Source organism: Coregonus lavaretus, assembly GCF_964263955.1.
Source record: "Coregonus lavaretus genome assembly, chromosome: 25".
Classification (NCBI taxonomy): Eukaryota; Metazoa; Chordata; class Actinopteri; order Salmoniformes; family Salmonidae; genus Coregonus; species Coregonus lavaretus.
In genome coordinates this window covers 6,796,445-6,868,533 of record NC_140012.1, presented here as the reverse complement: position 1 = coordinate 6,868,533, position 72,089 = coordinate 6,796,445, and the positions used below count along the sequence as shown (strand labels likewise).

At 44.5% G+C, this 72,089-nt stretch overlaps 1 protein-coding gene across 1 annotated transcript; it reads left to right on the top strand.

Moving 5' to 3' along the window:
* Positions 1 to 29,479: 29,479 nt before the first annotated feature.
* On the top strand, positions 29,480 to 70,289 carry LOC311100945 (SH3 and multiple ankyrin repeat domains protein 1-like; the record flags this gene model as incomplete). The annotated part of the gene is made up of 26 exons (XM_084141921.1): positions 29,480 to 29,980; positions 36,444 to 36,647; positions 37,214 to 37,285; positions 48,213 to 48,321; positions 48,497 to 48,648; positions 48,735 to 48,902; positions 49,250 to 49,291; positions 49,983 to 50,099; positions 50,235 to 50,312; positions 50,735 to 50,801; positions 55,799 to 55,977; positions 56,156 to 56,292; positions 56,555 to 56,706; positions 56,968 to 57,081; positions 57,490 to 57,568; positions 62,807 to 62,889; positions 63,091 to 63,215; positions 63,497 to 63,635; positions 63,793 to 63,873; positions 64,418 to 64,444; positions 64,542 to 64,598; positions 64,844 to 64,956; positions 65,440 to 65,548; positions 65,664 to 68,886; positions 68,981 to 69,886; positions 70,184 to 70,289. 26 exons carry the CDS (start codon positions 29,480 to 29,482, stop codon positions 70,287 to 70,289), a joined length of 7,140 nt encoding a protein of 2,379 aa, XP_083998047.1.
* Positions 70,290 to 72,089: the final 1,800 nt, after the last annotated feature.

Genomic DNA, 72,089 nt, shown 5'->3' with positions numbered 1-72,089 from the left:
TTATTTTCTATTAACTCTGCAACTCTTCCAACTATTTACTTTTTTCACAACTACCACCAGTCTGACGCCAAAACATTGAAAACAAATACATATTGACATAGTAAAATAAATAAAAGTTAGTAAAAAAAATATATATAAAGGATATTTCATGCTGAAACTCTCATATTAAACACTGGTATTCACTAAATTGATGGTTTATATTTAGTATGTTTTACACCTTTGTCATTCATTTGTTGTTTTAAATCATCTTATTTAATTATTTAATATATTTTACATATGAAAGGGTATATATCTTATCTGATGACCTGATCATTGATGGAAGTGATAGAAGCTGATAACAGATAGATAACAGGAATTGAGTGACTTAAGTGCCTGTAAGCAAGTTTGTATGCTTCTCTGTTATTCAGTCTTGATAGATTATTACCCCAGTCTATTTGAACACAGGCAGTTTATCTTCTTTAAATTACTCATAACTGTCACTAGAGTTCACTACTGTGTTATTTTTCACTAAATATGTTGTATAGTTTCTTCCATAAACCAGATGGCACTGTGATTTGAGGTTTAAAGTTGAGTATAGAAATGATCAAACTGGATATCCTTTTTGCTCTCCTTTGTCACTGAAGAAATGCCATGAAACCATATGGTGCCAATTGCTTCCATGACATTTGTTTTTGTAATGAATTGATAGATAGTCAAAAGCATTTTTATATTATAACTTACTATGTATTCTCCCCATATAATGAATGCTATTCTTGCCATTTCGTTCCATGAGATATATATACAACAGTATATAAGCTCACCCTTCCTTTCATCCCAATCATGAAATCATTTTCTCCTCTCCGTTCACACACACACACACACACACACAATCCCTACTCTCTCCTCCATCTGCCCATGACCCACTTTTTCTCCTTCCCATTGGCATGCGAATGGTTAACTCAGAATGCAAGAGGAAAGCTTGTCTCTCAGAATCAGGACATAGGACAGCAAAACCAGAGAGCGCACCAATCTAGGACTGGAGTGTTGTGTATTAAAGAGAACAAGTGTGCCATCGCGGTAGGGTAAAAGTTAGGCTAGCTTGCAACGTTTGCTAGTTAACATTAGCCTTCTACATCTAGCTACATATTTAACTTCCATCCTCTCAGGACACGGGCACAACAATGTATGAATTAATGGTTGGATCAGAATCGCAGTTATAATCATTGACCAGTACAGAGAATTAAGTAAAACCACAAGTCCAAATCCCTATCTCCATCCATGGCTAATTTAGGAAAGGGCCAATTTTAGCTAGCTGGCTAGCTAGCCAACGGAGGACAACAACACAACGAGATGCAACAATTCAAGTTTTCTTGTCAGTGACGTTTGCTCTCAATGGAATTTGATAGGAGTGACGCCAAATCCAAGCTGGCTTCCCTTGACACTTTTTTTTTTTGTGCGCCAGGCAGGACCCTTCACTGTTGACCTCGCTCAATTTAGCTCAACGCTGATTGGCACATTTTTTATACTTTTTTGTCAAGGAAGGCCAGATGCCCGCTGGCTTCCCTTGCCTTCAACGCTACCGGCGGCAACAATGTCATACTCGTTTGGACCAGACAGCATCAGATAGATGGCCTACACATACAGAGACAGAGGGGCGCTGTTTCGCTCCTTTGGATGCTTTCTCCTGTGAGATACATTCAGCCTCTTGCAAATTGAAGGACAATTATGAAACACAGAGATGAAAGATAATAAATATTTTTAAAAATCTTGGAATTGTTTTTGGGGAAGCATGGCTCAATAATATGCCATTTAGCAGACACTTTTATCCAAAGCGACTTACAGTCATGCGTGCATACATTTTTGTGTATGGGTGGTCCCGGGGATCGAACCCACTACCCTGGTGTTACAAGCGCTGTGCTCTACCAGCTGAGCTACAGATGACCACTGATGGCTTCCCTTGCCATCAATGAATACACGCCACTGCCCATGAATAGGCTACCAGTGTGGTCCCTAGGTTGCTGGTTTTCGTGGGAGGGGGTCCCTGGGCAAGAAAAGATTGAAGACCCCTCTTATATTGTATTTGTGCATCTTTGAGTGATGTTCTGTCGATTCTCCAGGGTCATTTCATGTTTTCATGTGTATCTGAGCTATTCGCCGTTCAAGCAGGCAGAAATACAGCCGGTATGACGCGTATGTATTGTATTTCTGCCTGCTTGATAGCTCAGATAAACAGGAAATGACCTTGGGAATTGACATCGCACAGTGATGCAAAATATGATATAACATTCAAAATGGGTAAATCTTTCCTTTAATGTTAATGGAAACATATCCAACGCAGATCCAGCCTACTGATTAGTGTGCTGTTCATGGTCTGTCGTCCAGCTTCCTATGGACAGGCCCTATTTCTCAAGATCAAAGAAAATAATTAAGTAAATAAGTCCTGCAGTTCCGTTTAAACAGAAAAAACATTGACCTCTTTTTAAGACTCAAAACATGGCATTAGTGCTTCTCACAGACACAACCCGGCTTCCAAAGTAATTAAATATTCACTACTAACACAATCAATCATATTGAGGGTAATCAATTATATATTGTTTATCTGGTGTCACTTATGGTTTGAAGGCCAATCATGCAGATGATTTACATGTAATGTTGCTAGCAGGACACATCAGTAAATTGGTGCCTGCTTTTTTCAGCTACCTTTCTGCCAGCTGCCAGCACTCTGTGTCAACACAAACAGGAAGTGGGATCAGCAGTATGTAACACATCCTTACATATCTCCATAAACCCTGTCCCATTGGGACATGCATGTTAATTACGACAGTGTACCTCTCCCAACACCTTGCACTGCAGCGATCACATGAAGCTTCCGATTCCCCACCAATGTGACAGGAGAGGGTGAGAGAGAATGACTTTTGAATTTCATCAATGGAGAGAGTCTTGGAGGCTGTGATTTTGATCTCCACTGAACATCAAAGAGACCAGGAGTGAGATGGCCTGAATCTGGCTGCTGTCAGTGTTAGACAGTGTCAGTGGTAGATAGACACAGGAGGGGAGACGGGGGCATAATATCATGGGAGAAGAGAGAATGTGTGTGAGAGAGGGGTGGAGGCAGGGAGGGAGAATAGCTAGTGACAAGGAGAAGGAGAGCTTGTAAGAGGGAGGTAGAATATTGAGGGACAAGAGGGAATATGAGAGAGGGAGTGGGATAGAAAGGTGGAATAGCGAGTAACAAGAGCAGCTAGAGGAAGTAAGTGGAACATGGAGGTAAAGGGAGGAGAGTGATGGAGTGATATCAACCTACTAGCTGTAGAGAGAGCGAGCAGGGAGGGCTGTTTTGAATGAGCCACAGTGGTGAGGGAGAATGTGTGTGTGTGTGTGTGTGTGTGCGAGGGAGAGATAGACCGAGCTATAGAGGGGGTAGGGTAGGTGAAAGGGTGTGTGTCTGAGAGAGAGAGAGGAGAGAGGTTGTTACACCCCCCTCGAAGTAGAGGCTGCTGCTCAGTGCATTTGCTCTGGGTCCCATTGATACTCATTTATAGTGGGAAGAGCTGAAAATGTAATTTTGAAAGGAGAAAAAAACATGTTTTCTTTTTTTTCTCTTGACTTATTTTTCCTTCTGGATCTTTACTCATCCCCACTCTGGTCCTCCTTGCTCTCTTTGTGGTTGTATGAAGGAGGTCACTGCGGAGACAAAGTAACGGAGCGCAGTCCAAACAATACTGTAAAAGGTATTTATGCTTTAGTTTTTGGTTTGTTATATACTGATGTATTTTCTTAAAGAATGATTAATAGAGTAACGTTAGTAGTGGTCCTCTGTAGCTCAATTGGTAGAGCATGGCGCTAGTAACGCCAGGGTAGTGGGTTCGATCCCCGGGGCCACCCATATGTAAAAATGTATGCACACATGACTGTAAGTCGCTTTGGATAAAAGCGTCTGCTAAATGGCATATTATTATTATCATATTATTATAGTTAACTCATAAGAGTAACAGCATGGAGAGCAGGCGCTGGTGATTGGGGACCGACCAAGATAAGTGACAGAAAAGGTGTCTGAAAGTCAAAGGCACAGTAATCAATAGGAAAGGGGCAATAGTTTGGTGACAGAGACCCACCGTGCAAAAAGAGAAAGCTAAGATAACATTTAGAAGCAAGCTTGGATATACACGAGAGGTGAGTCTCAGTGATGCATGTTTTAAACAGAGAGGGGTGTGAGCTGGAAAGTCGCAGTGTTCTTCAGAGAGGAAAGTGAGTGAGCGCAGCGCTGGAATCTGTGTTGTAGAGAGCAGAGGGGTGTGTATTACAGAGTGATGGTGAAGTGGTCTAATTCACATGTTTTATGCAGATAGGGAGTGGGAGAGGTGCATTACATGATAACAGGGGCTTCTTCAAAGCCAACACTCGTGTAATTGGGCATATCACTTAAGAGTAGATTAATATCACTCAAGAAATAGATAATAGAACAGATTTGTCATGGATAAATTGTGCTTTCTATATCTTGTTTCCATGTGATTTCCATGAAATTATTGTACAGTATGTAGCCAAACGCTTGTACAGTTGTTAGGTAATCTAGTTCAACCACTGAAATATTCAATAGAAGAAGCTTACAGTGTCTACAACTTGAATTGATTTGTGTTTGTGTGAATAATAGCTTGATACGTATGAATATCGAGCGTGAACAAACTAGAGTGGAGAACGAGTCACCACGAGGTAGAGTCAGACGAATGGGCAATGATTGTCAGAAGTTTATTCTGAAAGGGCTTTTATGACCTAACATGACACATTGAAGCGTGATTACAACAATATTAGGCCTGTATATTTTTTTGCGCATGCAATACCATAGTCAGACCATATTGCACGCGCTACCTACTTCCTATAGAGCGATAGAGAAAGGGTGGGGGGAGAGTGAGTGCATACACATTTTGGGAAGGCAATCTGCAAAGCTGCCCCTGTTGATTCCATGGGTGTATGAACTATTATATAACAGAGTTATAAAATGTGTTGCATCTTGCTGGGCGAGTTCAGTAACCTGACTAACCATCCACATCGCTCCGGCCAAATGCCAGCCAACTAGCGTTTATTCTCACAATGAGTCTGGATTTGCTTTCCTTCTAGAACGTGAACATATTCTTACCGTTCTGATTGGTCCCAGATACCGACATGTTGGGCCAGGGCCGGGGCCAGAGACATCATTGGCTTTGCTAATTTGATTGGTTAGAGACAATCCCACCGCTGTTGAATTTGTTTTGTACAACGCCCCCCTGATTTTGACGTCAGCACAAACGACTTCTAGGACGTCAGTTTCCAACTGAATGTATGGAGCGATCGATAGAGCAGCGGAATTAAATGAATGTGAGTCGCCAGGCAAGGAGTTCAGCGTGAGGAAATAGAAATGTGAGGAGAATCATCGCAGAGCTCAACACCCAATTTCACACACTTCCTGTTCTGATGCTTGTCAACACAATTGTGTTTTACTTGATTTCAAACTAGTACTTACTATGCTATCCATACAGCCGTACTGAATGTGTGTGTGGCAAAGGTTGTTATATGATAGGAGATGTGCTATGCATCAATGGTGTAAGACATGCTCATGAGCTGAGCAGAAGACTTTGATCTTATAGATACAGAAAGTAATTGGCTATGCCTGCCTCCCTCTAGACTTACAGTGAACATTATACCAGTACATGGTATATTGCACAACTAGCAGTCTTGCTATCGATGCTAATAGCATATTCTTCTATGGAAAAACTGGACCTCAGGGAATTAATTTACAGAGAAAAAAAAAATGCTGTTTGGAGGAGAATGGTTACACCAAGATGAAATACTTCCTTACAAACACAGAACAGTTTATCAACATGATTATTTATGCAACAAAGACGGTGACATGACGTTATCAAACCCGTAATGAGATAAAATGAACATAAATAATGTGTGAGTGTTCAAAGAAAATGGGATTAATGGAAAGCATGACAATGAAAGAAAGCATTCATGTAGGCCACAATGCTTGGAGTCTCATTGGGCGCTTTTCTACTCGACAGAACTGGGACATTTCCCTTTGTACCCCTACTATCATCTCTGAATAAAGGAGAGGTCACTGTGTCGCAGATTTAACTCTGGTGTTTGCTGCAGTATATCTCCAGGGTTTAGTATGGAGAGTGTGGAAGACAAGAGGGAGACATGTTGAGAATGGTTTTGTGGCAGCCAGGCTCCTACAAGAAATAAAGAGGGCGAATTGCAAGCTACTGCACAGTAAGATGCAGAATTTACAATACAATATAGCTTAATTTGCTCCCATGAGGAAATCATAACTGGGCTGCAGCAGATGGGACACACACAGTAGTTGTGTACATAACTAGAGAAACACATTATTACAGTGAAACACTTATGATGACTCAAGTTAAACGTCCTATATGCTCTGTTGGTTAAGTGCCATCAATTAAAGGCCTTGAGAAATACTTTTTCTATTTAAAAAAATGAGCTTTCGATTGTTGTTTACTGTAACGGGCATAACAGCCTCCCAGAGCGACACTCATTAAGAAGGTGGAACACAACAAAATAGTTGTTCCACCTGACTCAGCAATGCTTTTATATTACATAGGACAGCCCCTAGAGTAAAGATGTGGACTAGAGAACAAGCCAGCAAAGCTAGAGCTGGTAATCTGCTACATAACCATCATAATAGAGCACTCTGAAAAATGTATTTTGTTCAAAAACCGACTCGTACAATATCAGTTGAAAATGCTGTTATATTCCAATAACAAAGCCATAATGTAGGTTTCATGACCGTATTATACTCCACAATTCCTAGCTAATGATTCCACTGTAATAACAGCCTTTAAAAACTAGTCCAACATAGAGCCAGATGAAAAGCAATCATCGGTGGCCTATACTCCATCCATCGAACAAGTGCCTCATAGTCAATAAGTACGGAAGTGTCCGTCTCCAAAACTAATCCAGTGTTTCCCCTAGTATTTTTTTCAACATTGGTGGCAAAGTTAGCGTGGGGGGTGATGGGCATGGTAGTGGGCGTGGCCAATGGCGCAGTCTCCAACCAACATTTTTAAAGGCCCTCCTCTTGGCCGCAGATGTTTTTTTTAAATATATTTTTTAAAGCTAATTTCCTGCAATTCTACTCAATTCTACACAATTCTACACATATTTGCAGTTTTAAAGCTAATTTCCTACACATTTTGCCATGACTTATGCCGTGTTTTTCTGCTATCTGAGCAGGGCCGTAACCAGGGTTTGAGTCTTAGTGAGTTCCGGAAGGAGCTTTGAGAGTTGAAGCACATTTACATTTCTATACAATTAACAAACTTTAAAATGCTATTTGGAGAACAGCAAAATTAAGCAAAGATGAACCCAGCCATTATCACCTTGGCTGCTGTAGTTTAATTCACCTCAGTTGATCTACAAACACATAGCCTATTAGCTATACAATTGTAATATTATACCCCTGAAAGGGGGGAAATATGAGAAATGATTCACACTGACATGTAGCATCAGTGACAAAACAAAAACGTATGACATTTTTAGAACTGTATTGTTTGCTTTTAGATTTGTTTAAGTTCCTAACTTGTTTGATAAGATTAGTACAGATTTTCTAAGTGGACCCCACATGGGGCCCCAACCCCAAGTTTGGGAACCGCTGTACTAACCTCTCGCTCTGCTTGCTTTCTCTCTCTCTCTCTCTCTCTCTCTCTGCTCTGCTTCCTCCTGCATGCATTGCAACCTGCCTCAGCCTCACTGTAGCTCTCTTCACGACAACAGACACAGGTTGGTTCCTTGAAACTGGCGTTTATTGCCTTGCACGTCTTTTTCTCCGATGCATCCACGTCACGCCGTGAGAACTATATATTTGAATGAGCACAGTAACGTTGATAAATTATACAGTACTGAAACAAAAGATTACAAATGGTGCTCGGCGCGACAATACAAATGGCACTTGGCGCGAATATAAACAAAGTTCTACAGGTTGAACAAAATACCTCGTTGGCTGCTTGTCCTGAAAAGAGGTTCTTGAATCCTTAAAGTCCCTTGAAAGTCCCTTTGCTGTCTTTCTTGGCCTCTGCCATCAACAATTATAACTCAGACTAAGATCTGCTTAGGTTAGATTGCACACAGTCAATTAACAAATTCCGTAGCAGTAACACAACAGAGAACGTTAGTTCCGGGATGGAACATAAAAACACAAACAATGGCCTAACGTTAATTTTACCTGTTACATCACATTTAAATTCTTACCTATACATCAATAAATCATTTATTTATTTACTACATCAAATAAACCATGAATTATGTATTAATTATGGATCGTGAACACAGCATCTATGTAACACCACTTACACTCCCACCAAATCACTCATTAACTTGGAATGTGGGATTTTCTTTTAAACAAAAATTATGAAAATAATTAATAAAATGTTTTAAGTCTGAATGAACGTGATGAACGTATGTGATTTAGTTAGCCTCTAGTAAGGTAACTACCGTGTGAATAGGCCTTTCAAGGTGGACTGATCTAGTGTGTGGTTTTCCTTTACCAAGTGTAGTGTCACTGACTAGTAGCTTCAGCTTTCGCACCATGCCGTCTGCACTAGGATGAGCTTCTACAACCCTGACAAGCTTCCACTCGTTTCTTGGTGAGCTGTCCTTTGAATTCCCTGACACATTTCTGGAGCCTGGCAATGGCTCTCACTACTCTGGACCAGTCAGAAAACTTAATGAAGCGATTCGCTATTGAATTCACTTCTTTCGTCTTGACTGCGTGGACATGGGCCTTGCGAAGCTCAGGGTCGGTTGTTTCTACTTCTCCCACCATTTCCTCTTCACGTGGAAGACTCCGCTGCCAAAGAAAGTCGGGTCCTTTCAGCCAGTTAGACTCTTTCAGCTGAACTGCACTCAGCCCTCTTGAGGCGTAGTCGGCTGGGTTATTTTCAGAGCTTACATATCGCCATTGTTCAGGGTTTGTGCTTGATCTTATGCGTTGGATCTGGTTTGCTACAAACGTGTGAAACCTCTTGGCGTCGTTGTTCACGTAGCCAAGGACTACCTTTGAGTCCGTCCAGTAACACTCTTGCAGGTTTTCAATCTCGAGCTCTCTTTTGACGACATCACCATTACGGACTGAAGTCACAGCCGACGACAATTCAAGTCTTGGGATAGTCGTTAGTTTGGTAGGGGCTACTCTTGCCTTCCCCATGACAAGAAAGCAACTGATGTGTCCTGTTTCACTTATAGCTCGGAGATACGAACATGCACCATACACATTGAGACTTGCATCTGAAAAGTTGTGAAGCTCGTATCGCTTGACCTCACCAAAGCTTGATGAAAGGTACCTTCTTGGAATCTTCAGGGCTGCAAGGTGAGGCAAATCCTTAAGCCATGACTCCCATTGTGGCAGAATGTGCTCGGGGAGACCTTCATCCCAGCTTACTTTGTCTCTGCATAGCGTCTGAAGGATCTGTTTGCCAACTAGTATGAAGGGAGCCACAAATCCCAGCGGATCATAGACGGAAGCGACGGTTGAGAGAACACCTCTCCTTGTCAGTGGATTTTCCTTAACTACGACCCTGAATTGGAATTCATCTGTTTCGACGCACCACTGAACTCCAAGTGCTCGCTCGATGTGAAGTTCTCCTAGGGCCATGTCTAGATCCTTGGTTTGGGCATGTTCTGCAAGTGGTATAGCGGCAATCACTTCTTTGTCGTTGGACACGAACTTGTGCAGCCGAAGGTTTCCTGTTTTACACAAGGCTCTTGACTCTTCCACCAAATGTATGGCTTCAGCAGGTGACTTTACGGTTATTAAGCCATCGTCGACGTAAAAGGTTCTCTGGATGAACTTGATGGACTCTTCACTGAACCTTCCATGACCCTGCGATGTCAGATGCTTGAGTCCAAAGTTGGAGCAGCCAGGGGATGAAGCTGCCCCAAACAAGGGCACCTTCATTCTGTACACCGAGGGTTTGGAGTCTAGATCGCCTTTGTCCCACCAGAGGAACCTTAGGTAGTCTTGGTGTTCCTTTGCAACGTGGAACTGATTAAACATATTTTCAACATCACACATTATGGCGACTGGACCTTTTCTAACTCGACATAGCACTCCAACTAATGTGTTAGTCAGGTCTGGCCCAGTCAAGAGATTATCATTTAGGGAGGTTTCTTGACAGCGTCCCGAACAGTCGAAAACCACACAGATCTTCCCAGGTTTGTGGGGGTGGTAGACTCCGTGCTGCGGAATGTACCATGCTGGTTGGTTATCGAGTTCAGGCTGTGGAACCTTCTCAGCATCTCCTCGGGTTATTATGTCATTCATGAAATGGATATAATCCTCATAATACTGCTTATTTCTCCTCAGTCGTCGCTCTGAGGTGAGCCTATGAACTGCACATCGTTTATTGTCTGGGAAATTAGGTTTGTCCGTCTTGAAAGGAAGTGGGAGTTCATAGTGGCCGTCTTCCTTCTGCCTTATACTTTCTTTCACTTTAAACAAGAAGAGAAGGTCTTCCTGAGAAACTGGGTTGTCATCTGCAGTGTGATCTGTGAAATCAGATTCGAGGACCTTGATTATGTCTGTTGGATTGATCTCTTTGACTTGAGTTTTGCACACAAAGTGTACTTCTCTCTTCAGCTCAACTGATGGCTGCACGGCAGGTGTCACTTGTCGCACTATGATTCTGTGACTGGTTCCTATTGCATCACCGTAGTCACTTGCTTGAGTCGAGCAGCCAACAATGCTCCAGCCGAGATCAGTTCGCTGTGCATATGGATGATTTTCTTCACCGGACAGGATCTCCCTTGGAAGAAGGGCTTGTTGACAGTTATAGCCGATCAGAAGGCCTACTTCGCAATCCAGTGGTGGTGGAATCTTGTCTGCCAATTGTTCCAGATGAGGCCATTTTAGAGCTGTTTCAGCAGTTGGAATGAATTCTCGTGTGAAAAGTGGTGACAATGGGATCCTTTTCTCTAAATTGTACCCTCTCACTTGTAGACTTGTCAGTTTCTGGCAGGGTATGACTGTTGACCTTGTAGACATTGCGGACAGCCGCAAACTGACATTCTCTTTGTTTGTGTTGAGGTCTTAGGCCACTTCATCTAGGATGAAAGTCATATTGCTTTGCGTGTCTAAGAGCGCGTAGATGAGAACTTCTTGATCTGGCTGTTTTGTGGACGAGACCCAGACTGGTATGATTGAGGACGTTTGTGTGCTTAGGCCTTCTTGTATGACTCTGTTGGTAATTTCTGCTGCAGCTATTTCTTTGGTGTCTGCTCTGTGCTTTGAGTAGTCATCTACCTTTGGAGGTGTTGACCTTTGATGTTCCTTGAACTTGTCATCATGCAAACATGTCGGGTGTCTCTTCTGACATCTTTCACATGTACTCTTGTTATCACACATTATTGAGTGATGACCAGTCTTCAAACATCCAAAGCAAAGCTTTTCTGCTTGCACAAACTTGACACAATCTTGAACCGTCTGTTCACTGAACTTTCTGCACTTGACGAGGACATGTCCTGTTCTTTTGCAAAAAATGCATGTTGGGATGTTGCTCTGTGTTGTGTTTGTGGACAGTGTCTTTGCTTGAATGGTTTGACTTCGTGGATGCTTTGGTTTCTCGCTTTCCACACTCTTGAGCGCTTGTATTGAGGATATAGGGTTGCAAGCGAGATCTGCTTCCTTCGATAGAAAGTCTACAAACCCTTTGAATGGTGGGTACCCAGCGTTTGCTTGTCTGACTTCCATCGTTTTGCGGTTCCAACTGGATACCAGCCAATCTGGAAACTTCAGCAGAATCTTTTGACTCTCATTGCAGTCATTGAGAACTTCCAATGTCTTAATGTGGGGCATTGCAGCCTCGCAGCTCTTGAGGAAGTCTGCAAAGTCTCTTAGTTCACAACGATCCTTAGAGCTTATCTTTGGCCATCCATGCAGCTTGTCTCTGAAGGACTTCCCAATTATGAATGGGTCTCCGAAACGTTTTTGCAACAGCTGCCAGACTGAGTCGTATGCTGCTTCAGTGCCTAGTAGGAAAAATCCTTCAACAGCTTTCTTTGCGGCACCACCTAAGTACTTTCTTAGGTAAAACAGTTTTTCATTCTTTGGAATGTTTTTCCTGTCTATTAATGTTTCGAAAGATAGCTGCCAGTCTTTGAATTTCAAAGGATCTCCAGTGAATAATGCAGGCTCTGGTGTTGGGAGACGATTGGCACTTATAGCTTCTGCTAGCATGTTGACCAGATCAGAGCTGTTCTGCACTTGATGCATGGACACTGAAGTTGGTGGAGCTTGAGGTACCAATTGTGGACTTTGGGGACTAGGAGCTTGACTTGTAACTGGTAGAGGTTGAGGAATGAATGAGGGACATGAGGCATAGAGGGCTTGCGTTGTGACTGGTAGAGATTGAGGAATGAATGAGGGACTTGAGGCATAGAGGGCTTGCGTTGTGAATGGTGGAGATTGAGGGCGGTATGGAGGAACTGTGAGGTTAAGAACTTGAAGTTCTCCTGCTGGTTCAACATCATGCAGAAAGTCTGTTGTCTCAAAATTGTCTTCGACTTGATCGTAGACCTTTACTCGAGCTCTTGCAGCGTTCAACTTCTTCACTTCCTCTAGACGTTCAAGCTTTCTACGCTTGTCTTTCATTGCCTGTTGTCTGGCTAGGTTTTCAGATTCAAATTGTGTCAGCCGCTGTTTTCCTTCAGCCTCTAGCCTTTGAAGTTCTATCGCTTCCCTTTCTTGTTCATCCAACACTGCCAAAATCTCCTTGGATGCGGCAGCTTCAGCTGCCGCCTCATTTCTTTTGACTGAGTGGATGCTAGAGTGGATAGAACCACATTTTGATCGACGAGACGGTGGCCTTGATAGAGAACCTGTTGAGTCTAGGATCGAGCCAACATCAGGCCAAGATTCTTCCTCCTGATCTGCTGTATGCCCTTTAAGTTGCCTTTCTGACTTTTGAATGATAAATCCTGAAAGCGAAATGCACATGTCAACTCTGCGTCGCAGGTTTGGTTTAGGAGTTTACATTCTACGTAACTCTTCATAAATGACCTGTACATCAGAACAGGTGCTTTTCATGTTCTCAGTCAGCTCATTTAATTCGTCCTCGGAGGCCGAATCATTTAATATTTCCTTGCCTATTCTTGCATGATACTTCCACTTCTCATGGATGATCCTGTACCGACGTTGTACACTCTTCAGCCTTTCTTCTTGAAGTTATTTTCCTTTCTCTGTTAGGGATCGGGATCTTTCACTTCTTCGTAGCCTTTCCACTTCTTCTGCAGACTCTGTGTCTGTCGCGTCGGGTTGAGCAGGTGATTTGGTCATTTCACGGCATGTCTCAGTGCTTGTGTCTGACATTTTGAGATGGATGTGGTATATGTGTCTCAACTATTGAGCTTGAATTGGATTTATATTAGGCTATGGGTGAATGTAAGCTACAGTAGGCCTAAATGTGATTAGCCAGGAAGGTTAATAACTGTATGAATTCCTTAACTGTGTGAAGACTAGGTGGGTAGCCTTACTTCTAAATATAAACTTCAATATTGCATCAAGATAGATCAGCATTTAAACTTAGCTAGACTTCAAGTTGACTTCAATTTCAAAATAAGATTGAAAATTACTTTGGTACAAATAAACTTAGTATAAACCTTATTCACTGAATGAATATGCGTATAATGCATTAAATCACGAATCACTTCACATAATAAAATAATTTCACATCAGTGGAGGTACCCTTTAAACTTTGCTTAAATTGCCCTTTAAGCTTGGCTAACAACACTTTTCATAAAACACTAATCTTAATTTCAATTTATGATTATCTTTTTATCTTTACTCAAAACGTGTTCACTTGCTTATGGAGTTAAGTTTCCCTTTAAATCTCATAACACGTAACAACCACAAACACCAGCACATTCGATTTATCCCCAAAACATGTAGGCTAAGCACAGTATGTAAGATTCATAGAGCTGAGTCCTTAGTTGCAATTTCCAAGTTGAACCACTTCTCATCCCACCTTAACTTGAATGTTGTGGTAGAGTGCTTTTGGCCTGAAAAGTTGCGCTTTCAACACAGTCCAATCAACGTTGCTTGCAGTCGCTATGCCGACAATGTCATGGGCTTTGCTTATCTGATCTGCTGGATCTTCGTTGCGTCGTTACCCGCGGCGGTCTTGTTGTCTCTCCTACCCGTGTTGAGCAGGCGAGTTCTCACTGTAGCTCTCTTCACGACAACAGACACAGGTTGGTTCCTTGAAACTGGCGTTTATTGCCTTGCACTTATTTTTCTCTGCATCCACGTCACGCCGTGAGAACTCGTTGGCTGCTTGTCCTGAAAAGAGGTTATTGAATCCTTAAAGTCCCTTTACTGTCTTACTTGGCCTCTGCCATCAACAATTATAACTCAGACTAAGATCTGCTTAGGTTAGATTGCACACAGCCAATTAACAAATTCCGTAGCAGTAACACAACAGAGAACTTTAGTTCCGGGATGGAACATAAAAACACAAACAATGGCCTAACGTTAATTTGACCTGTTACATCACATTTACATTCTTACCTATACATCAATAAATCATTTATTTATTTACTACATCAAATAAACCATGAATTATGTATTAATCATGCATCGTGAACACAGCATCTATGTAACACCACTTACACCGTTGAGCGCCACGTCACTGTCTGTCTCAGGCTCTCAGTAGCCTACTCTCTGTAAAGCAGAACCTAGTAGCATATTTTTTGCTCCTGCTGAGGTAGGCTCCGTTTAACATTAGCTTCTTACTTCATCCTTCTAGCTGGCTAAGTAATACTAGCCAGAGCCCTTCAACGTTACTGCAATAGAAGTCTCTGCTGGCAACACGGCAGGAGTCGTGGGAAGGTTTTAAAATTGCCTTTTGTCCAGCATCTCGCAAGCACACTGTCAGCAGCGTCTCTAGTTGCCTACTTGAGCCGACTGCGAGCTGGGGTAGTTCGTTTCACGTCACAGGCCCTCGGCCTGTCCCGCAAGAGGGCGGAATTATCCGTTTCGGAGAGTGGTGAATGTGCTGCTAAAAAGGCAAATCCGGGGGGCAAATTTGGGGGACACAGGCCACTGTTCATGATTCCACTCATTCGCAAAGAGGTAGGCGCGATAATAATTCAGTCAGATCAAGAATATAAGCATTCTGACCTTTGATTAACATTGGGAGCAATATTTAGATGTTGACCCGTAATTTATTTTCTTTATTGTGTACAAAATATACACTGAGTGTACAAAACATTAGGAACACCTTCCTAATATTGAGTTGCACCCCTTTTGCCCTCAGAACAGCCACAATTTGTTGGGGCATGGACTCTACAAGGTGTCGAAAGCGTTCCACAGGGATGCTGGCCCATGTTGATTCCAATGCTTCCCACAGTTGTGTCAAGTTGGCTGGATGTCCTTTGGGTGGTGGAACATTCTTGATACAAACTGGAAACTGTGGAGCATGGGAAAAACCCAGCAGTATTGCAGTTCTTGACACACTCGAACCTGGCACCTACTACCATACCCCGTTCCAAGGCACTTAAATATTTTGTCTTGCCCATTCACCCTCTGAATGGCACACATACAGTGGCTTGCGAAAGTATTCACCCCCCTTGGTTTTTTTCCTATTTTGTTGCCTTACAACCTGGAAGTTAAATTGATTTTTTGGGGGGTTTGTATCATTTGATTTACACAACATGCTTACCACTTTGAAGATGCAAAATAAAACAAAAAAACAGAAAACTTGAGCGTGCATAACTATTCATCCATCATTCCTTCAATTCTGACCAGTTTCCCAGTCCCTGCCGATGAAAAACATTACATTTTACATTTACCAGACGCTCTTATCCAGAGCGACTTACAGGAGCAATTAGGGTTAAGTGCCTTGCTCAAGGGCACATCGACATATTTTTCACCTAGTCGGCTCGGGGATTAGAACCAGCGACCTTTCGGTTACTGGCACAACGCTCTTAACCACTAAGCTACCTGCCGCCCCATCCCCACAGCATGATGCGGCCACCACCATGCTTCACTGTGGGGATGGTGTTCTCGGGGTGATGAGAGGTGTTGGGTTTGCGCCAGACATAGTGTTTTCCTTGATGGCCAAAAAGCTCAATTTTAGTCTTATCTGACTCTCTCCATAGACAATCATTGGCAGTAGAATGGACTTACTGAAGACCTCAGTGACTTTGAACTTGGCACGGTCAAATGTCTGCCCTGCTAGAGCTGGTCCGGTCAACTGTAAGTGCTGTTATTGTGAAGTGGAAATGTCCAGGAGCAACAACGGCTCAGCCGCAAAGCGGTAGGCCACACAAACTCACAGAACGGGAACGCCGAGTGCTGAAGCGCGTAGGGTGTAAAAATCGTCTGTCCTCAGTTGCAACACTCACTACCGAGTTCCGAACTGCCTCTGGAAACAACGTCGGCACAATAATTGTTCGTCGGGAGCTTCATGAAATGGGTTTCCGTGGCCGAGCAGCCGCACGCAAGTCTAAGATCACCATGCGCGATGCCAAGCGTCGGCTGGTGTGGTGTAAAGCTTGCCGGGATTGGACTCTGGAGCAGTGGAAACGCCTTCTCTAGAGTGATAAATCACGCTTCACCATCTGGCAGTCCGACGGATGAATCTGGGTTTGGCGGATGCCAGGAGAACGCTACCTGCCCGAATGCATAGTGCCAACTGTAAAGTTTGGTGGGGGATGAATAATGGTCTGGGGCTGTTTTTCATGGTTCGGGCTAGGCCCCTTAGTTCCAGTGAAGGGAAATCTTAACGCTATAGCATACAATGACATTCTAGATCATTCTGTGCTTCCAACTTTGTGGCAACAGTTTGAGGAAGACCCTTTCCTGTTTCAGCATGACAATGCCCCCTGTGCACAAAGCAAGGTCCATACAGAAATGGTTTGTCGAGATCGGTGTGGAAGAATTTGACTGGCCTGCACAGAGCCCTGACCTCAACCTCATCGAACACCTTTGGGATGAATTGGAACACCGACTGCGAGCCAGGCCTAATCGCTCAACATCAGTGCCCGACTTCACTAATACTCTTGTGGCTAAATGGAAGTCCCCGCAGCACTGTTCCAACATCTAGTGGAAAGCCTTCTCAGAAGAGTAGAGGCTGTTATAGCAGCAAACGGGGGACCAACTCCATATTAATGCCCATGATTTTGGAATGAGATGTTCAGCAGGTGTCCACATACTTTTGGTCATGTAGTGTATTAAGTGAGTCTGTCACTCAGATTCAGTGGAATATTGGGCCATGATGATCCGTAATCAAAACGAACCAGATACGTTTTTTTTTCTTTCCTTTATCTCAACCTGAGTTTTTTTCCATGCCGCTATTGTCCATGGCCTGCTTTTCTAGGGCTTCAGGCCTCGGGTCTTTAGTGAAGAACTCTGAGATGAGGTCTGAAAAGTAAAACGTGCCCTTGGAATATGCACGTGAAAGTGGGTACACTGGGACAAACTGTTGTGTAGGCACAGATATATTTCCACTGACCCTCTGTGTTTCTGTCTTTCCGCTGTGGATGTGAAACAGTAGGAATCCTGCAGCAGAGATGCCTTTGATGTTCGATGGCTCTTTTCATGGCATTTTAATGCACTCTGTCAAAGCGTGCCAGCCATGTGTATATATTGTATATACTACCACCCCACCCAACAAATGTTTTTCATTGGAAAATAATGGATTGTTCCAAATGGAATGCCCCAGAGATTGATTCGTTCATCTAATTTCTTGAGGGAACATTTGATGACGGAATTGGTTTGGCAGTAGAGTGGCGCAGTGGTCTAAGGCACTGCATCGCAGTGCTAACTGTGCCACTAGAGATCCTGGATCTAATCCAGGCTCTGTCGCAGCCGGCCGCGACCGGGAGACTCATGGGCGGCGCACAATTGGCCCAGGGTAGGGGAGGGAATGGCCGGCAGGGATGTAGCTCAGTTGATAGAGCATGGTGTTTGCAACGCCAGGGTTGTGGGTTCGATTCCCACGGGGGGCCAGTATAAAAAATAAAAATAAAATTATGTATTCACTAACTGTAAGTCGCTCTGGATAAGCGCGTCTGCTAAATGACTAAAATGTAAATGTTTGGTTATAAGATCACATTCTGCAGTCTGCACAATATTACTAGAAAGATTAGTGCTATGCATTTGATTTAAAAGTTGTCATTATAAATGTAACAAAGTAATCAGCTGGAAAACTCAAGAACAACATTTTGGTAGTAAGGGAGCTTTCAAAAGTATCACTGAGGACATTACAGCTAAAATGTGCCCTGCACAGTAGGCTACCCACCCTCCCCACCAAGTATAGCCTAGCCCAGGGAGGCGAGGCCCTCAACACACATTCCACCTGACCCATTTATACCCAGTCTGGTGGGGAAAGAGAGAGCGCCGCTTTTGATCTGCACCAGACCACCGCCAGCCTATAGCCCAGATGAAGTGGTCTTTAGCTGCTTTCTAGCTAGACTCAGGAGTGAGTGTGATTCCGATCTATCTGTTTTTGATACCTTGTCAGCCCATCTCTAACCTTGGAGGATAGCTAGATGTTTCCAGAAAAGGATGGCCCTTGTTGAAGTGGAGTTGGAGAATGGGGAGGCTTCAGAGTAGATCAAAGAGTTGGGAATTGTTTACCGAGGAGTGTAGGCTCGGGGTAATTATTTTAATCAAGCACTTAATTAATGATAAGATGTCTGTTTGAGTAACTGTTTGATTATCATCTAACATCCTGTTTGATTAATGAAATGCAAATGTTTTGGAGAGGCGATCATTTAATTTCCCTGTGAAATAACAGTAAGAGAATCATGGTAGAGGATGGTGAATTATACTATTATTATGTGTTCTTATCTGATTTTAAAATTAATTAAGGCAGCAGAAATGTATTTAATTTTATTAAATTGTATTTACCCGCAAAACCTGAAAATGGATACATTTTAGATGGTTGACTGTCCCACATCTCTACAATAATATAATTTTAGCATCAAGTGCTTCCTTGGTTTATTAGAAACCAGAAGTCAGAAACGTAGCTAGCATACAACATGGCCCTCAAGGAGTTAAAATGGACATCCCTGAGTGTTTGCAGTCTTCCTGTATTGAGTACCGCCCTTTAGAATTTATCCACTGAAGTTTTGCTCCTCCTCCCAATCTTCTCTCATGGGAGTAGCTATCTACGTCAGAGCTCTGATAACTCCACACTTCGATGGCCAATGATCCACTCGTAGGTACTTCCCATATAACTTATCAAAGCCCCCTTTCTCAATAGAAGTGTTAATTCCGTCAGTCTCTCTAATGTTGTAATAGACCTACAGCACATTCCTAAATGTCCCATGCTTAAGTAGAGGGGACTTGCAGCGTGAAAGAGGTTGAAGGCTGGAGACCCAGTGAAAGAGAGAGATATGGAGGACAGAACTTGGCCGCTCTACTTTCGTAGGACTCAAAAGTGGGACAATCTGTTCCTTGGATACTCTCCAATTCTAGTTTCTGGGGACCAACTGAAAATATATCTATACTCACGCTCTGTCCTACATAGAGAGAGAGTGAGGGAGAGGAGAGAGAGGGAGAGAGTGTGAGAGAGTGGAACGCAGTGCCTTTAAGGCCTGAAAAATGCTCTGCGCTGTGACCGTATTTATGACCATTCCCTTGAGATTGACCCAAAAAAGGAGAAAACCCAAGATCTAGACTTCACTCAAATGTAACATGCCAGTTACTGATAGACCAGCTGTCTATAAAGAGAGAAATGTTGCTAACAGGTGTAAGATGTAATGTCTGACAGTACACATGTGCATGATATAGCATGTAGTTCTGGTGTTCTGGTGTTGACTTGTATGTCAATGTTAAACTATCTTTCAATATTTGTTTTATTTATCATGTATTGTACGATTGTTTGCACAGCTACTGAAGGGGGTCAGACGTCAATGCCAGCCCAAAGTCATGGTGACTTTGTTGCAAGTGATGAAATCTAGATCCTATCTTCCAACGCAAAGAGGAAAAGAAAGATGGATGAAAAAGATATCATTAAACCTTTCCCCAAATCTATCCATCCATCCATCTGTACTTCCTGGGCACTGAAAGAGGGCAATTTATCTATGTCCTCGTTATCATGATTAATCCTCCTCTGATTTTCAACTCCATCCCTCTCCTCTTGGCTTCTACACACCTCAGTGAACCCATATGTTCTGTTCCCCATATCACTGTCAAATACCCTGTTTGGGCACCATTCCCTTTCTCCAGGTTTCCACCAGTGTTTCTGGTGCTGATCTGAGTTCAGACATTTACATTTACATTTTAGTCATTTAGCAGACGCTCTTATCCAGAGCGACTTACTGTTAGTGAGTGCATACATACTTTTTTTATTTTTCATACTGGCCCCCCGTGGGAATCGAACCCACAACCCTGGCGTTGCAAACGCCATGCTCTATCAACTGAGCTACATCCCTGCCGGCCATTCCCTCCCCTACCCTGGACGATGCTGGGCCAATTGTGCGCCGCCCCATGGGTCTCCCGGTCGCGGCCGGCTACGACAGACCTATAGGCCCTAATATTCAGATCATTCAGGTTTCCCTTGGGCTGCTCTCTCCCCAACTTCAGTGTCAGTCAAAAACACAGTCTTCAGATGGTACTAAGCTCTCACTGTTTTCAATTCAGTGGTGCCCTCCATGTACAGTTGAAGTCGGCAGTTTACATACACTTAAGTTGAAGGCTTTTAAACTCGTTTTTCAACCACTCCACACATTTCTTGTTAACAAACTATAGTTTTGGCAAGTCGGTTAGGACATCTACTTTGTGCATGACACAAGTCATTTTTCCAACAATTGTTTACAGACAGATTATTTCACTTATAATTCACTGTATCACAATTCCAATGGGTCAGAAGTTTACATACACTAAGTTGACTGTGCCTTTAAACAGCTTGGGAAATTCCAGAAAATGATGTAATGGCTTTAGAAGCTTCTGATAGGCTAATTGACATCATTTGAGTCAATTGGAGGTGTACCTGTGGATGTATTTCAAGGCCTACCTTCAAACTCAGTTCCTCTTTCCTTGACATCATGGGAAAATCAAAATAAGTCAGCCAAGACCTCAGAAAAAAGATTGTAGACCTCCACCAGTCTGGTTCATCATTGGGAGCAATTTCCAAACGCCTGAAGGTACCACGTTCATCTGTACAAACAATAGTACGCAAGTATAAACACCATGGGACCACGCAGCCATCATACCGCTCAGGAAGGAGACGCGTTCTGTCTCCTAGATATGAACGTACTTTGGTGCGAAAAGTGAAAATCAATCCCAGAACAACAGCAAAGGACCTTGTGAAGATGCTGGAAGAAACAGGTACATAAGTATCTATATCCACAGTAAAACGAGTCCTATATCAACATTACCTGAAAGGCCGCTCAGCAAGGAAGAAGCCACTGCTCCAAAACCGCCATAAAAAAGCCAGACTACGGTTTGCAACTGCACATGGGGACAAAGATCATACTTTTTGGAGAAATGTCCTCTGGTCTGATGAAACAAAAATAGAACTGTTTGGCCATAATGACCATCGTTATGTTTGGAGGAAAAAGGGGGGGGGCTTGCAAGCCGAAGAACACCATCCCAAACGTGAAGCACGGGGGTGGCAGCATCATGCTGTGGGGGTGCTTTGCTGCATGAGGGACTGGTGCACTTCACAAAATAGATGGCATCATGAGGAAGGAAAATTATGTGGATATATTGAAGCAACATCTCAAGACATCAGTCAGGAAGGTAAAGCTTGGTCGCAAATGTGTCTTCCAAATAGACAATGACCCCAAGCATACTTCCAAAGTTGTGGCAAAATGGCTTAAGGGCAACAAAGTCAAGATCACAAAGCCCTGACCTCAATCCTATAGAAAATATGTGGGCAGAACTGAAAAAGCGTGTGCGAGCAAGGAGGCCTACAAACCTGACTCAGTTCCACCAGCTCTGTCAGGAGGAATGGGCCAAAATTCACCCAATTTATTGTGGGAAGCTTGTGGAAGGCTACCCAAAACATTTGACCAAAGTTAAACAATTTAAAGGCAATGCTACCAAATACTAATTGAGTGGATGTAAACTTCTGACACACTGGGAATGTGATGAAAGAAATAAAAGCTGAAATAAATAATTCTCTCTACTATTATTCTGACATTTCACATTCTTCAAATAAAGTGGTGATCCTAACTGACCTAAGACAGGGAATTTTTACTAGGATTAAATGTCAGGAATTGTGAAAAACTGAGTTTAAATGTATTTGGCTAAGGTGTATGTAAACTTCCGACTTCAACTGGAAATTTGTCATGCAGAGCAAGCCAACAAGTATGATGTCAGTTTTTGAAATCATAAGGGAGCTTTATCCTTGTATTGGGAGGTTCATGAGACTTCAGTACCTATTGTGGTTGTAAATGTGGCTCAAACTTGTGATGTAGGCCTATTTCCCGTACCAACTCTTACACTCCTTGGTTGCCAACCAGTTCTTCCTCTCACCCCCTCCTCATCCAATCACTCTTATATCCTACTTTTCCTCTCAGGGCTCTCCAACTCTCTTTCGTCACCTTTCCAACCCCCCAATTGTTCTCTCTCTCTCTTTCTCCCTAAATCTGATTACTCTGCTTTATGCAAAATACATCTCACTCTTTCTCTTTCTCTCTCATGTATTCCCCCTGTGCTTTCTCTCCCCAATTAGTTAGTTCTTTGACGCTCCATTGGCCTGTCTACCCTTCTTCTCTTATCTCTTCCAGTGCAGACTCCCAAGTTCTTCAATATTTAATGAGACAATGTACATAAATCAGCCTCTCTCCGTCCACCCTGGTTAATTGTATGATGGTGTTAACCTCATAAAACCTTGTAAGGGTTAGGCTAACGTGCTGCGGTTTAGCAACGTGTGAATTATAGAAGCCATCGCCGTCAATGTGCGGCGTGGTTTGGGAATGGCGAATCTAATGCCGCACACAACAGCTTGAGTTTATGATGAACGGTAGCTTGATATTGCGTGAGAGTTAGTTTGGGTTGGCTTGTTTTGTCCATTTCATAGGTGGTTTCCTGCATTTCCTTTCACATGTGTTGATGCATAGTTTCTAAACTACTGGTACAGGTTATTTGCCTGTAGTGTGCACTACAATTCAACATTTTTGAATAGTTTATGAATTATACTCAACAAAAATATAAATGCAACATGTAAGGTGTTGGACCCATGTTTCATGAGCTGAAATAAAAGATCCCAGACATTTTCCATACACACAAAAAGGTTATTTCTCTCAGATTTTGTGCACAAATTTGTTTACATCTCCGTTAGTGAGCATTTGTCCTTTGCCAAGATAATCCATCCACCTGGCAGGTGTGGCATATCAGAAGCTGATTAAAGAGCATGATCGTTACACAGGTGCACCTTGTGATGAGGACAATAAAAGGCCACTCTAAGATGTGCAGTTTTGTCACACAACACAATGCCACAGATGTGTCAAGTTTTGAGGGAGCGTGCAATTGGCATGCTGACTGCAGGAATGTCCACCAGAGCTGTTGCAAGAGAATTGAATGTTAATTTCTCTACCATAAGCCGCCTCTGTCGTTTTAGAGAATTTGGCAGTACGTCCAACCGGCCTCACATCCGCAGACCACATGTAACCACGCCAGCCAAGGACCTCCACATCCGGCTTCTTCACCTGCGGGATTGTCTGAGACCAGCCACCCGGACAGCTGATGAAACTGAGGAGTATTTCTATCTGTAATAAAGCCGTTTTGTGTTGAAAAACTCATTCTGATTGGCTGGGCCTGACTCCCCAGTGGGTGGGCCTGGTTCGCCAGTGGGTGGGCCTATGCCTTCCAAGGCCCACACATGGCTGCGCCCCTGACCAGTGTCATGTGAAATCCATAGATTAGGGCCTAATTTATTTATTTCAAATGACTGATTTCCTTATATGAACTGCAACTCAGTAAAATTGTTGAAATTGTTGCATGTTGCGTTTATAGTTTTGTTCAGTATATACACTACCAGTCAAAAGTTTGGACACACCTACTCATTCAAGGGTTTTTCTTTATTTGTACTATTTTTTACATTGTAGAATAATAGTGAAGACATCAAAACTATGAAATAACACATATGGGATCATGTAGTCACCCAAAAAGTGTTAAACAAATCCAAATATACTTAAAATAAACACCCTTTGCCTTGATGACAGTTTTGCACACTCTTGGCATTCTTCTCAACCAGCTTCATGAGGTAGTCACCTGGAATGCATTTCAATTAGCAGGTGTGCCTTCTTAAAAGTAATTTGTGGAATTTGTTTCCTTCTTAATGCGTTTGAGCCAATCAGTTGTGTATACAGAATATAGCCCTATTTGGTAAAAGACCAAGTCCATATTATGGCAGGAACAGCTCAAATAAGCAAAGAGAAATGACAGTCCATCATTACTTTAAGAAATGAAGGTCAGTCAATATGGAACATTTCAAGAACTTTGAAAGTTTCTTCAAGTGCATTCGCAAAAACCATCAAGCGCTATGATGAGGACCGCCACAGGAATGGAAGACCCAGAGTTACGTCTGCTGTAGAGGATAAGTTCATTAGAGTTACCAGCCTCAGAAATTGCAGCCCAAATAAATGCTTCACAGAGTTCAAGTAACAGACACATCTCAACATCAACTGTTCAGAGGGGACTGTGTGAATCAGGCCTTCATGGTCGATTTGCTGCAAAGAAACCACTACTAAAGGACACCAATAAGAAGAAGACACCTGCTTGGGCCAAGAAACATGAGCAATGGACATTAGACCGGTGGAAATTTGTCCTTTAGTCTGGAGTCCAAATTTGAGATTTTTGGTTCCAACCGCCGTGTCTTTGTGAGACGTGGTGTGGGTGAACGGATTATCTCTGCATGTGTAGTTCCCACCGTAAAGCATGGAGGAGGAGGTGTTATGGTGTGGGGGTGCTTTGCTGGTGACACTGTCTGTGATTTATTTAGAATTCAAGGCACACTTAACCAGCATGGCTACCACAGCATTCTGCAGCGATACGCCATCCCATCTGGTTTGGACTTAGTCCCACTATCATTTGTTATTCAACAGGACAATGACCCAACACACCTCCAGGCTGTGTAAGGGCTATTTTACCAAGAAGGAGAGTGATGGAGTTCTGCATCAGATGACCTGGCCTCCACAATCCCCCGACCTCAACCCAATTGAGATGGTTTGGGATGAGTCGGACAGCAGAGTGAAGGAAAAGCAGCCAACAAGTGCTCAGCATATGTGGGAACTCCTTCAAGACGGTTGGAAAAGCATTCCAGATGAAGCTGGTTTAGAGAATTTCAAGAGTGTGCAATGCTGTCATCAATGCAAAGGGTGGCTATTTGAAGAATCTCAAATATAAAATATATTTTCATTTGTTTAACACTTTTTTGGTTACTAAATGATTCCATATGTGTTATTTCATAGTTTTGATGTCTTCACTATTATTCTACAATGTAAAACATTTTACAAATTAAGAAAAACCCTTGAATGAGTAGGTGTGTCCAAACTTTTGACTGGTACTGTATATTAGATATTTTTTTATTTTTTTATTTAATGCACGTACTTTGGCCCTTACAATGTTTTTCATTGAGCCTCCCTCTCTAATGTACTCTGAACAAAATATGCAACAAAATGCAACAATTTCAAAGATTTACTGAGTTACAGTACATATAAGGAAATCAGTGAATTGAAATAAATTCATTAGTCGTTAATCTATGGAGTTCACATGACTGGGAATACAGATATGCATATGTTGGTCACAGATACCTTTAAAAAAAGGTAGGGGCGTGGATCAGAAAACCAGTCAGTATCTGTGTGACCACCATTTGTCTCATGCAGCGTGACACATCTCCTTCGCATAGAGTTGAACAGGCTGTTGATTGTGGCCTGTGGAATGTTGTCCCACTCCTCTTCAATGGCTATGTGAAATTGCTGGATATTGGCGGGAACTGGAAAACACGCTGTCGTACACGTCGATCCAGAGCATCCCAAACATGCTCAGTGGTTGACATGTCTGGTGAGTATGCAGGCCATGGAAGAACTGGGACATTTTCAGCTTTCAGGAATTGTGTACAGATCTTTGCGACATGGAGCAGTGCATTATCATGCTGAATCATAAGGTGATGGCGGCGGATGAATTGCACGACAATGGGCCTCAGGATCTCATCATGGTATCTTTGTGCAATCAATTTGCCATCGATAAAATGCAATTGTGTTTATTGTCCATAGCTTATGCCTTTCCGTACCAAAATCCCACCGCCACCATGGGGCACTCTGTTCACAATGTTGACATCAGCAAACCACTCTCCCACACAACACCAGACATGTTGTCTGCCATCTGCCTGGTACTGTTGAAACCGGGATTAATTGGTGAAGAGCACATTTCTCCAGCTTGCCAGTGGCCATCAAAGGTGAGCATTTGCCCACTGAAGTCGGTTACGACACCAAACTGCAGTAAGGTCAGGACCCTGGGGAGGACGGCGAGCACGCAGATGAGCTTCCCTGAGATGGTTTCATCAGCTGTCCGGGTGGCTGGTCTCAGATGATCCCGCAGGTGAGGAAGCTGGATGTGGAGGTCCTTGGCTGGCGTGGTTACACATGATCTGCGGTTTTGAGGCCGGTTGGACGCACTGCCAAATTCTCTAAAATGACATTAGAGGCGGCTTATGGTAGAGAAATGAACATTCAATTCTCTGGCAACAGCTCTGTTGGACATTCCTGCAGTCAGCATGCCAATTGCACACTCCCTCAAAACTTGACACATCTGTGGCATTGTGTTGTGTGACAAAACTGCACATTTTAGAGTTACCTTTTATTGTCCCTAGCACAAGGTGCACCTGTGCAATGATCATGCTGTTTAATCAGCTTCTTGATATGCCACACCTGTCAGGTGGATGGATTATCTTGGCAAAGGAGAAATGCTCACTAACAGGGATGTAAACAAATTTGTGCACAAAGTTTAAGAGAAATAAACTTTTTGTGTATTTTATTTCAGCTCATGAAACATGGGACCAACACCTTACATGTTGCGTTTATATTTTTGTTCAGTATACAGTCGTGGTCAAAAGATTTGAGAATTACACATGTATTGGTCTTCACAAAGTTCGCTGCTTCAGTGTTATGAGATATTTTTGTCAGATGTTACTATGGTATACTGAAGTATAATTACAATCATTCCATAAGTGTCAAAGGCTTTTATTGACAATTACATTAAGTTTATGCAAAGAGTCAATATTTGCAGTGTTGACCCTTCTTTTTCAAGACCTCTGCAATCCGCCCTGGCATGCTGTCAATTAACTTCTGGGCCACATCCTGACATCTTGCATAATCAATGCTTGGAGTTTGTCCGAGTTTGTGGGTTTTCGTTTGTCCACCCGCCTCTTGAGGATCAACCACAAGTTCTCAATGGGATTAAGGTCTGGGGAGTTTCCTGGCCATGGACCCAAAATGTCAATGTTTTGTTCCCCGAGCCACTTAGTTATCACTTTTGCCTCATGGCAAGGTGCTCCATCATGCTGGAAAAGGCATTGGTCGTCACCAAACTGTTCTTGGATGGTTGGGAGAAGTTGCTCTCGGAGAATGTGTTGGTACCATTCTTTATTCATGGCTGTGTTCTTAGGCAAAATTGTGAGTGAGCACACTCCCTTGGCTGAGAAGCAACCCCACACATGAATGGTCTCAGGATGCTTTACTGTTGGCATGACACAGGACTGATGGTAGCGCTCACCTTGTCTTCTCCAGACAAGGTGTTTTCCGGATACCCCAAACAATCTGAAAGGGGATTCATCAGAGAAAATGACTTTACCCCAGTCCTCAGCAGTCCAATCCCTGTACCTTTTGCAGAATATCAGTCTGTCCCTGATGTTTTTCCTGGAGAGAAGTGGCTTCTTTGCTGCACTTCTTGACACCAGGCCATCCTCCAAAAGTCTTCGCCTCACTGTGCGTGCAGATGCACTCACACCTGCCTGCTGCCATTCCTGAGCAAGCTCTGCACTGGTGGTGCCCCGATCCCGCAGCTGAATCAACTTTAGGAGACGGTCCTGGCGCTTGCTGGACTTTCTTGGGCGCCCTGACGCCTTCTTCACAACAATTGAACCTCTCTCCTTGAAGTTCTTGATGATCCGATAAATGGTTGATTTAGGTGCAATCTTACTAGCAGCAATATCCTTGCCTGTGAAGCCCTTTTTGTGCAAAGCAATGATGACAGCACGTGTTTCCTTGCAGGTAACCATGGTTAACAGAGGAAGAACAATGATTTCAAGCACCACCCTCCTTTTAAAGCTTCCAGACTGTTATTCTAACTCAATCAGCATGACAGAGTGATCTCCAGCCTTGTCCTCGTCAACACTCTCACCTGTGTTAACGAGAGAATCACTGACATGATGGCAGCTGGTCCTTTTGTGGCAGGGCTGAAATGCAGTGGAAATGTTTTTTGGGGATTAAGTTCATTTTCATGGCAAAGAGGGACTTTGCAATTAATTGCAATTCATCTGATCACTCTTCATGACATTCTGGAGTAAATGCAAATTGCCATCATCAAAACTGAGGCAGCAGACTAATGAAAATTAGTATTTGTGTCATTCTCAAAACTTTTGACCACGACTGTACAGTATATGTGGTTGATGAAGTGGTTTGAGACACATTTCCTTCTTCCCCTCACCACCATTCTCCAGCCGGCCGCTCATCTCCCTGGCATGCCAGCCTCACTTCCTCTGACAGACCGTTGTTCACAGTGAAGTGGCCGTCCTTGTCAATCACTGGCTCCTTGGGAATCACTTTCACAACATGCTCCTCTTTTTCACCCTCTTACTTTACACCAGAACTATTCAATGGGCATGCTTCCTGTTTGGGCTCTGAGACATGAACAAACCCTATTGATTTGCGTGCATCAAACATACTTCCAACAACTGTCATTCAATGGTGCTGACACACAAACACTGGTTCAAAACCCTAGACCTTATCTATCCATTATGTTTGCCATGTTCCCCATGGGAGTTATGTGTCTGCACTTTTCTCATGTCTGTAATTCTTTCAAAATCATGAGTATTTCCAGAAGCAGGCCGTCTGTCCGAGTTGTGCCTGCTACTAGAGTCCAAAATGAATACTATCCCTGTGGTCTCGTGATGTTTTATTGAGCTCCATCTGTCGGTCTGAGTCTACACCGCCTTCATTTTCATTAATTTTTATTTTTATAAATTTGTACAAAAGTGAAGCCGCTCCAAATACCCCAAACCAATTCCGACCATGAATGACAATGGGGCAGTGGGTAATCCCAACGTCATCCACCATCATTCATGGCTACGCTTCTGTTCATGCCAAATGCTTTACATTTAATGCTTTTTTATTTATTTTCTCACAGTTTGAGAAATGTGTTGATTTCAGTGTTATCAGTCAATGTGTTAATTAGCTATTTAGTTAACCCCTTTCTCTCCCTCTCTCCTCCACAGCATGTTTTTGGGGGTGAAGACGATGTCGCACGGGACAACCATGTCACGTTGCCACGACAGCAATGTCACCCGGCCCTCTCTGCAGTGACCCTGCACAGCAAAGGATGCTGGGAAATAACAAACACTATTATCCTGGGGAGGACGACAAGGATGGGGAGGAAGAGGAAGAGGAGCAGGGACAAGAGAACAGAAAGGGGGAGAGTAGAGAGAAGGAGAACGGAGGGATGGAAGGGCTCGAGGAGATTGAGATGAAGGGAGGTAGACAATCACACGAAGGTAAAGGAGAGGGAGGTAAACCCTCAGCCATTGTGGTCGGAAGACAGAGAGGAGACCGGACGCTGAGGCCAGACAATCCAGGAAATAGAGGCATCCCTTATACGTCCAATCAGGCCCCCCATAAGCAGCAGCACCAGCAGCAGTATCACCCGGCCCCGGCCCCGTCAACTCAGACCCAGAAAAGACGTGCTCACATGGAGCGCAGTATGACCACAGTGGCACCCATAGAGGACACTCGACTGACCATGATGGTGTTCCGCATTGGAATCCCTGACATCAAACAGACAGTAGGTGCATGTTTCATGGTACTGCTAAGTACAAGTATGTCAAGCTGTTATTATATACTTCTTACATTACTATCATTACATAATACAGTGTAACAGCCAAGCCCAGGCCAGAGATAAACCCTGAGGGGAACCATATTCCATTCAGAACAACCATCTTTGTCACATACAGTGCCTTCATAAGGTATTCATACTCCTTGACTTATTCCACATTTTGTTACAGCCTGAATTCAAAATGGATTAAATATGTTTTTTCTCTCACCCATCTACACACAATACCCCATAATGACAAACTGAAAACGTGTTTGCAAATGTATTGAAAATGAAATACATACAAATCTAATTTGCATAAGTATTCACACCCCTGAGTCAATACTTTGTAGAAGCACCTTTGGCGGCGATTACAGCTGTGCACACCTGGATTCTACAATATTTGCCCAATATTCTTTAAAACATTCTTCAAGCTCTGTCAAGTTGACTCTTGATCATTGCTAGACAGACAAGTCTTGCCATAGATTTTCAAGCCGATTTAAGTCAAAACTGTAACTAGGCCATTCAGGATCATTCAATGCCGTCTTGGTAAGCAACTCCAGTGTAGATTTGGCCTTGTGTTTTAGGTTAATCTCCTAGTGTCTGTTGGAAAGCAGACTGAACCAAGTTTTCCTCTAGGATTTTGCTTGTGCTTATAGCTGTATTCTGTTTCTTTTTATCCTAAAAAACTCCCTAGTCCTTGCCGATGACAAGCATACCCATAACATGATGCAGCCACCGTAATGCTTGAAAATATGAAGAGTGGCACTCAGTGATGTGTTGTGTTGGATTTGCCCCAAACATGACACTTTGTATTCTGGACAAAAAGTTAATTTCTTTGCCACATTTTTTGCAGTATTATTTAAGTGCCTTGTTGCAAACAGGATGCATCTTTTTTGGAATATTTTTTATTCTGTACAGGCTTCCTTCTTTTCACTCTGTCATTTAGGTTAGTATTGTGGAGTAACTACAATGTTGTTGATCCATCCTCAGTTTTCTCATATCACAACCATTAAACTCTGTAACTGTTTTAAAATCACCATTGGCCTCATGGTGAAATCACTGAGCAGTTTCCTTCCTCTCCGGCAACTGAGTTAGGAAGGACGCCTGTATCTTTGTAGTGACCGGGTGTATTGATAGACCATCCAAAGTGTAATTATTAACTTCACCATGCTCAAAAGGATATTATATGTCTGCCTTTCTAATTTTTACCGATCTACCAATAGTTGCCCTTCTTTGCAAGGCATTGGAAAACCTCCCTGGTCTTTGTGGTTGAATCTGTGTTTGAAAATTCACTGCTCGACTGAGGGACCTTACAGATAATTGTATGTGTGGGTTACAGAGATGAGGTAGTCATTCAAAAATCATGTTAAATACTATTATTGCACACAGAGTGAGTCCAGGCAACTCATTATGTGACTTGTTAAGCACATTTTTACTCCTGAACTTATTTAGGCTTGCCATAACAAATGGGTTGAATACTTATTGACTCAAGACATTTCAGCTTTTAATTGTTTATTAATTTCTACTAACAAAATTCCACTTTGACAGCGTGGGGCATTGTGTGTAGATCAGTGACACAAAATCTAAATGTAATCAATTTTGCACTGTAGGTTATGTATCCATAAAGAACAGAAATCAATGGAGACTTGACTCACTTAATAATCCAAAGTAATTGACAGCCTAAAGACATTCATTATGGTCAAAATTACAGTGTTCTCTCGTCTCACTAAAGTTAGCAATGATTTGCTATTTCAGATGCTTTCTTGGTATTGCATAGGTAGGTGAGATTGTGGGTGAGAATTGGCCAACCAATCAGTCCGTATAGCGTCATTTCAGGTGAAAATGGGTGCCCTATGCTAACCCTTCCCCCGTTATGAATCTTCTCCGTACTCCAATTCCCAGAACATTCCCAACTGTTCTACATGTCAGCTAATCTGCCCTCAATATAACAGTAATTTTTCATTATCTAATATGGTTTTAATGAGTTTGGGGAGGGCTGGGAAGTGAGCAGCAGTGTGAAAGGCGTAAACACCAAAAGGGCATTTGGTGTCTTGGTCTTAAAGCAGCTTCACCAACGAATACCTAGACCGCCCACTACCCACCCCAACAAACACTTACAGTACCTCACACAGGAAATATAATTGTTTTGAAATTAGAGGAGGATGGAGAGAACGAGGGAGTGTAGTGCATGCTATAGGCTGAAAGAGAGAGAGAGAAGGAGAGGGGGAGAGAGAGACGCACAGGATATTAGAAAGGGAGAGGCAAAAAGAGGCATGACTAGGCAAATAGAGGGGGATTGAGATCAGGTCACACAAAATACATCTGTACATTGATTAATCTCTCAGTTATTTATGTCTGAACAATGCTATATTCAATGTAATGAGGACAGATGCTGAGAGCATCCCAGAAAACCCTGTCGGAAACAACAGAATGATGGGGAGGAAGTCGCACACTCGTATACAGTGCCTTCAGAAAGTATTCATACCCCTTCACTTATTCCACATTTATATGTAGTGCCGTGTAGCTCAGTTGGTAGAGCATGGTGCTTGTAACGCCAGGGTTGTGGGTTCGATTCCCACGGGGGAGCAGTATGTAAAAAAAAAATGGTATGCACTCACCAACTGTAAGTCGCTCTGGATAAGAGCGTCTGCTAAATAAAAAAATTAAAAATAATAATAATAACATGATGCAGCCACCACCATGCTTGAAAATGTTAAGAGTGGTACTCCGTGATGTGTTGGATTTGCCCCAAACGTGACGCTTTGTATTCTGGACAAAAAGTACATTTCTTTGCCACATTTTTTGCAGTATTACTTAAGTGCATTTTTGCAAACAGGATGCATGTTTTGGAATACTTTTATTCTGTACAAGCTTCCTTCTTTTCACTCTGTCATTTAGGTTAGTATTGTGGAATAACTACAATATTGTTGATCCATCCTCAGTTTTCTCATATCACAACCATTAAACTCTGTAACTGTTTTAAAATCACCATTGGCCTCATGGTGAAATCCCTGAGCAGTTTCCTTCCTCTCTGGCAACTGAGTTAGGAAGGACGCCTGTATCTTTGTAATGACTGGGTGTATTGATACACCATCTAAAGTGTAATTAATAACTTCACCATGCTCAAAAGGATATTCAGCGTCTGCTTATTTTATTTTACCCAAATACCAAACGGTGCCCTTCTTTGCGAGGGATTGAAAAACCTCCCTGGTCTGTGTGGTTGAATCTGTGCTTGAAATTCACTACTCGATTGAGGGACCTTACAGATAATTGTATATATGGGGTACAGAGATGGGCTTGTCATTCACAGATCATGTTAACCACTATTATTGAACACGGAATGAGTCCATGCAACTTATTATGCAATTTATTAAGCACATTTTTACTCCTGAACTTATTTAGGCTTGCCATAACAAAGGGGTTGAATACTTATTGACTCAAGAACTTGAAGCTTTTAATTTGTTATCGTTATTCTACAAACAAAATTCCACTTTGACATTATGGGGTACTGTGTGTAGATCAGTGACACAAAATCTAAATTTAATCAATTTTAAATTCAGGCTGTAACACAACACAATGTGGAAAAAGTAAAGGGGTGTGAATACTTTCTGAAGGCACTGTATATTACATTAGCTCCACTCTCTCCAAGGGATTACACACACACACGTCTTGCATACACATGTCTCGCACACACACACACAAACGCGTCACACACACACACACACACACACACACACACACACACACACACACACACACACACACACACACACACACACAGACACAGACACGGACACAGACACACACACAGACACACATACACACGCACACACACATTCACACACAACCCCCCTCATATGGTTTACCTCCCAGAGAACACCAAGGCATTGCTACGGCAACGGGTGCCTTGCTCCTCTAATGAACTCGTTGCCATGCCAATGCTGTTGGCTACAGTATCAAATGTAGAGGCAGAGGGGGAGAGGAGGGAGACAAGGAACTATGCTGAACTGTACAATTTTATTTACAGATCATAAGCATGGGACAATAGCTCTGTATGTATCTCACTGAACCCCTACTACTCTACACACATGTCGTTCCAAGAAAAAAATGATAGAAAATGTTGTCCCAAGAAAAGAAACGTTGGAAATAAATAATATAAAAATAGATTCCATAAACATCAGCGTAAAATCTCATTAGTGCTACCAGATGCATATAAAAACATCAAAGACATTGTCCATTGTGACCAGAAAGCCTCTAGTGTATCAAACACAGACATGTGTGGGGGAAAAGCGCTTTATCCTCCAAAGAAGTAAAAAAAAAAAATCCATATTTCCAATTGATTGCAATGCAGGTCTAGGCTTATGGCATAGGTACAATTGGTTTAGATGAGAAAGCGAGTGTTGAGTCTTATTGTGTGTCTTGAGTCTTGTTAACTACACTGAACAAAAATATAAACGCAACAATTTCAAAGATTTTAGAGTTACAGTTCATATAAGGAAATCAGTCAATTGAAATAAATTCATTAGGCCCTAATCTATGGATTTCACATGACTAGAAATACAGATATGCATCTGTTGGTCACAGATACCTTTAAATAAAAGTAGGGGCGTGGATCAGAAAACCAGTCAGTATCTGGTGTGACCACCATTTGCCTCATGCAGCGCGACACATCTCCTTTGCATAGAGTTGATCTGGCTGTTTATTGTGGCCAGTGGAATATTATCCGACTCCTCTTTAATGGCTGTGCGAAGTTGCTGGATATTGGCGGGAACTGGAACATGATGTCGTACACGTCGATCCAGAGCATCCCAAACTTGCCCAATGGGTGACATGTCTGGTGAGTATGCAGACCATGGAAGAACTGGGACATTTTCAGCTTCCAGGAATTGTGTACAGATCCTTGCCACATGGAGGCGTGCATGTTCATGCTGAACCATGAGGTGATGGCGGCGGATGAATGGCACGACAATTGGCCTCAGGATCTCATCATGGTATCTCTGTGCATTCAAATGGCCATCAATAAAATGCAATTGGATTCGTTGTCCGTAGCTTATGCCTGCCCATACCATAAACCCACCGCCACCATAGGGCACTCTTTTCACAACGTTGACATCAGCAAACCACTCACCCACATGACTTCATACACGCTGTCTGCCATCACCGGGATTCATCTGTGAAGAGCACACTTCTCCAACATGCCAGTGACCATTGAAGGTGAGCATTAGCCCACTGAAGTCGGTTACGACGCCGAACTGCAGTCAGGTCAAGACCCAGGTGAGGATGACGAGCACGCAGATGAGCTTCCCTGAGATGGTTTCTGACAGTTTGTGCAGAAATTCTTTGGTTGTGCAAACCCACAGTTTCATCAGCTGTCCGAGTGGCTGCTCTCAGATGATCCCGCAGGTGAAGAAGCCGGATGCGGAGGTCCTGGGCTGGCGTGGTTACACGTGGTGTGTGGTTTTGAGGCTGGTTGGACGTACTGCCAAATTCTCTAAAATGACGTTGCAGGCTGCTTATGGTAGAAAAATTTACATTTAATTATCTGGCAACAGCTCTGGTGGACATTCCTGCAGTCAGCATGCCAATTGCACGCTCCCTCAAAACTTGAGACGTCTGTGGCATTGTGTTGTGTGACAAAACTGCACATTTTAGAGTGGCCTTTTATTGTCCCTAGCACAAGGTGCACCTGTGTAATGATCATGCTGTTTAATCAGCTTCTTGATATGCCACACCTGTCAGGTTGATGGATTTTCTTGGTAAAGGAGAAATGCTCACTAACAGGGATGTAAACAAATTTGTGCACAAAATTTGAGATAAATAAGCTTTTTGTGCATATGGAACATTTCTGGGATCTCTTATTTCCCAGAATGAAATGTTCAGTGTACACATTCAATATATTCAAATGAGTCGGACTGGTGATAGTGAATCAGTAGCTTTAGAGTTAATGAGCACATTTGATGTTCAGTAGTTAGTAGGCCTATGCTAGCTCAGTTAAATTATTAATTTATTTCAAGAAGCATAAGCATGATTATTGTCAGCTTTAAAGTGCCATCAATAGAAAGGTGAAACCAATTTTCATAAAGTACTACATCTACTTTTAATACAAAAACTTGTCAATCATGAGCCGTAAATAAAGCCTCAATGTCACCACATTTTACATAATTAACTGTCATTGTGCTTTAGATTTGGATCACAGATTGTATGTCAAGCTAATTATACACCTTTCAGTCAAATCAAATGGCATTTAAAATGTAGAACTCACCTTTGACCCACTTCTTGCTTCCATCCTACACACGCATGCACACACACACACACACACACACACACACACACACACACACACACACACCACCTTGAAAACAATACATTCATGATCTCCCTCTTATCAACTGTTCACTGTGCTGTCTTGTCTTTTGTCTCCTCCCTCGGTCAGAGGTGTCTGCAGTTTGACCCTGACTTCACAGTGTGGAGCGCCAAGCAGGAGGTAATCTGTTCGCTGGGCGAGCCACTGTGGGACGTCTTCAACTATGGCCTCTTTCAGCCCGCCGGAGATGGACGCGACGCCATGTTCCTGGAGGAGGAGCGCTGCCTCCGAGATTACCCACAGTCCTTTGAGAAAGGGGTGCCTTACCTGGAGGTATTTTGATGGGAGACACTGGGAAAACGTTGTTAGATAGTGATGCAGTAAAAATATGTTTATCCCATTTAGCCTTTTCAGGAAGATCATTTCAAAACTCACTTTGACTAATGGGCTGCCACAAGTCAGATTTCCATAGAATTTTTTTTTACATACTTGGTATGCATGGATTTTACCTCCACCATAACCACAACCACCTTGTAGGAGCGAAACAGATTTCTTATAGATGTATTTAACATACATCTGGGTTTTAGTGGGTTTGCAGTGCATGGGTGTGACTTAGATTTTTCACTGTGGAGCTTCACATACTATAAAAGCGATGTACAGTACTGTGATACCCATACACTGATATTATGATGCCCTCTGGTGGTGCCTCTTTTGCAAGTGTTCAGGGTGGGGTTCCAAATATGTAACATATCAGGGTTAGGGTTGATTCCAGAGGCACTACAGTGTTTAGTTTAGGCCAAGTTGGAGCCAGGAGTATGAAAACAAATGTGGTTCTTATCCTTCAGATGGTTTAAAATATTTAAATAAATGTTTTACCGTACATTTTTTCTGTTTTACAGTTTAGGTACAAGACCAGGGTATACAAGCAGACAAACCTGGATGAAAAACTACTTACAAAATTGCACACCAAGGTACTTCCTATTTTGTTATAATATTCTCATGTCCCTTTGTAGGTGAAACATATTTGTACAGCTATGGTAATGAATGTTCCTAGCTAACAACAAACGTTCCCACAACTTTAGAGAATAATCCCTTAAGATTCTCATTAGGTCATTAACTTACGTTTTCATAGGAATCTTCCTGTGATGTGCAAGGAATGTTTCCAAGGAACCATTCCCTTAATGTCAATTAGAACCAGAACGTGGTTACCATGTTCTCAGAACTTAAGATATGAATGTTCTAGAAACGTTTCATTGGCACTTTCAAAGAACATTAATGTGTCCAGTTTTCTGTGGGTTTGGAGAATATTCCATCAACGTCCCACCAAACACACAAAAAATAAGCAAATGGTCTAGAGATATCCCTTATTGGGACAGTGTTTAGGGCATTTGTCATTGATGCTGGTGTCCTAGGTTCGAGACCTGCTAGGGGATTCACCCTACTCTCACATTCTTCGCAATGTATACTACCAGTCAAAAGTTTGGACACACCTACTCATTCAAGGATTTTTCTTTATTTTTACTATTTTCTACATTGTACAATAATAGTGAAGACATCAAAACTATGAAATAACTCATATGGAATCATTTAGTAACCAAAGAAGTGTTAAACAAATCAAAATATATTTTATATTTGAGATTCTTCAAATAGCCACCCTTTGCCTTGATGACTGCTTTGCACACTCTTTGCATTCTCTCAACCAGCTTCACCTGGAATGCTTTTCCAACAGTCTTGAAGGAGTTCCCACAAATGCTGAGAACTTGTTGCTGCTTTTCCTTCACTCTGCGGTCCGACTCATCCCAAACCATCTCAATTGGGTTGAGGTCGGGGGATTGTGGAGGCCAGGTACAGCACTCCATCACTCTCCTTCTTGGTAAAATAGCCCTTACACAGCCTGGAGGAGTGTTGGGTCATTGTCCTGTTGAAAAACAAATGATAGCGTATCGCTGCAGAATGCTGTGGTAGCCATGCTGGTTAAGTGTGCCTTGAATTCTAAATAACTCAGACAGTGTCACCAGCAAAGCACTCCCACACCCTAACACCTCCTCCTCCATGCTTTACGGTGGGAAATACACATGTGGAGATCATCCATTCACCCACACGGCGTCTCACAAAGACAGAGCGGTTGGAACCAAAAATCTCAAATTTGGACTCCAGACCAAAGGACAAATTTCCACCGGTCTAATGTCCATTGCTTTTGTTTCTTGGCCCAAGCAAGTCTCTTCTTCTTATTGGTTTCTTTTAGTAGTGGTTTCTTTGCAGCAATTCGACCATGAAGGCCTGATTCACACAGTCTCCTCTGAACAGTTGATGTTGAGATGTGTCTGTTACTTGAACTCTGTGAAGCATTTATTTGGGCTGCAATTTCTGAGGCTGGTAACTCTAATGAACTTATCCTCTGCAGCAGAGGTAACTCTGGGTCTTCCATTCTTAAAATGTTCCAGATTTACTGACCTTCATGTCTTAAAGTAATGATGGACTGTCGTTTCTCTTTGCTTATTTGAGCTGTTCTTGCCATAATATGGACTTGGTCTTTTACCAAATAGGGCTATCTTCTGTATAACCCCCTACCTTGTCACAACACAACTGATTGGCTCAAACGCATTAAGAAGGAAAGAAATTCCACAAATTAACTTTTAAGAAGGCACACCTGTTAATTGAAATGCATTATAGGTGACTACCTCATGAAGCTGGTTGAGAGAATGCCATGAGTGTGTAAAGCTGTCATCAAGGCAAAGGGTGGCTATTTAAAGAATCTCAAATATAAAATATATTTTGATTTGTTTAACACTTTTTTGGTTACTACATGATTCCATATGTGTTATTTCATAGTGTTGATGTCTTCACTATTATTCTACAATGTAGAAAGTAGTAAAAATAAATAAAAACCCTTGAATGAGTAGGTGTGTCCAAACTTTTGACTGGTACTGTATATGTTAATGTCATTATTGCTGTTTTGAATTGCATTTATCTATCAAGGCTCAGGATAAGAGGGTACAGAAACGGCAGGCAGGCTCAGGGTCAGGGCAGGCAGAATGGTCAAAACAGGGAACAACTGGAAAACAGGGACTAGAGCAAAACAGGAATATGGGAAAAACGCGGGTAAGCTTGATGACACAAGACGAACTGGTAACAGACAAACAGAAAACACTGGTATAAATACACAGGGGATAATGGGGACAAATGAGAGACACAAACAGGAGACAAAGGGCTGTGAGACATAGGTTTAATCCTAGACACATGAAAAGTGGGATGTATATGAAGGGTACGGGGCAACAGAAGATGAACAGCAGAGGGGCTAAGGATCTTGGAGTTGGGGAAAGGGCCGATAAACGGGGGGAAAGTTTGCAGGACTCGGAGGGGCAGATCCCGAGTGGACAGCCATACCCTCTGCCCGAGACGATACCGGGGACCCGGGGTCCGGTGGCGGTCCGCCTGTCGTCGATACCTGGACGTGGTCTTCAGAAGAGCCGCCCGGGCTCTCTTCCAGGTACGGCGGCAGCGGCGGACAAACATCTGGGCCGAGGGTATGCCGACGTCTTTCTCTTGCTCCGGGAAGAGCTGGGGCTGATATCCCAGGGGCGAGAGACCAGTGGCAGAGCAGGGAAGGGTGTTGCGGGCGTACTCAACCCACACAAGTTGCTGGCTCCAAGTGGTGGGGTTGGTGGAGACAAGGCAGTGAAGAGTCATCTCCACGTCCTGATTGGCTCGCTCCGACTGGCCATTAGACTGGGGGTGGAACCCGGAGGACAGGCTGACCGACGACCCAATGAGCATGCAGAACGCCTTCCAGAACCGGGACGAGAACTGAGGACCCCGGTCAGACACCATCTCCACCGGGAGTCCATGGATCCGTAAGACATGCTGCACAATGAGTTGGGCCGTCTCTTTGGCAGAAGATAGTTTGGGGAGAGGAATGAAATGGGCGGCATTGGAAAACTGGTCCACCACAGTAAGGATGACGGTGTTGCCATCAGACGGGGGGAGACCAGTGACGAAGTCCAGGGATATGTGTGACCAGGGACGGTGAGGGACAGGAAGGGGTTGAAGGAGACCTGCCGGAAAGGAGTCTTATTCTGCGCACAGATCGTGCAGGCGGCGACGAACGCGGCGACATCAGGGACCATGGTAGGCCACCAAAAGCCAGGGTCCGACGGGAACCCGGGTGGTAGTTAAGCCTGGAGGAGTGGGCCCACTCTAGGACCGAGGGGCGGACAGCGTCAGGACAAACATCTGGTTATCTGGGCCCCCCCTGGGGTTCGGCTGGGAACGCTGCGCCTCATGGACCTGCTTCTCAATTCTCCAGCTGAGAACCGCCGCCAGACACAAGGTGGGGAGGATGGTCTCGGGGTCTGATGGGGTAGCCGCGGGGCAATAGCGGCGTGAGAGCGCATCCGGCTTGATATTCTTGGAACCCGGGCAGTAGGAGAGGGAGAAGTTAAACCGGGTGAAAAGCAGGGCCCACCTAGCTTGCCTGGAATTGAGACGCTTGGCGGTGCGGAGTTATTCCAGGTTCTTATGATCCGTCCACACAATTAAAGGATGTTCCGCCCACTCCAACCAGTGCCTCCATTCCTCCAACGCCATCTTCTCCGCGAGAAGCTCACATTTCCCCACATCATAATTCCTCTCCGTGGCATTAAGACGATGGTAGAAGAAGGCACAGGGATGCAGCTTGAGGTCTAGGGCAGAATGCTGGGACAGGACAGCCCCTACTCCAACATCCGAAGCGTCCACCACGAACTGACGGGATGGGTCAGGATGAACTAATATGGGAGCTGTGGTGATGCGGTGTTTGAGGTCCGGGAACGCCCGGTCCACAGCTGGGGACCACGTGAATGGAACCTTGGGAGAGGTGAGTGCAGACAGGGGAGAAGCCAGGGTGCTGTAACCCTGGATAAGGCGGCGATAAAAATGGGCAAATCCCAGGAAGCGTTGCAGCTGCACTCTGGATGTAGGTTGGGGCCAATCCACCAACGTTCTCACCTTTCCGGGATCCATCTGTACATTCCCCGCAGCAATGATGTAACCAAGAACGCTGGTTCTCCAGGAGGCGCTGGAGGACCTGTCGGACGTGGAGCACGTGTTCTTGGGATGAGCTGGAGAAAATGAGGATGTCTTCGAGGTAGACTAAGACAAATCAGGGCCTGGAACACAGCTGGAGCATTGGTAAGACCAAATGGCATGACCAGATATTCGTAGTGACTGCTGGCCATGTTGAAGTCAGTCTTCCACTCGTCCCATTCCCGTATCCGCAACAGGTAGTAGGCATTCCGCAGGTCCAACTTGGAGAAAACGGTGGCCCCCTGGAGCGGCTCGAAGGCAGAGGCGATGAGTGGTAGCAGGTAGCGGTTCTTAACCGTGGTGTCATTGAGGCCTCAGTAGTTGAAGCACGTGCGCAGGGTTTTGTCCTTCTTCTCCACAAAGAAGAACCCTCCGCTGGAGGGGGAGGCAGAAGCCAGGACAAACCCTGCAGCCAGAGAGTCCTCGATGTAGGTCTCCTTAGCCTTGGTCTCTGGACCCGACAGTGAATACAGTCATCCCGGGAGCCCGGGAGAAGGTTAATCCCGCAGTCATAGGGTTGTTGCAGAGGAAGCGAAGTCGCCCGAGCCTTACTAAAAATCTCCCGGAGGTTCTGGTACTCTGCGGGAATGGCGGAGAGGTCCAGGGCAACATTCCCGAGCCCACAGGAAGATGTCCCGGGGCAGGCTGTGCCGACTTCAGGCAATGGGTGTGGCAGAACGGGCTCCAGCCCATGATGGCACCAGCAGTCCAGTTGATGAGGGGATTGTGTCCCTGGAGCCAAGACAATCCCAATACCACAGGAACCTGAGGGGACTTAATAAGCAGGAATTGGATAGCTTCGCTGTGATTCCCTGACACTCGTAGGTTGATGGGAGTGATATTGTGGGTGACCCTGCCTATAGAGCGCCCGTCCAGTGCTCTATCGTTCATGGGAATGGAGAGGGGCTGAGTGGGGATGTCCAGCTCGGACGCCAGGGTAGTGTCCATAAAATTCTCATCGGTCCCTGAGTAGATGAGTAACCGGAGAGATTTCGACTGTTAAGTGTTAAGCCTGCGTAAAAGTTTGGCTGGAGACAACCTAGCTCTGCCTAGTTGCATCGGCTCGGGAAGAGGCGAATCGGCAGACTTCGGAAACTCGGGTAGCCTCAGATTCTCTCGGAGATGGAGATGTCGGGGACTTCTGGTATGCCCCGGGCTGCTAGATCGTCCTTAACTTCCTCCAATAACCCGTGCAGGAACGTGTCGAACAGCGATTCCGGGTTCCATGCACTCTCAGCCGCCAACGTGCGGAAATCCACCGCATAGTCTGCCACACTGCGGGAGTCTTGACGAAGCTGGAGTAACTTCCGGGCAGCCTCTCTCCCGGACAATGGAGAATCAAAAACCTTCTTCACTTCATCTCGCCTGGGCTACGAACACTGCCGTAGCCCAGGCGAGAGCCCTCCCGGACATCAGCGTGATGAGGTACGCTACCTTCGACCGGTCCGAGGGGAAGGAGGAGGGCTGCAACTCAAAGATGAGGGAACACTGAGCGAGAAACGCCCGACAGGTTCCCGACTCTCCAGCGAAGCGTTCAGGTGGAGGTAAGCGGGGTTCTCGGGAAGCCAGGGTGGCCTGGAGAGACGCGCTGTTGACTACCGGGTTACTGAAGGGCTGGGAGGTTACCGTCGTGGGAGGCTGCCTAACAGACAACCCGCGGAATTGCTCCAGTAATGTATTCAACGCGTGGTCATGTCGATCGGCCAAGGTCTGGAAACCCTCCATAAGACCACGCCTGACAACTGCAACTCCGACGTCCTGACAACCGATACACAGAAATGTTCTTGAAACGTTCCTATGAAAGAAGATAGGGAGAGAGATGTTTAATTACCTAGAGAATAATGGATTCACTTTTGCAATACTAGTTATCACTTTTTACGTTGGATTTATTAACTACAAAAAGGTAAGACGTGTTTTTAAATCTGGTGCCGCTCTGCACACACAAGCTTCTTTTTTATTTTGTTCTTTTTTTTTTTTAGGGTGTAGATCAGCTTAATATTGCAGATAGATTGTAACTTCCATCAATGTAATTGTCTGCATCACTTCCAATCCCCCATGTTTATATATATATATATATATATATATATATATATATATATATATGTATATATATATATATATATATATAAATATCAGTATCTCACAAAAGTGAGTACACCCCTCACATTTTAGTAAATATTTGAGTATATCTTTTCATGTGACAACACTGAGGAAATGACACTTTGCTACAATGTAAAGTAGTGAGTGTACAGCTTGTATAACAGTGTACATTTGCTGTCCCCTCAAAATAACTCAACACACAGCCATTCATGTCTAGACCGCTGGCAACAAACGTGAGTACACCCCTAAGTGAAAATGTCCAAATTGGGCCCAATTAGCCATTTTCCCTCCCCGGTGTCATGTGACTCGTTAGTGTTACAAGGTCTCAGGCATGGACGGCTTGTTCAATAGGGCGATATGGGCGACGCACTGCCAAACGGGAAAAGGAAGGGATTTTTTTTCTAATCAATTATATCACGGCAACAGCAGTTATCAGTGTTGACGTCTGATCTGCCAGCCACTAAATGTCAAATCAGGCTAAAGTCGTGCTTCAAATGGCCCCGCCCGTTTTTTGGGCGATTTCAGTCAGGTTGAAAATCGCCCAGAAGTCTCTCATAGCCTGTCATGTAAAATCTATTTTTTTCACATTTCAAAGCTTTCAATACATTCTCTATGGGTGTCTGTGTGCATGCACTTACGCGCTTTCGTCATACGTGACGTAACGTTGAACGTAACTAAGACAATGGCGGCTACCAGCGTCTATGTTGCGACCTGCAGTGTGGCGTTATTTTATGTTTTTAATTTGTAGACTTAGTTTACAAACATTCTGCAAACATTCTGCTTTGGACTGATCTTCGGTTTTGGACTGATCTTGTTGATCGTGTACATACCCGCTACGAACGGACTAAATAATGAAAACGCTGCTGGCAGCAAAATCCCAATACAGCTGGGAGACTTGACTGGATGACAGAGTCCCGGACAGAGAGGTGGAGCCGGCCAACTTCACCCTGGTCAGAGCGGACCGCGATCCTGGTAAGAGAGCGACTCTGTACCCCGACATTGAACTGCTTTCTGTGTCATTGAACCTTACTATTGTTGATAAAACAAGTTTACTGGAGAACGGAGAAAAAGTAGAGACTTTTGGACAAGGTGGATAATTGTATAATATAAGGCAGTTTATTCAGAGGTAAAGATATCTGGAATCGCGTGCACGGACCCGTTCGTCAAACTCGTAGGGAGTTTATCAGAAGAGCCCCTAAACATTGTGTGCTGACATTTTATACAATAAAATGAAGTAGGTTGAATCTAGTAGTTCTGATCTTCTGATTGGTCCTGATGAGTTGGGCGATGTCACCTCCAGGCTAGTGTCACTGTTGCATTGGCTCTGAGTCGGGTTCTCTGTCTTCAGATGTTCAGCCTAAGAGAAGAGGATTTGTATGTGTGTGTGTGTGTTTGTTATCAGTGTGTGTGTGTGTGTGTGTGTGTGTGTGTGTGTGTTTGTTATCAGTGATGATGTGTGTGTGTGTGTGTGTGTGTGTTTATCAGTGATGATGTGTGTGTGTGTGTGTGTGTGTGGGTGTGTGTGTGTGTGTCCTCAGGGCAAGAACTCGTGAGTTGGAAGAACTGAGAGACCTATGGCGTGGGTGTTATCCTTAGCCACCTGCTGACAAGGCTGACAAGATAGGACTCTTGTTCATTGTATTGAATACAAAGGCCCAACACAAAATGGGTCATGCACAAGATTTTAGTCAGACCAAGCTATAACATTATATATTTACTACGACAGTACATTCAACCAAAAGCTAATATAACAAAGGCATCAGAGATTATTTATAATCTGTCACAGAAACTGGAATCCATCTCCCCAGATCAGTCAATAAATGCTTCTGGTATTGACTTATATGCTGCCCCTGTCTTCATGTTGTTGCTGGACATATCTTTTTTTAAATGTGTGTAGGTCACCTAAATCATCAGAAAAATTGCCCCTCCTGAGAATTTTTTCAGGAGCCGCCACTGGTCTCAGGTGTGAATGGGGAGCAGGTGTGTTAAATTTGGTGTCATCGCTCTCACACTCCCTCATACTGGTCACTGGAAGTTCAACATGGCACCTCATGGCAAAGAACTCTGAGGATCTGAAAAAAAGAATTGTTGCTCTACATAAAGATGGCCTGGGCTATAAGAAGATTGCCAAGACCCTGAAACTGAGCTGCAGCACGGTGGCCAAGACCATACAGTGGTTTAACAGGACAGGTTCCACTCTGAACAGGCCTCGCCATTGTCGACCAAAGAAGTTGAGTGCACGTGCTCAGCGTCATATCCAGAGGTTGTCTTTGGGAAATAGACGTATGAGTGCTGCCAGCATTGCTGCAGAGGTTGATGGGGTGGGGGGTCAGCCTTTCAGTGCTCAGACCATACGCCGCACACTGCATCAAATTGGTCTGCATGGCTGTCGTCCCAGAAGGAAGCCTCTTCTAAAGATGATGCACAAGAAAGCCCGCAAACAGTTTGCTGAAGACAAGCAGACTAAGGACATGGATTACTGGAACCATGTCCTGTGGTCTGATGAGACCAAGATAAACTTATTTGGTTCAGATGGTGTCAAGCGTGTGTGGCGGCAACCAGGTGAGGAGTACAAAGACAAGTGTGTCTTGCCTACAGTCAAGCATGGTGGTGGGAGTGTTATGGTCTGGGGCTGCATGAGTGCTGCCGGCACTGGGGAGCTACAGTTCATTGAGAGAACCATGAATGCCAACATGTACTGTGACATACTGAAGCAGAGCATGATCCCCTCCCTTCGGAGACTGGTCCGCAGGGCAGTATTCCAACATGATAACGACCCCAAACACACCTCCAAGACGACCACTGCCTTGCTAAAGAAGCTGAGGGTAAAGGTGATGGACTGGCCAAGCATGTCTCCAGACCTAAACCCTATTGAGCATCTGTGGGGCATCCGCTAACGGAAGGTGGAGGAGTGCAAGGTCTCTAACATCCACCAGCTCCGTGATGTCGTCATGGAGGAGTGGAAGAGGACTCCAGTGCAACCTGTGAAGCTCTGGTGAACTCCATGCCCAAGAGGGTTAAGGCAGTGCTGGAAAATGATGGTGGCCACACAAAATATTGACACTTTGGGCCCAATTTGGACATTTTCACTTAGGGGTGTACTCACTTTTGTTGCCAGCGGTAAAGACATTAATGGCTGTGTGTTGTGTTATTTTGAGGGGACAGCTAATTTAAGCTGTTATACAAGCTGTACACTCACTACTTTACATTGTAGCAAAGTGTCATTTCCTCAGTGTTGTCACATGAAAAGATATACTCAAATATTTACAAAAATGTGAGGTGTGTACTCACTTTTGTGAGATACTGTATATACATATATACATACATACACATATATATCCTTTAAAAAAAGTACTTTATTACTTTCCAACCCCACCACCCTTTCCCTAATTGGAGTAAACTAGTGAACAACAATGCTTAGGCCTCTACTTCCAGCTTATACATACTATATACATTTTATGGACACAGTCAATTTTACAATAATTATATTTTGTTTGTTTTTTCTACTCTCAACCTCTCCGATCATTTTCATGATGTCCATCCGGTTTGCTTCTATATGCCATATCTTTATAACTGTGCTCTTTCACAAAAGTTCCCAACCTACAACCTATGTACTTATTATGGACACAGTATGCTTACATGATTAGTTATCTTGTTATTAGTTGTTGCTAGTTGTTATTAGTCCCATCCTTCAGCTCCATTCAACACCTCCCATCTATCTCTTAACTCCATCCATATAGGATTTCTATTTGCCATATATTTTTCAACTGTACTGTGATGTTTTACAAAAGTTCTGAACCTTTCTATTCTCATTGTTTCTACAGATTGTAAATTGAAAATATTTTTTTTTTCTAAAAGTATTATTATATTATTGATCGATTGACTAGGACTTTTCAGATCACCCAGTAATGCTATCTGCAAGGTTAGCTCCAGGTAAATATTGCAATCCTTTAGCCATTCCTGGACCAGTGTCCAAAAACAAGCTACAAATGGACAGTACCAAAACAAATGATCTAATGATTCTATCTCTTCGCAGCAAAATCTGCAGAGCACACAAGCTTCTTAGCTAGCTGGCTCAAGATTGTTAGCTAGCTAGCTCAAAGGACATGCAAAGTTCCTCTATAGAAGCCGCTCCTCCTAGGTATAATTCTGTGGACCTAATTCAGATAATGCATGTCATAACAAGATGCCCAGTGCTTCAAGCCTCCTCCTCAACCCTCTCTCCCCACCTGCAAAATTTCAGTCGCATCATGCACCATAGGGTAAACTTGTCTGTCCATCATGCATGTAAGCAACTAGCTTGCCTGCTCTATCCACACTGATTGGTGAAGTAATTTAGCGATATAAACCGGTACTTTCTTGGAGTTCGAACCGGTTCAGAACTTTTTTTTATTGGTCGGAACAGTGGAACGAAATAGTGGTTCTGTTCAGAACTAAATTATTGGAAAATAATTTTGGTTCCAACCCCTGCTTTAACCTCATAGTCATTGTAGCATTTCAAATCCAAAGTGTTGGAGTACAGAGCCAAAACAAAAATCAACAATTGTCACTGTCCCAATACTTTTGGAGCTCACTGTAGATAGAATGTTCCCCTAACTAATGGAAAACTGGACACTCAAACATTAGGGGAACATTACGGTTAACATTACAAAAACGTTCTCTCTCTCTAGAATTGTTAGTTGGGTTTATGGCAGACAAATGTTTATATTGGCCAGTGAACCTCTAACCTTGCAGGTGAGTCTGAAAAAGTTCATGGACTACATTGCAAGTGGATCAATAGATAAGATGTCAAAGGTCCTGGACAAAGGTCTCGACCCAAACTACCATGACCCTGACAACGGAGGTGAGTTGAACACTAGCTTGATAGGGTTGCCACTGCATGATTTTGACACTGTTTTCAGTCAAATGTCAAATGATCATTTCAGATATTGACAATCCCCTTTCTCTGCTCCCCCCTCTCGCCTTGATCCTCCATTTCCCCCCTCCTTCCTCTCTCTCTCTCTCTCCATCTTCTTCAGAATCCCCCCTGTCTGTGGCGGTGCAGTCTGGCATGACAGTGGAAGGGATCAGGGTGCTCGTTCAGGGTGGGGCCCATGTGGACTTTAGAACCAGAGATGGACTGACAGCTGTACACAAGGCTGTCAGGGCACACAATCACGTTGCACTGCTGGTAACTAGGACTCCACACACACACACACACACACACACAAAATAAACATGAATTTAATAAATGTGTCTTTTCCCCGTCCTTGCCAGGCTCTCCTGTCCCTGGGAGCATCTCCTGATTACAAAGACCGATGTAGCCTGACCCCACTGTACCACTCAGTGCTGACAGGTGGCGACACCTCCTGCTGCGAGACCCTACTCTACTACAGGGCCAGACTGGGAGTGAGGGATGAGAACGGATGGGAGGAGTCTCACCAGGTATCCGTTTGGTTGTCTGTCCGGCTGCCTGTCTCAAGGATGGGGTTGATATAGTTTTGGCCTGTGTGTTGTAAATATGTCAGTGTTTTTGTCCAATTTGACTTTAAACATATCTCAAATATCATATTTTTATGTGTATTGATTTTTGTGTTTTTTTTCTTCTGTGTATTATCATACGTTGGTATAGTACATTAGGTTTTTAGTGTACTTTCAGTCTCCTGTCCTGTACATGTCTTAAACATTTCACCCCTCTTTTTGCACTCTCCTTTCTCCTCAATTGAGATACACCTTCTCACTGGTCTCTTTCCATTGTTTTCCTTTCTTCCTCTCTTCCTTTCTCTCGATAGCTCAGGGATGAAGAGGAATTTGGAATGCAAGAAATACACAAGGTACTGATCATGTAATCCATGAATACTTCCATTCAAGTTGTGAAATTGGGGGAAGAGTAACTCTTAGGATCATGACCTTCCATGACCTTCCATGGTCTCAAAGTGGTAAAGAAAGAAAGAGGAGTTTGGTTATTTCTTCCTGAAACGGTGATCCTTCACAATTTGGTACATTCATCTCATGTAACTGTTGAGTCCAATGCAGATAGACATTAGATACCATCTCGTGCTGACATCTTCTATCTCTGCGTCATTCACTCACTATCTCAGTGCTGTGCTGTTCACCACTGTGGTGTCATGCTATTTTATTGTAGTTCATGTTAGCTTATGTAGTGTCCTGTGTTTTGTTACTTCTCTAATTTTGTGTCGTGTTATTTTAAGTGCAGAAATTAAAGTGGAAACCATTAAGCAGAAGGGGGAAGGTCAAACGCTTATTATATCATTTTAATTTCTTAATTTGTTCTTTATTTGGCAATGGTTCAGACATTCATCAGCTGTATCTTTCATTCTGTTTATCTTTTAATTTGTCACAATTTTAGCTACACATTTTTTATTTGGTATAATTTATGAATAAGCACAGTAATTGCATCTTTGCAATTGATTGTGTAGTGATGACCCATTTAAAACCCCTCAGATTCTCCTTTGCTAATAATTTTAATCTTTAGATGCTTTCTTTACACACCCTCCTCCCAAGGCCTGCCAGAATGGTTTTGCCCAGCACTTGGAGCACCTTCTGTTCTATGGGGCAGATACCACTTCTCAGAATGCCTCAGGGAACACCGCACTTCACATTTGTGCCCTATATAATAAGGTAAGTACCATTTTAAATACAGGGACAACACAATAATCACAATAATCAAAGTAATTGGTTTGTGAGTTCCAAATGTCTGTGTGACATTTTAGTCCTGAATTAAGTTCAACAGTGGCTGTCTTTCTGGCCTATCAGGAAAGCTGTGTTCGTGTTCTGCTCTACAGAGGGGCTAATAAGGAAATGAAGAACAAGCATGGACAAAGCCCCTTTCAGGTATCAATAACAACTTCATGTTTTCAGTTTTCTTTAGTTTTTCATTCTGCCGACTACGCCAAATGTAATCAGGTTTGTTACACGTCAATAAACCATTGAGTTGAAAATCAGTTACTTGTTTTAAATGTATTATTAGCAAAGCATTTATTAAATTGGGTGTTTGATGTTTTGGAGGAACTCTTCCTGTACATGATGCATGTGTTACAGTTAATAATAATAATAATAATAATATGCCATTTAGCAGACGCTTTTATCCAAAGCGACTTACAGTCATGCGTGCATACATTTTTGTGTATGGGTGGTCCCAGGGATCGAACCCACTACCCTGGCGTTACAAGCGCCGTGCTCTACCAGCTGAGCTACAGTTAGGGGGAGTGTTGCATGTAATTGTGTGTGTGCGTACATGTGTCTGTGTTTTGAAGGTAGCAGTAATGTCGGGCCATTTTGAACTTGGGGAAATCATCAAAAACCACAGAGATGCAGATATAGGTAAGTCTTGGTCCTCCACTTGGGTCTTTTCAGATTAGGAAGTGATTGATAGTGAGTTTTGGTGCATGAGTGTCTGTTAAGGTTGAATGGCGGGAACCCGGTTACCGAGATTTACCGCCCAAAACCACTCCCTTTTCCGGGATAAAAAACGGAGAGAAACTGGTCAATTATAAGAAATTATTTATATCAACAACATGACGTGAAATGGAACTGTACAATTATATGCAATGTCTAAATCTTGCTTCTCTGCGGTCTTCTCTCTGCTCTCTGCATGATCAATCATCAACGCTCATGTTGGGGACAGACAGCCCATCTCAGTATGGAGTGCATATCACAATGCATGTAGACCTATCATCTCATCATGGTAACTTTTTTCCTTGTGACAGGTAGGCCTACATTTGCTGCAGCATAGCCTATGCTACAGTATAAGGACCGAATGCACGTCTAATTTACACATCTCCATCTGGCTTTCGGGGGTCACCTTGTTTTTTTATTGTAAATATGTTTAATTTTTTAATTGCAGCTGCAGAGTTTTAAAACAACCTATCACTTGAATATTGTTGCATGAAATTAGAGCATGTGCAAGCAGTCTTTCTCTCTCCCTCCATCAATTCCATTCAAATTGCATCCAAAATAGATAATCCTGTTCAAGATTGATATATACAGTGTATATATATATATATATATATATATATATATATATATATATATATATATATATATATATATATATATACACTACCGTTCAAAAGTTTGGGGTCACTTAGAAATGTCCTTGTTTTCGAAAGAAAAGCAATTTTTTTGTCTATTAAAATAACATCAGATTGATCAGAAATACAGTGTAGACATTGTTAATGTTGTAAATGGCTATTGTAGCTGGAAACGGCAGATTTTTTTATGGAATATCTACATAGGTGTACAGAGGCCCATTATCAGCAACCATCAGTCCTGTGTGTCACGATCGTCGGTAAGAGAGGAGGACCAAGGCGCAGCGTTGCAGGCAAACATACTCTTTATTTAGCGATACACGACCAAAACGATAACGTGACAGTTCACGGTCTAACACAAACCAACTAGAAACAAGATCCCACAACTACTGTGGGAAAACAGCCTGTTTAAATGTGGTTCCCAATCAGAGACAACCAGCCACAGCTGACACTCGTTGCCTCTGATTGAGAACCACACTGGCCAACATAGAAATGAAACACCTAGAACTACAACACAGAAATCTACACACCCTGGCTCAACATAACAGTGTCCCCAGAGCCAGGGCGTGACACTGTGTTCCAATGGCCCGTTGTGTTTGCTAATCCAAGTTTATCATTTTAAAAGGCTAATTGATCATTAGAAAACCATTTTGCAATTATGTTAGCACAGCTGAAAACTGTTGTGCTGATTAAAGGAGCAATAAAACTGGCTTTCTTGAGACTAGGTGAGTATCTGGAGCATCAGCAATTGTGGGTTCGATTACAGGATCAAAATGGCCAGAAACAAATAACTTTCTTCTGAAACTCATCAGTCTATTCTTGTTCTGAGAAATGAAGTCTATTCCATGCGAGAAATTGCCAAGAAACTGAAGATCTCATATAACGCTGTGTTCTACTCCCTTCACAGAACAGCACAAACTGTCTCTAACCAGAATAGAAAGAGGAGTGGGAGGCCCCGGTGCACAACTGAGCAAGAGGAGAAATACATTGAGTGTCTAGTTTGAGAAACAGACGCCTCACAGGTCCTCAACTGGCAGCTTCATTAAATAGTACCCGCAAAACACCAGTCTCAACATCAACAGTGAAGAGGCGACTCCGGGATGCTGACCTTCTAAGCAGAGTTGCAAAGAAAAAGCCATATCTCAGACTGGCCAATAAAAAGAAAAGATTAAGATGGGCAAAAGAAAACAGACACTGGACAGAGGAAGATTGGAAAAAAGTGTTATGGACAGACGAATCGAAGTTTGAGGTGTTCGGATCACAAAGAAGAACATTTGTGAGACGCAGACCAAATGAAAAGATGCTGGAGGAGTGCTTGATGCCATCTGTCAAGCATGGTGGAGGCAATGTGATGGTCTGGGGGTGCTTTGGTGGTGGTAAAGTGGGAGATTTGTACAGGGTAAAAGGATGGCGCTTGATTGGAGCCAATTTCCTCCTACAACAGGACAATGACCCAAAGCACAGCTCCAAACTATGCAATTACTATTTAGGGAAGAAGCAGTCAGCTGGTATTCTGTCTATAATGGAGTGGCCAGCACAGTCACCGGATCTCAACACTATTGAGCTGTTGTGGGAGCAGCTTGACCATAAGAAGTGCCCATAAAGCCAATCCAACTTGTGGGAGGTGCTTCAGGAAGCATGGGGTGAAATCTCTTCAGATTACCTCAACAAATTGAAAACTAGAATGCCAAATGTCTGCAACTGTAATTGCTGCAAATGGAGGATTCTTTGACGAAAGCAAAATTTGAAAGACACAATTATTAATTCAATTAAAAATCATTATTTCTAACCTTGTCAATGACTACATTTCCTATTCATTTTGCTATATTTCCTATTCAAACTCATTTCCTGTATGTTTTCATGGAAAACAAGGACATTTCTAAGTGACCCCAAACGTTTGAACGGTAGTGTGAATATATATATATATATATATATATATATATATATATATATATATATATATATATATATATATATATATATATATATATATATATATATATCCTAGCCTAGCCTACCTCTTTCAGGTAATACATTCAATGCAGTATTAGCCTTATATTTGTCTAATGAATGTTGGGTTATGCATAATAAGCTTCTAACTTATAGCCTCTGTCTCTTGCGCAATACGCACGCACCTGTGTTCCGTTGGCCTCTCTCCTTAAAACACGCTCCTTAGCTCTTGGAGTCCCATGCAGGAAAAGCTAGACTAGAATAGCTTGCTGGACAATTTTTGGGGGGCATTTCTTATACCAATAGACTATTTGAAGAGGGACGCAAGCTCTTGTTTGCTGAATGTTAAATACAGCAACCAATAGAACTCCTGGGTAGTTTGAAAGAAGAGCGAACGCGCGATGGCGGTAGGCTATAGCAATTATTTATTCAAACCCATAACCATTCAATCTTCGTGAAGAGAAATGAAAGCCATCTGCATCTAATTCTAGTCCTATATTATTCAAGCATGTCATTACAATGATGATGATAAGGACAGCGAAACTACATTTCATTTAACTGAGGAAGGAATTAAGGAATAAAGCAACAATAGAGAGAGAAAGAGGTAGGCAGGCTAATAACATTAGGGGAAATATTATGAAAGGTATATATGCGTCAGCCTACTAATTATACAAATATAGGCCCTATTATATTTCTAAATGAAAATACAATTTGCTAGCCTATACTTGTAACGTTGTAGGCTGCATGTGCTGCACCAGAATCGCTTCTCTCAGCTTTATCATGGTTTTGAACAATGTGCATCAATCCAGTCATATAATCCAGTATAATACAATACAGTACAGTAATACAGTCCACACTCAAAAAGATTAGCCTACTGGAGCTAGTTTCATTTATTTACCCTAGAGAGCATATAGCTAGCTACATCTATGGGCTTTTATGTTTTTCTGTCGTGCATAATGTGCAGTAGCCTATATATCATATATGTATTGGCTAACGGCACAATCATTTGGGCTTTTTTGGGTTTGGGACTATAAAATTACTTTTTACTGTAGGCCTCATAAAATGTATTTAATATATGGCTGATCAGGCACAGGTTGCATCAGACTTGAATTCTCTATCAAAGCTCAAATCAAATCCAGACATAAGCCTATTTATATGCTTTATAATGCTTTTGAATTACACTTCCGGTCTTGGCTTGAAATACCGGGTTACCCTGGAGAAAAGTGATTTATTCTCGGGATGGAACATTTTGTAAAATAACGGGGAAATATTATTCCTTAGTGTCTGTACTGTATTTCTGTTGTGCTATCTGCTATAAATTACTTTGCAGTGCATTGTTTGGTATAAATGTTCTGCTTCATCAATCAACCTGTGACTCAGAAGATCTGTTGTGTTTTCCCATCTTATTAAGTTGTTTTATCACACTGGTAGATGGTATTTGATGTGGTGCACTGGATCAGCATACAGAGGCTAATCCCTAGACATTGATGGGTTCTAAACTTGAAATATGAAATATCCTTATTCATGTTACTGAGGGAGAGAGGGGAAGGCAGAACGTTTACATTCTGTCAGAACATGTTATTGTTTGACATCAGGGATCCTATGGAGAGGAGAAGGGCCACAGTCTGGTTTCAGTTGTTGTGTTGTAATTTGAAATACTTGCAACACCAGAAGTGAATGTTTATATATAGGAGGAATGTATATGGTGGGGTCAATTAAGGGTGGATATGAGCAATAGGCTTGGAGAGTTACTAAGTAAGGGAAAAGGCAATCACATGGTTGCAGTCGCTAATAAGGGTGGATAGCTGTGGATTAGTGAGGAATAGGGGCCGAGGTCAGGTCAGGTCACATGAAGGAACAGTTTATTACCCACATCACTTAACTTCCTGCCTAGCAACAAAGATGTAATGTTTAGAGAAAAGGAGGAGACTCCACCTAAAGGGGGGTATAAATACTTGTGCTGGTGGGAACATGTCTTTGTCTTATGCAGCTGTGTGACCCAGTGGGTGAATAAACTTGGTTTGAGCTTTACTAGTCGTCCGTGAGTTTTTACTCTGTTTATTTAGAATCTAACAACATTTTACAAACTGTTTTGTTTCTGAAAACACTATTGGTTCAGAGGTGGCCTCTTAACCTCATCTGATGCTTTAGATTATTGCTTGCCCAGTTTGAGGGTTGTGTGTGGTGTTCAAGTCCATCCTTGTTGCTTGTCGATTGTCTTTGCATCCGAATCACTTGAGTCGGGTTGTTAATTGTTCACACTCTCACAATATTCCCTCACTCTTTCTCTCCCCTCTTACCTCACTGTTTTTCCACCTACCTGTGACTCTCTTTTCTCAGTGCCCTTTCTGGAATCCCCAAAGTATGCTCCCAAAAGAGGAGAGAGTGCACGCACGCTTCCTCTCCTCATGGCTCAACCCTACCCCCTCCTGCGTGCTAACAGTGATAACAGCATGACCCTGTCTGACACCATGGCCCTGCCCAACAAGGCTGCTGGAGCCAATCCCGTCCCTGGACAGGTACTGAGAGGCACAGTATGGAGATGCAGTGGGAGATCGCGACTATATGGTTTATTGGGGAGCTATGCTCTTAGTAACTCTGGGACCTTAACCAATAAATTGTGAGTTTGGGTCTGTGTAAGTGTCAACACAATTATATAATTCAGCCTGTGTTTGTGTTGGTTCCCTCTCTGTCTAGGGTCGCAGGGCCTCTGTGGGTGTGAGGAGCTCCAGCAGTCCCAGGGCCCGTACCCGATCCCCGTCGCGAGGAAGAGGAGGAGGACAGAGCGACACAGAGGAGAGGCATCAAAGCAAACCACAGCGCGGCAGACAGGGGTGAGAACATAGTGGAGGGAGAGAGCGTAGATATGTAAATCTATTTATAAATAACGTGCATATACAAAAAGTTGTGTTTTTACATGCATTTCGGTTGTCTACAGCCAATGGGGCTGTTACCAGCTTTAAAGCTTCCAAATACTTTATTCTCATAGTGTAAACCACTGTCGTGAGCCATTTATTGTCCCTCTATCTCCAATACTGGTATCCCCAGGTGTTGTTACATGATACACAAACTCTTCCTCTGTCTTTCTTCTTGCAGTGCGACCTCAGCGGGTAGTGGCGGGTGGTCAGCTGGGGGTCAGATGAGGCATATGTACAGTGCGGTCCCAGGGCGAGTGTACTTGGCCACGAGGGCTTACACTGCCCACAGAGACAAAGAGCTCACCATCAGCAAAGGAGACAAAGTCAAAGGTAAGAGAGATTCAGAGAGGAGTGGGTTTTTGGAGTGCCACTGTGTTGATTGTAAAGTTGTGATGCACCCCTCTTCTCTTTGTTCTCTCTCTCTCTCTCTCTCGCTCTCTCTCTCTCTCTCTCTCTCTCTCTCTCTCTCTCTCTCTCTCTCTCTCTCTCTCTCTCTCTCTCTCTCTCTCTCTCTCTCTCTCTCTCTCTCTCTCTCTCTCTCTCTCTCTCTCTCTCTCTCTCTCTCTCTCTCTCTCTCCTTCCTTCTCTCAGTGTTGAGTGTTGGAGAGGGGGGGTTCTGGGAGGGCACAGTGAAAGGTCGGACAGGCTGGTTTCCCTCAGATTGTGTGGAGGAGGTGGGTCCTCCCAGTAAGGAGAATCGATCAGGTGAGCAACACCACCAATCTTATAGAAACCAAATACAATATGTGCTCAGACAAAGACACTACTCTCACTCGCATTACATCCGCTCAGACAAACACCAACCAAAATCCCTCTACAGATGCTAACCCCGCATTTACTGAATGACTCATTTAATCTTCATTCAGTTGCCAGCATTCTATTGACTTGCAGGACATCCTCACAATGTTACATGCAATAGGGCATGTATCACACCCACCCAGTAACATTAATAGCACACCACCACAACAACCAACTTGATCATGGTGTGTTTCAGAGATGATGCACTGGAATACAAAGTATACAAAGACACATGGAATACACAAATAGTGGAACACAAAGACACACAAAACACACATTAATATAAAGGTAACACATGAACTGTTTGTGTTCCAGAGACGCGCAGTGAGAAAGCCAAGAGGAAGCTGTTTCGTAATGTTACCGTGGGAGCATATGATGGCGTGGATGGCCCCAGGTAAGACTGGACTTGATAGAAGCTTGTTGTCTGCTGGCCCTCAGGAACTAGATGTATCGATGAATGACCTCATGCAAAGTCATTTTTACCCCCGGGACACATGGTCACCAAGTTCTAAGGGTGGAGGAATAGTGAAGTAATATGAAGGAAGGGAAGACAAGGCGTAAGGGAAATCACTAGCTAACTATGCTAAGATTGAATACCCAGCACTAATCGTGCTCTGCAGCCCTTATCATTCTCAGTAGAAAACATACAGTAAGATTAGACATGATTGACTTTGTAAAACCATGCTAATGTTTTAGCTGTGTCTTGTCAATTGTGTAGGTGGACAGCTGGAATCGGCTAATTTGTTTGTGTTTCTGATGGGTGTGTTTCTGTGTTGACAATTGGAGGAGGGTGAGTGTGCTGAGCCTAGGGTGAAGCTGAAGTGATTGCTTGTTTATGCTATTGCTCAGCTGTATTAAGACCATGCTAGCGCTAAAGGCACTGAACTAAACACGTCAGTTCAATTCTATTTCTTGTACATCTAACCGACAAAGTTGCTTGACTCTTGCTTGTTCATCTTGCCAAAAGGAGCCAAACGTGTGTTGTCCCTGCTTACATGACCAATCACATTCCCCCTTTCAGTCATGCTTATTTTCCCTGTTAAAAATAATGCCATAAATGTTGACGATGGATTCCTTCTCCCCCATTGCATCTGTCTAATCTGCTAGCGTCAAGCTGCAGTTCAGCCCCAGGCAGCTGCAGTTGTGCTGTGCATCATGAGGGCTAACAGTGCTGTGTGTGTGTGTGTGTGTGTGTGTGTGTGTGTGTGTGTGTGTGTGTGTGTGTGTGTGTGTGTGTGTGTGTGTGTGTGTCTCTACACGTGTGTGAGCGTGCGGCACAACATCCTGATGATGAGTCTTGGGGATTTGGAGGTGATGAGCGTTCGTTCGGTCAATCGGCAAGTGTGAGGAGGGACTCCACGCACCCAAGGTTTTGGGCTTACAGCATGTAGCTGACATTAGCCGTGTGCTACGAAGCTCTTATTATCAGTCACAAGTCACTGAGCTTAATACAGGTTCACTGGTATTTGGCAATGTGAATAATGGCCAGTGACTCAGACGGTGAATGACATCTGTGTGAAGAGAGATTGTATGTAGGAATGTGTGTAGTACAGTGGTGGTTATGTTGCCGATTGTAATACAGTAGCATTTTGAACCGGATCCAGCTCCAGATGTATGGCTGCTGCTACCCATTGCATTTGTGTGTTTGGGAGAATGTCAATGAGAATTTCGAGTGGGTTTTGTTTGAATGTGAATGTTGTGAGTGCTGTTGTGTGTGTGTGTGTGTGTGTGTGTGTGTGTGTGTGTCTGTATTTGCAGATGAGGATCTCTCTGGAGTGGAAATCAGCTGTTTGTGAATCTGCCAGAAACCAGTCAGTGGATGTTGAAATAAACACACAATCCCTGCTGCCTGTTACCCCATCCCCCCCTTCCCCCACCTGCAAAAGCACCTCTTTTCTCTCTCCCTCTTTTATGCTAAACCTCTCTTTCCCTCCCCCTTCCTTTTTCACATCCAGCATTCTCTCCCTCTGCTCTCTTGCGTTCTCTCTCCCTGTCGCAGAGAACCATCTCTGTCGCTTTCCCTTTCTTTCACTCTCCCTCCCTCTCTCCTTCTCTCTCTCTCTCTCTCTCTCTCTCTCTCGTGCTGTCTTAAGCATGCAGGGTGTAGACGTGCTAGGCCAGCGCTCGCTCTCTCTCCTCTCTCTCCTCTCTCTCTTCTCATCTCTCTGTCCTCCTCTCTTCCACTCTCGCGGCTCTCTCTGGCTGTGCTCTCGCTGGTAGAGCGAGAGGCGGAGGGAGAGGAGGGGGTGGAGGAGAGGAGGGGGGGGGAAATGGCAATGGGGGGATGCGGAGAGAGAGATCTGTCTCTCTCTCTCTCCCTCTCTTCTTCGTGGCCGTCACTGGGCCCCAGAAACAGGAGCGTGTGGTTCATTTACAGGTAGCGGCTGTTTCCTCATTCATTGCCTGGCTATGGATGTGAGGAGAGGACAATGGAGAGAGGGGAGAGGTAGATGCAACAGAGAGGCCGTGGATTTGAAAGGCGGATTAATAAGATATGTATTGTGTGTGCGTGTGTGTGTGTATTTGTGTTTGTGTGTGTGTATGTGTGTGTGTGTATATATATATATATGTGCGTGTGTGTGTGTTAAATCATATTTAACGTTTGTGTGTGACGGAAGTGGCTATTGAATGGAGGCTCTGACTGCATCATGTTTATCTCTGTTTCTCCCCTCTCATGTATTTCTGAGTGTAATCTGAGAGCATGTTGCAATGTCAGCTATATATTGCCATATCTCATAAATTGTGTGTTCCATCTGTGTTTGTACCACTAACATATAGGATGATCATTATTTTATAGAAAGGGCGAGAGTGGACATACTAAGTGGTTTGTTTGTGATTTCCTTCATGTGAGTGTGTAAGTGGGTGTGATCGCACAGTCACAGTGTGTGTCACTGTGGTTGAGTGTCGTTGTGGGAATTGTTCATCTGTGTCTGTGTCCCTGAATTGTGACTGCATGGATGTGTCATTGTGTCTCATGGTTTAATTGTATGTAAATGTCTAAGATGAGGATGTAAGTATGTATGACTAGCATGCTGCTTCTTCTGTAGAATTGTGGAAGCTACAGAGGATGATTCAGGAATCAGGAGGGAGGGTACATGATTACACTGTAGGCTACTGTAATACTGTAGGCCACTGTAATACTGTAGGCCACTGTAATACTGTAGGCTACTGTAATACTGTAGGCCACTGTAATAATGTAGGCTACTGGAATACTGTAGGCTACTGTAATACTGTAGGCTACTGTAATACTGTAGGCTACTGTAATACTGTAGGCCACTGTAATACTGTAGGCTACTGTAATACTGTAGGCCACTGTAATACTGTAGGCCACTGTAATACTGTAGGCCACTGTAATACTGTAGGCCACTGTAATACTGTAGGCCACTGTAATACTGTAGGCTACTGTAATACTGTAGGCCACTGTAATACTGTAGGCCACTGTTAAACTGTAGGCCACTGTAATACTGTAGGCCACTGTAATACTGTAAGCCACTGTAATACTGTAGGCTACTGTAATACTGTAGGCCACTGTAATACTGTAGGCCACTGTAATACTGTAGGCTACTGTAATACTGTAGGCTACTGTAATACTGTAGGCTACTGTAATACTGTAGGCCACTGTAATACTGTAGGCCACTGTAATACTGTAGGCCACTGTAATACTGTAGGCCACTGTAATACTGTAGGCCACTGTAATACTGTAGGCCACTGTAATACTGTAGGCTACTGTAATACTGTAGGCCACTGTAATACTGTAGGCCACTGTAATACTGTAGGCCACTGTAATACTGTAGGCCACTGTAATACTGTAGGCTACTGTAATACTGTAGGCTACTGTAATACTGTAGGCCACTGTAATACTGTAGGCCACTGTAATACTGTAGGCCACTGTAATACTGTAGGCTACTGAAATACTGTAGGCCACTGTAATACTGTAGGCCACTGTAATACTGTAGGCCACTGTAATACTGTAGGCTACTGTAATACTGTAGGCCACTGTAATATGTGAGTGTGTTCTGTGACCACTGTGTGTCACATTGGCCAATGGGGAATTCATGTAACGTAAAAGCAGTCAATATGCACATTTAAGGTCCTTTCCTGAACAGCATGGACTGAGAGTACAGGAATGAGGGGGTTAAATGGTACAGACTATTTCAAAGAACCACAGTATCATACCTACACCTCTATTGTCTTGGGGATAAAATGATACAAAGCAGCCGTTTGAACACACTGCTACATGTAGATTTGATCCTTTGAGAGGGAACGCAAGAAGGAGACGGAGTGAGAGAAAAGGAATGAAGTGTGAACAGCAGATGGATGGAAGGCGGCTTTTTGCGTTGGCGAAACCGTAACATTGACAGTGTGGCGACGCACGAGGGAAGGATGGAAGGTACAAACTGTAGACCTCGGTATGAGAAGTTAACTGTGGTTTCTTCAGCTTTGTAATGGATGCCATGTACGGCCTGCTCACACCAAGTTCAGCAACTCCCAGAAAAGCAAAGACTCTCATCCTCAGTGGATTTGCACAGTCGATTGGAGGCCGCGTCAGTTTGAGTTTATTCGAGCAGCTAATGCAGAAAAACGTAGCTCCGGAATAAAATACTGGGATTTCAACCCAATGGATTCAATCACAAGTCATACAGTGACCGAAGAGCCAGACATCCTAATGGAACTGCAAAACAGCATGAATTGAGACCGGCCAGCTGTGTAAAATTGAGACCTTCAAATGAACGGAGATGGAAACCCTGTTGTTGTATATGGCTGTTAAATCTGAGGATACAGTATGCACTGAGCTCGTAAAACCGTGTGAATTGAGACCCGGCAGGCTTTACAGCGTGAATTGGAGACACTGTTGTTGTAAAACAGTATATGGCTACTGTGGAGTGAGGCTCCTGTATACACTGAGCTCTACATAAGGGAAAACTGCTGTAAGCCAGCCATAAATCTGACAAGCAACAGAAGTCCCAGACATGGTAATGGCGCAATGACCAACTCGTAACACTGAGCCATAAAACTAGTCCTACCATATCATAACAAGATGGCCATGTCAACCATCAATGAAAAAACAGCGAACGTCATTATGAAGAGAGATGACTAACTGCTACTCAAACATAGATCCCTACCTGTAGATCATTTTGAAGCGTTATGTATGACAAATGGAGAAGTAGGATGAGAGGTAGCCAAGATAGCTAGTGCAGTGAAAGCTTGAAGAAAGCTAATGCAGCATTACAGGTGCATTTATAAGTTCCCATTAACAGTGAAGTGTCTATGCAGCATTTTTTATGTACATTCCCACGTGCTTCCTGGTGCTAGTCAGCATTATGCTGGATTATGGAGAGGTCTTTCCAGTACACTCCTCCTCGCCCATCATGACACTGACTCTACCCTGGTTTGTCGAGTCTCTTTGTATGGTGGTGCTCGTTGTATGACATGCCTCAAGCCCCCCCATCTTTTGGTGCAGTGTGATTTCATAATGTGATGCAGTATAGCGGTCTCCCAGATTCAGAAATGCTTTATTTGCATGACAATGAGGCTTTCTGTTGCTAAAGAAGTCATATAGCTTGCTCTCTCTTGCTCTCCGCCTCTCCCCCTCTCTCTCTCCCTTCTCTCTTCTCTCCTTATTCTCTCTAAGTGACTACATCATTAAGGAGAAGACAGTGCTCCTGCAGAAGAAAGACAATGAGGGCTTTGGCTTTGTGCTTCGGGGAGCCAAAGGTGAGTGAGTGCCTCTCCGTCCGAAATACCCCTGAATGTCTACTATCTCCAGCTTCCACAGTCCTCTACTCTTCGATATATTTAACTTTCACTCCTTGCATTTCCTCTTAGTAATTTCTTCCATCCTATCTCTCTGCCTCCACTTGAACACTCTTTTATTACATCTCCCTCATCCTCTTGTTCTTGACTTGTTCTCTGCAGCCCAGACTCCCATAGAGGAGTTCACTCCGACCCCAGCATTCCCCGCGCTGCAGTACATGGAGTCTGTGGATGAGGGGGGTGTGGCCTGGAGGGCTGGCCTAAGGATGGGGGACTTCCTTATTGAGGTATGGATCCTTGGAAAGGCTTGTCATTCTGAGAGTTTATGCAGGCCTGGGAATCAAAATGGAATCAACTTTTGTAATCACTATCAAATTGTAGATTTGTTGATTTGTTTTGAATTTGAACTCAAACAGTGCAGTATGACAGTTTAGTCTTGTTGACAGCCAGTGTTATCTCTCGCTCTCTGTGTGTGTGTGTGTGTGTGTGTGTGTGGGGGGGTGTGTGTGTGTGTGTGTGTGTGTGTGTGTGTGTGTGTGGGTGTGTGTGTGGGGGTGTGTGTGTGTAGGCCAATAGTCACAATGTAGTGAAGGTGGGCCACAGGCAGGTGGTCAACATGATCAGACAAGGTGGCAACACTCTTATGGTCAAGGTTGTCATGGTGGCCCGCAACCCGGAGATGGAGGAGACCAACCCCAGGAAGAAAGGTATACTTTTTAGTTTGTTCTGTGTAATTTATACAATTCATGTTTACAGCATAGTAGTAAACAGTAATGTTTGTTTGCAATACCGTAACAGACACTGAGTGTATGTTTATAACACAGTTGTAAGCAGTAAGTGCATTTGGTCCTTCTCCCTTGGCAGTCCCCCAGCAGGCTAAGAGGCTGACTCCTCCTGCCATTGCCCTGCGCTCCAAATCAATGACATTAGAGCTGGAAGACATGGGTAAGACAATGGAAGAAGGAGGGAAGCATAAAAAGCAGGGAGAAAAGGAAAAGAAAAGGAGTGTTCACATTCTGACCCATAGAAAAAGATTATTGAAAAAGTCCATTAAATATTAAGTGAGTTGATGCAGAGAGCCTTGGGGATTTAACTGGTATAGGTAAGGAGTGTTTTTCTAATTACCAACGGCTTAATGAGGAGGACTATGGAGATAAATGTCCTCTTTCAAGTGAATGTATGGAAATGTGCTCTATATGGGAAAGATGGAGATACAGTGAAGTGGTTCACATTCTGGAAACACTACATTATGCGATGGCATATAACCTCTGCTCCATTTCTTCTTTTTCTGCTAAATGGAACGGCTGACTAACAGTGGAGAAAGGTGGGAAAAGGTTGAGTTGTGTATTATCATTGTCATCACCAGTGTTAAAGTATGTACTGTATTCATTCATGTTATTTCGTGATATTACAGAGATGGCTATAATAGCAGTCTCAGTATACTCTTATAGCATAGTATGATTACCTTATTTTCTCTTATATGCTGCAGCTGCTTCTACATGGAAAAAGAAAGCAGGTGAATATCTCGCTTATCATTACCTTCATCAGCCCTTAAGCCTCCATTCAAAATCCGTCTGCTCAGGTCCTATGACTATACGGCCTCTGCTTTTCAGAGTACGAGTCCTCCCAGGTGCCTGATAAGAAGAGGACAGTCTATCAAATGGCACTAAGTAAGATCTGACCCCCGACCCTCTTTGTGTTTCAAGAGGCCATCTTTGAACAGGGTAACAGTAATGTGCCTCTGCTTTTAATTGTCTTAAGCTTTTGATCTATCTATCTCTCTCTCGCTCTTTCTCTCTCTCTCTCACACACACGCACATACCCGCACACTCTCTCTATCTCTCTCTCTCTCTCTCTCTCTCCCCCATTTCTCTCTCTCTCACACATACGCGCACACTCTCTCTCTGTCTGTCAGATAAACTGGATGAGATCCTGGCAGCAGCGCAGCACACGATCACATCAGACGGACAGGGGCAGCGGGGCCACGGGGGGAAGAGAGAACGAACCAAGAGCATCGCCCCCAATGAGGTACTGCATCATTCTCAGCATCGTTAGTGACACTGAATGAGTAACATTTTGGATGGGAGACTGTTACAGAGGAGTGTAAATGCTTATTTTAGGCTGGATCATGTTGTTGAATTGTATTGTATTGTTGTATGTTTTAATTCTGTAATGTATTGATTGTTGCTGCCTTCTTGGCCAGGTCTCCCTTGAAAAAGAGACTCTGGGTCTCAATGGGCCTTTCCTGGTTAAATAAAGGTTAAATTAATAAAACATTAAATTACTCTACCATGACTGTACCTGCAGCACCTACTGACCCTAGGGATCATACCCTCAATTCAATGACTGTGTCTGCAATGCTGGATGTGAAATCGACCTCACAGCCTAGGATGTGAACTTATTGCTTTCTCCATATTGCACTATATCACTTTTACTGCCAATGCAAGTTTAATTCGCGTCACTTTTTCCCGTTCTCCGCATCTCTCCCTGTGTGTCTTGCAACACATTAAGCCAAGTCATGACCAGTTGGTCGGTGTGATGCAGCCTGGGTCTGGCTACAACCAGGGTCAGTATCCCCCCGGCCAGCCGCATGGAGTAATGCTGCGACAGAAATCTATTGGTAAGTCCTACCGATACAATTACTATGGTAGTTACTGTCAAAAAGCCACATTCTGACTGTTGTAAATTAACTTTGCTTTCCAACCAGATAGTGTAACTGTTTGTCCCTGTTTCAGGTGTGACGGAGGAGGAGAGGCAGTCCCTCCACACCCCGGCTATGAAACTGTCCCGTAGTCTGTCGGAGGACATCCCCCCTCCCCCCAGCACATCCCCCCCAGAACCCCCCTTATCTGCTGGCCCCCACACTGCTCGGAGGGGGGAGCAGTCTGCCCCCCAGCCCCTGTCCTCCCAGGCCCACTACCAGGCCTTCTCCACCCAGCAACAGGCAGGCTGGGACAATCAACAGCACGGCATGACCACCACCCTCCAGAGAGGAGGAGGACAATACACAGGGGATCTCACGGAGGGGACGAGGAGAGGAGGGGGCAAAATGGGGGCATTGAGGAGGGGCTACAGTAGTGCTACTCCACCTACAAGCGCAGCTCCCAAAACTCAGCAGCAACCCCAGCAGCAACAGCAGCCGCAGCAACAGCAAGTGGCGACCCGGGAGAGGGGCGGAGGGGCAGGCAGGGGCGGAGGAGTCAGGAAGGGCGGGAGGGGCCCTCTAGTGAAGCAGCCCACAGTGGAAGGCGGGCTCAGCAGGCACCACAGAGGGGGGCAAGGCCAGGGGGGTAAAAGCTCAGTGGCCAAAGAGAAGAGCTCCATCCCCATCCCCACCATCATAGTCAAGGCCCCCTCCACCAGCAGTGGCAGTGGCCGCAGCAGCCAGGGCAGCAGCATGGACGCCGAGCAGCTGCCTCCCGACATAGACGACCCTACCTCCTCCCCTGCCTCTCCCGACACCCCCACCACCCCCGGCCTGCCTTCCATCGTGGCCCCCTCACCACCCCAGCCCCCTGTCTCCTCCCCCATGACCCCTTCGACTGTCGCCCCCCAGCTGCCCCCTGACCCGGAGAACCTGGACTTCAGCACCCAGTTCGGGGGGGCCTTCGTCGGGGCAGCGCGCCGGGACCGGGAACGTTTCCGTGACATGAGGAGGAAGAGTGCCTCCTTCTTCCTCTCCTCCGAAGAGGACATTCAAGGGGAGGCGGGGGGAGGTGGAGGGGTATGGACCAAGCCCCTACAGGGGATGGAGATGGATGTCCCCACTCCCCGCCTCCGCCCCTCCAAGTCCATTGACGAGGGCATGTTCTCTAGGGACAATTACGTCCACTACGCCAGCAGTATGCCCCCTGCCTTTGGGCTGCCTGAGTACCACTCCCCTGTGATAGGCCAGGATGGCCAGCCCAAGTCCGCTCCCTCCAACTACGGCCCAGGCTCTCCGGCCACCACCTTCATCCACCCTCTGACTGGGAAGGTCCTGGACCCCTCGTCCCCCCTGGGCCTGGCGCTGGCTGCACGGGAGAGGGCCCTCAAGGACGACCGGAGGACCCGACGGGAGGAGCGGCACTTTGGCCGGCAGATGTCCAGTGTGGGGGTGTTCCCTACATCTCTCCCGTCTCCCACACCATCCCTGTTCCCCACATCCACTGCCACCACCTCCCACGCCTCCCTGAACCGCCCACAGTCACCCAGGATATTACGCTTGGGAGGGGGAGGAGAGAGAGTGGAGAGGGACCAGGCGCCTGGAGCTAGAGAGGGCCTCAGAGTTCGCTTTTCAGAGGACAGAACCAACCAGTACCAGACCCAGTATTACCAACAGAGTCCTAGAGACAGGGAGCCACCTGGCCCGCCCATGCAGCCGCCCGGCCCGCCGCCTCAGCCTGCACCCCGCAGACCCTCGTTCCTGCAGATGGAGAGCAGTGCAAACGCTAGCTACATCCCCCAGTACACCCTCGCTGCAGCCCCAGCCCACCCACATGAAGGTGCGGGAGAGGGAGGAGTAGGAGGAGGACTGGGGCTCATGGTTCTTCCCCCGCCTGCCCCCTCGATAGACTTGGATGATGAGTTTGTCTTTGTTGACCCCCTGCCCCCTCCCTTGCAGTTCGCCAACGGCCAAGGTCAGAGAGAACTGCAGAAGGGATACCCTCAACAGCATCAACACTCAGCTCAACACGCCTCTTCCGCCATGCCACCCCCGCCGCCCCCTCTCCCCTCTCCTAAAGTACCTCCACCAGGAGGCTTCCCCTCCAACGCCCCCCTCCCCTCCCCCCAGGCCGGGGACTCTGCCGCCTCCAGCCTCACATCCTACGACAGCGAGGTGGCCAACCTCACCCAGTCAGGTCTATCTCCCTCCCTCCCTTCGCCCCAGATATTCCCCCCTTCCTCCACCACCACAGCCGCCTCCATTTTACCCGGACCCGCACCCTCACTCCACAGACCCCAGCCCATGTCCCATGCACACCCCTTCTTCAGTGGCCCCACCGTACCGGTTAACCCTGCTAATATGGGTGCCCCTGCTCCCCCAATGACCTTAGCACAGGACCGAGGCCCGGCCACCCTCACTACGACTATGACCTACGCCACCACAATGACCATGACCGCCGCCACTACTACCACAGCCTCTGCGGTGTCGGCAGACTACAATGCATCTCTGACAGCACCCAGAACCGCCATCAGCGCTGCAGGCAAGGCAGGAGACCACCACCCCTCCATGAGGAAGACTGGCGACTGGCAGACAGAGACGGTGGTGGACTCTGGGATCGAGGAGCTGGACAGCCACAGCAGCAGCGACCAGCACCTGGAAATACTAGGAGTGAGTGGACTGAGGGGTGAGAGAGGAGGAGGAGGAGTGGAAGGGGAGAGATGGGGGGGTGAGCACCCGGATCCTTACATGACCTACTCAGGCGGGCAAGCGTTTGAAGCGCACCACGCCAAACCCACGGCCAAACCCACCGTGTATCCAAAGACGATGCAGTACAAAGAGGGCGGTATCAAGGACACAAGGGAAGCGTTGCGTCGACAGGTGAGCACCAACCCGCCCTACCAGAGCACCCCACCACACCCCCAGAGACAGGCTAACCCAGAGGAGGAGGCCAGGAGAGGAGAGGGAGGAGCAGCGGACGAGAGGAAACAACGCAGACAGAGTCGACCCAAGATGGAGGACGGCTTCGGTTCCACCCTGGCTGCCTGTCTGGAGCGGCCCAACACCCTGGAGCAGAGGGGGTCAACAGAGGGGGTCGACTTGGGACAGGGCCTGGAGCGAGGCGAGGCCCAGAGGGGTGGGATGTCTATGGAGGGGCGCAGGCTGCACTCGCCCCTCTCGGGGGTGAAGGCCAGCATCATCAACGAGCTGAGCTCCAAGCTGCAGCAGATGAGCAATAAGAGCACAGACGACTGGGGTCAGTCTGAGATGCGAGGTCAGAGTCCCATTAGTCCGAGGTCGCCCACAATGCACAGGTGAGGCTGCTGCTGTTTAGTCAATTCTAAATGTTTCACTAAGTGCATTGTGTACTGAAGCACAATAACCCCTTTTACTTTTCTTCTCTTTCAGATATTCGGGGGATTTCTCCGTCTCATTTCAGAGCCCCCCCACGGCCGGCTCCACTTCCCCCTTACCCACCTCCTCCCCGCAGCATCGCCCGCCAATCCTCACCCCCAATCTCACCGCCACCCCCTCTGGCTCGCCCTCCCACCAGCCCACGCTGCAGCCCAACTGGACCCACTCCCCCTCTCCCCAGATACCCACCTCCCCCTCTCACTCCTCCCACCCTCCCCTCTCCCCCACCTACTCACCCTATCCCACGTCACCCAAACATCGCACTAAGTACCGTGGAGCCAAGATATTTGACTTCCAGTGTACCCCTGGTCCAGAGCTGAGGTCGTCTGTGTCCCGCCGGCGCGCCCCCAGCCCCCTCATATACTCCACAGACCGCCCCAGCCCCGCCCCTACCAGACCCACTTCCCTCCCCATCCTCCCCAGCACCCATGTCTACAACACCCCCTTTGATTTTCCCAATCCTCTCACCCCTTCATCCCCAGGCCACGCCCTAGGAGACCCTTATAACCCCTCCACCCCTCCTCTCTTCCCCACATCCCCACAACCTCCCTGTGCCCTCCTGGTCTCCCGCTCCCTTTCCCCCACCCAGTTCCTCTCCGGTGCCTCCTCACCCTCCATGCACCTGCCCCCCTCTCCGTCCTGCCTCAGCTACCCCCATCTCACCCCTCCTCCCCCAGCCAAGCCCTTTACCATCAAGCCCCTGTCCTACTGGACCAAGTGGGACGTGGCCGACTGGCTGGCCTACCTAAACCTGGGGGAGCACCGGGAGCGCTTCCTGGACAACGAGATCGACGGCTCCCACCTGCCCTCCCTAACCAAGGACGACTTCCTGGATCTGGGGGTGACGCGCGTCGGCCACCGCATGAACATCGAAAGAGCACTGAAGAGACTGACTGACAGGTGAGGAAGGAGCGGCATGAACAGAGTCAACGCACAGACAGAGGCTACATGTCAGCCAGGTGGCAAGTGGAAATAACGAGAGAGAAAAAGAAGGACGGATGGAGAAGGAAAGACAAGTGCCTCTTTCCTTCCCTGCGAGCCAGATGATTCCATCCCCTTCCCTTTTAGTCATAAAGCATTTTAAGTTAAGTTATTCCATCTCTCTCTCTCTCTCATATTTCATATTACTACATTCACTCCTTATTCATTTTCTATTCATTCTTATTTCTTGATTTACCCTCCTCCCTCTTTCCTCAGGCTCTTCTCTCCAATGCATGACCCTAGCCCCTCCCCTGAGCCACAAACTGAGAGAGTGAAAGATGAGGTGACTCAGAGCTCAGAGAAAGACAGAGAAACAAACTGACTGAGATGAAAACTAAAGAAGACCAATGGATACAAACAGACTGTGAGTGACTAAGACAGGAAGGGATCATGATGGACAAGGCTTAATCACGCCAAGAGAGATTTGGTATGAGTGGAGGACAATTGTTTGGAATCTTTTTTGAGATTAACATTGATTGCACGTGTAGAAACACTTACGACACACAATCATGTCTTAAACAATACAATTTACACACACTGTACAACTACTGATAAATAGGCTTTTAATTAACACATGAACACACACACACATTTGACTGCTGCCTGAGTTACAATAAAAGGAGAAATGCTAACAAGAATCTTGAGATTGGAATGCTGCTACCCATACAGAGAGGGTAAGCCCATGGATAAACTAAAGGTAGTGGTGAAGTTCCTCTAATAAACAGTAAGGGCCCTATTCTAACTTGTCCTGAGATTCATGCGCAAACTTTGACTTTACACATATTATATAATGGGATTGGAAGCTATGGTTGGCATGTGTAAACTTCAGAATATGGTCCTAAAATGGAAAGGTACATTAATTTGTTTTGTACCAAGTGCTGATTGCAATAATTCATTTCAAACAGGTCAGGGTCTTATTGATATTTAATCATTCAAATGTGTGTTTAATGACAAATCTTCTACAAATATACAAAACATAGTCGTAAAATGACATTATTATAATCATGGTTATTATCTTTAGAAAGGCTGGCAGGAGTATGTCAGAGAGGGGCAGAGGAGAGTTTAATATGGGTTTGTTTTTCCCTGAGACATGGCTGGAAGGAGTCCACAGCCATGTCTCAGAGTTTGCTAAGAACTCATGTCATTTTACACTAAACCGCTACTTGTCATTCATTCATGATGTTGATGTTTACGAGCATAGCACATGTCCAGGGATGTGAGCGTCTTTTATCCCATGTTCACTCACGCACAGGTGCAACAATCAAAAAGGGCTTATACTGCGTGTCTGTCAGTCTATATGGTGTCTGGTTACCTTAGTGTGTGTCTGTGTATGGCGATCTGTTTGTCAGCCTGCCTTGTTACCCAGGATCCTTTACCCACCCTCTGCCCCTCTCTCTTATGCCTTCTCCACAACTCAATGCCAGTTTTCTAACGGTTAGAAAACGTAGAGATGTATATTTTGCGCCAGTTGACAATCCTAACTTTGCCCTATTTCATAATATTCTCTACGAAATCTCTCTCAAGAGAGCACTTTTTCAGATCCACATATTTCAGAAAAAGACACACACACACACACACACACACACACACACACTCGCACACACACACACACACACACAGGCTCTTTTAGATACCTGTTTGCTATTGCCTTCAGTGAAATGCATTGTAAGGTGAGGAATACACTCAAAGTTTTTACACATCATTTATAGGTCTATATCAGTGATGGGCAACTTTGATGGGGGTGGGGGCCACAAAATCTGAACTCATCATGAGGGGCCGCAGTGGCTTACGGGTCTGCGTACCCACATCCATACCCACACGTGCAGTCAGAGCTGGCCCTAGCCTTTTGGGGACCTAAGTGACAAGTTTGCTGCAATTCTACACATTTTGCCACGGGGCGGAGAGAAGATTTAGCAGTAGTATAACTAATTTCCTGCAGTTCTACTCATTTTGCCATAGGGTGGAAAGAAATGTTTGCAGTTTTTAATATGATATCTGCGTGAAAGTAACTAACTAAATCAATAGGCCCCCCCCCCCCCCCCCCCCGACAGTAATTCAACCATGATTACCACAAGTTTAGATATCTGGCTAGACTAACTTACCAACCTAAAACAATTTAGCT